The following is a 69,193-nucleotide window of genomic DNA, read 5'->3' on the forward strand; positions in this document are numbered from 1 at the left end:
GGCTCCTGAAGTCCACTCCTGCCTCACTTCACCCTCGGGGGTGGGGGAAGTGAGAGCTAAGTAGCTGGGAGACAGGAAGGCCACATTCACCTTCCAAGAGGATGGATGTAGCCCTGTGGAGCGGGTGGCCTGTTCCTGCCATGTGCCTCTTGAGTCTGGAAGGGGACTGGCGTGTCATGCAGCACGGGGGTGGGTAAGGCAAGAAATTCTGTGGCGTGTCACTGGCAGGAGTAGGGTGCTTGAAGGGCTGTGCTTAGAAGAGAGGGGCTGAGTGACCCAAGAAGGGGTTTGTGGGAGTTCTGAGCAGCAGTCCTTCATGTGTGTGTGTCTGCACACACATAAATGTCTGCGGTCTGTCCGTAGCAAGAGATTTTTCTGCCCCATGCCTCTGAGCTCACGGCATGTGGTCCGTTGGACTGCAGACCCTCAAGGGAGAGTTTGGGCGGTTTGGAATCTGTTTCTATTTTGGCATCACGCGGTTTTGGTTGAGGACTAACCCGCTCTTCGAGTATCCTCCAGTTTGGCAGACCCCTTGCTTCTTCGGTTCTGGAGTCTCCATCCTTTGGGGGAGTTTTCTCTGATCTGTCCAAGGACCCTCTCTTTTTCCTGAGGGTGGCTGAGTATCTCAGATGCAAGGTGGTGATGGCCGTGCTCTGTTCCTCACCCCCCTTTCCCCCCGCCCCCCATGCTCCCCCTCCATGAGTCCACATCCTGTTTGGGCTCTTTATCTCCATGTCCCAGCATCTGCAGGCTGGGACTCCTGTCTGTACACGTTCCTAAGGTGGCGAGGAGGGCTGCCGGGGGCCACTGCTGTGTGTGCCTGGGCTTGTACCCCAGCCAGCAGTGCCCTATCTCTTGCCATGTCAAAGGCGCTGGTGTCAGAGTCTTCATTTCTTGGCTCTGGCAACCCAGGATGTCAGGGTCGGGTGGGACCCCAGGGGCTGTCAGGGCAAGGTGTCCAGAGAAGGGAGGGGTTCACTCCAAGTCATACAGCGAGTTAGGGGGGACACATGAAGTGACCCCCATTCCACGGCTTTTCCTGCTGTGTCCCAATGTCTCCCTCCTTTGGACAAGCCCCTTGCCACCTCCCTCTCTGCCCCTTTCCATACTCTCTCCCGCTCTGACATTTACCATCCAGACCTTGTCCGTTTCTCAAGGCCTGGTTCGCCTTCCTCAACTCTGGAACCTTTCTCCCCAGGACCATTAGCAACTCGGTTTGTTAATTCCCTAATTGTAACACAAACGAAAGCTCTAATGACCCGAGTTCTAACCAGGCTCATTTGCTCCCTAGCTGTGTGACCCTGGGCTACTTATTAACATTCTTAATCCTCTGGTTTCTTATCTGTAAAATGGGGCATGCGGTTCATCCAGAGCACAGGAGAAACTTGGGGGACTCTGGGGCAAGACCTAAGATGTGGCGGGTGTGGGTGGAGATAGTGGTGGCTGATGCAGTGTGCATGTGCAGGGAGCCCTTGAGACGCTTTTCTGAAAGGGAAGTGACAAGCCCCTACCTAGAGCCTAGGGTGGTCAAGAAATGGGCAGAAAGGGCAAGTGCGTGGGCGCTGGTGGATCTCCACCGCGGGTGACAAGTGATGTGAGGATCTCCGAGGCTTTCCCTTTCAGTCCGAGAGACTGCCTCCTCCACAGTCACCATAAAGCTTAAGCAGCTTAGCCTGGAGCCTTAGGCTGAGAGCGCACCACCGTTCCCATCACCTGGCTGCCTCTCTACTGTGCACATTCTCCTGAGAGGTGGCCTGGCCTTGCACCTGGGTCTTCCTGGTCCTGGGTGTTGCTCCTCTTTCCCAACTGTGAAGCTTCCCAAGGGCAGAGCTCACAGTATCATCCTTCTGCCCCAGCTGCTGTTGAGAGGAGATGATGTCATTCCTTGGGGCTTCCTCTGAGCAGCTCTGTGGAGGCCCCGGGGATTTTGGCAGGTTGTTGGGGGGAGTCGTAGGCCCTCCAGTGCACCCACAGGCCTTGTACTATGCCAGCAATTTCAGAGCCCAGGGCCTGGTGCGGATGCAGAGTGTAACCTTCCTTCCTAGGGACTGTGCAGCCACTAGTCCCTGGTATAGTCCTTTATTTTTTATTTTTAAATTTTTATTTATTTATTTATTTATTTATTTATTTATTTATTTATTTATTTATTGAGGCAGGATTTCTCTGTGTAGCCTTGGCTGTTTTGGACTAACTTTGTAGACTAGGCTGGCCTCGAACTCACAGCGATCTGCCTGCCTCTGCCTCCCAAGTGCTGGGATTAAAGGCGTGCGCCACCACCGTCCGCCCCCCCCCCCGGCCCCCGGTACATACAGTCTTTAGTGTGTGATGGTTCTGTTGGGGCCCATGAACCCCACAGCAAAGGCAGGTCCGCTGGAGAAAGAGCCTTCAGTAGGGGCTTGATACTGGCTTCCAGCCACCCTCCGGGCAAGAGGAACCAGAAACACAGCACCGAGGAAATTACTGGTGTCTAATAATCATTGGTAACATCCATCAACGCCTCTGAGGTGTTGAATGCTGTATGAGGTGCTGAAGACGCTAATTTGGCACAAATACCTCGAGTCCTCCCAGCAGAGGGATTGCAGACTAGGAGAAATTCAGACGAATATTTAGGGGGCAGTCTGCTCCAGGAAGGGCTGCTGGGGGTGGGGGTGGGGGCTGTGGGCTCTGAGGTGCATAGCTGACCCACCCAAAATGGGGGGTTGCAGTTGTACAAAGGAGACACCAGCACAATCAGAGACCTGAGAATAGCTATGCAACTCAGGAGTGGGCGGGGCATCTGCTGTCCGGATAAAGCCACTTGAAGGTGCAGGAGCAGGCAGAGGAGGGCGCTTTCTGTCTGGGGGAAGGGGGCAGCTATGGAAGGAGTCTTTGAGCAGGGAGTGCTATGGTCAGGTATGGACTATGGTGCTCTGGGAGGCTTGCCCGCCGGTTTCACCAGGGAGGAGCGGTGAGAGGTAGGGAATGGGTGTGTGGTGTGGGTGTCAAGTGGGGACAATGAGGCCCACCTACTGGCATGGGGTGGAGGCTTTGGTACCAGGGGCTGTGTTAAAGGGGGAGACTGAGGGCCAAATGGGCACAGTGGCTCCTTCAGCGACTCTTTTTCAGGCCTCAAAAGCTGGTCTGCCTCAGTGGTGCTGCCACTTCTGACCTCTGGGAGTGCTTGGCGTTGGGACGACAGGGGAGTCTGGGAACAGCCTGCTCCGAGCTTCTCCCTTCTCTCTGCAGGGAGGTTTCTCAGACCTTCCCAGAGCCTCAGGGCAGAAAGGACAAAGGTCAGTGCTTAGGCCTAAAGGGTGGCCCTCCCTGCCAGTCACCAGTCGCCAGTCCAGTCGTAGGCTCTTTTTGATCCGCTTTGGTTTCACGCACAGCAGGACAGGAGGGCACTGGGCCATGGAGACTTCTGGTCCTGTCTATCTTTATACAAAGAGGCACCTCTGGGCAAGGGTGCGGCGATGCAGTGTGAGGGTGTAGGGGTCACTTACCCTTTGGCACTGCTCAGCCATCTCTGCCTGTGCTCCAGGATACCTTTGCCTGCCACCCGGGACTTACCGGAAGTAGGCCCTGTCTGAATGTTAGGCGGGTAGCTAGCCTGGGCCAAAATGCTGAGGTGGTTTACATCTTTGGGCTGGAGCCTTCTAGCCAGCAGAGGTCAGTGGAGAGAGCTAGCCACCCTGCCTGTGCAGTGGGGTCCCAGTTCTTGCAGGCTCAATTACAGGCTCCCCGCTCCCTGCTCTTCCACCCAGACATCTTCAAGATGCGGGTCTGAAGAAAGGAGGGACCAGGGACCAGGGACCAGAGTTAGTCCAGCCTCTGTCTGTTCTGACCTGGGACTGGGCCGGCAGGACGAGGGAGCTTGGCTGATGGCGATGTGCGCCCATGTGATGGCCGGCTGGTTTTTCTGCCCTGCTCTGTCTCTGTCGGGTTCCTCTTCTCTTCCCCACTTTCCCTTGCCATCCTCACCTCCATTCCTCTCCTGCTCTTATCCTCCCCCCATCCTCTTCCCATCCCCTTCCCCTCTGCTCCCTCCCTTGCCCAGTCCGTCTATGCTCTCTGCCGCTCCAGTGGCCCTCCCTCCCTCCATTGCCTCCCCCTCCAGGGCTCTTCAGTCCACACAGTGCCACCTAGGGTTCAATATCCCTGACTTCAAACTGCCTGCCAGGGTAGGAGGTCATCCCATATCCTCCACGAATCCAGGCCACCAGCTCGGCCCTCTCCTGCCACCTCAAGGACAGCTGGGTTCCAGTCTGCAGCCAAGTGGTACCCCCTGCTGCCCACCTGGTTCTCTGGCCCCGGTAGGGCTGAGGGGAAGTTTGTTACTTGGGTTGTCCTCGTCCTTCCTGCCTTAAGAGTCCATGCCTGAGGCAGAGAACTTGCCAGTGACCCCTAGAGATAAGGCTGGGGATTGCAGCTTCTGGCCAGCTGTATTCCCCTTTCTGCTCGTAGTCTCACCCCAGGCTTCTGAAGGTGCCAACTGCATAGTGAGTGAACACTTGGGCATGCCCCTGTCTGCAGTGTGTGTGTGTGTGTGTGTGTGTGTGTGTGTGTGTGTGTGTGTTTGTGTGTTTGTGTGTGTGGTGTGCTTGTGTGTGATTTGAGTGTGTCTTTCTGGAGTACACCGTTAGCTTCTGTGTCTCACTGTAGCCTGGGGACTTGGGACACTTGAGCAACTTGGAGACCCATGGGTGCCTAAGAGCTGAGAATAGTGAGGGCTTGCACATGCCTGCCAGGGCCTGGGTGTTTGCCAAAGTTAGGCGGATGTGCACGCTTGCGTTTTCACAATGCTCACGAGGGAAATGAGCCCCCAACAAGGCTGTGAGGCCGGTTGGGGAAAGCAGCGTGTGCCCTTGTGGTCCCGGGGCATGGCTGCTGAAACGGTGAGCACTTAGATTTTTGTAAGCTTTTAAAGAAATGCCAGGTTGACCTAGGACACCACGCGTCCTGGTCACTTAAATCTGACTCAGTGGCCGCCTGAAACCACAGGAATGAGAGGAGGCCAGGTTGTCTCCACGCCTCACCCACCCGCCCACCCACCGCAGCAGCAGGGGCCAAGGAGACAAGAGCACCTTCCTGGGAACCTCCTTCCAGGTGCAGCCTGTGCTGTCAGACTGACTGCGGACTGTGCTGGCCCCGCCCAGTGGCTGAGCCTGGGCTGTAAGGAGCCGCCCCCACCAGCAGCCAGGCCTGGCTCCTTCAGGAGAGCTGCAGCCAGTCCTTTCTAAGATGGGGAAGACGCCTCTCACCTCCCCAGAGTCACTATGCCTGCAAATTGTGGCCACGTGCCTGGTGCCTAGGAAGTGCTCACGAGGCGATCAGTGGGTCTTTTTTTGAGAGCTGACAGCTGCCACAAACCCTTTCCACAGCATCTCCTGGATGAGATGTGAGTCAGTCATGGCTGGGTAGCCAGAACACTGAGGTTTCCATTCTGGAAACGTGAGTCAGCCCATGTTGGGGAGGAGGGAGGTCACACTGGGGTCAGATGCTGAACCCAGGCAAGAACAGACACACACTGCCATCTTATCACGATCGCCAGTTGGTGTGGGGTCAGGATGCGGTGACGTGACCTCTGTGACACGCACGTGCTTTTTAGACAGAACAGCTGGAAAAAGGCCTTGCAAAGCCCGACGGGATCCCTGTCAGCTGCTGCTCCATCCCTGGTTCAGCCTGAAAACTCTCTCACTGGCCTCGGAGTTCTAGAGCTTGGCCTGGGGCGTGGCCTTGCCTGATCCCCTAGTGTTCATCCTTTAGCTCGGTCCAGTGAGTCCAATCAGGACCCAGATGTGCAGCCCAGTGCATCCAATCAGGGCCCAGATGTGCATTCCCTAGGGTTTGGTGAACATTTTGTAGGGAGGTCATTCCTGTTAACCCTCTCTTCTAACTGCCTCCCTCTGACGGGGGCCCACCTATGGCAAACCATTGCTGTTCTGTACAATAGTCAGTGCTGGAAGGTGGGCTGGTGACCTACGCGCTTTGCCTGGCAATGGTCGCCATTTTAGCCTCTTATCTGTGTCTCTTTAGTTCCTGGCTTCACAGTCCAGAAGCCATTGTTTGTAATGGGGCTGAGAGCTCGTCAGTTTTTCCATTGTTATCTGACCTGGTCTTGTTTTGTTTTGTTTTGTTTTCCAGACAAGGTCTCTCTGTGTAGCCTTGGCTGTCCTGGACTCGCTTTGTAGACCATGCTGGCCTCAAACTCACAGTGATCGGCCTGCCTCTGCCTCCTGAGTGCTGGGATTAAAGGCATGTGCCACCACGCCTGGCTCTGGTGTGGTCTCTTTGGACATCCACATACTTAAGGGTCCTGCTTATGATCGAGTGCCTTGGAGATGCCTGTGCAGGCTGCACCAGGGAGGGTGAAGTACGGTGACAGGCCTCTCTTTGCCTCCCAGGTATGCACACAAAGGCACTGAGCACACACCTACCCGGGAGCGTACACGAAGGGTGTGGTGGCTCACACTTATAATCAGAGACTCGGAGCTGAGGCGGGGGGGGGGGTGGGGGGGGGGGAGGGGGCTGAGGCTGGCCTGGTTTCAGTCTAAAAGCAAAACATGAACAAATGGAAACTGCAGAAACATCCTCCCCTAACAAAGCAAAAGACACACAAGCCCTCGGAGCAACATGGCATCCACTGGACATCTTCCACACATCAGCCCCTGACAGGCACTGGGACGAGTGGACAGAGGGGCAGTCATGAAGCTGAAGTTGCACGGGCCTGTGGGACAGCAGCTCGCAGACACACAGAGGAGACGCACATGGACAGGCATTTAGTTTTTTTCCATCCTTTTTGGTTTGTTTGAGGCCGGGGGTGGGGGTGGGTGGGTGGGGAGGCACTAGGTAGCTCAGGCTGGCCTCAAACTCTTGATTGCCTTAGCCTTCTGGGTGCCGAGATTATGGTCTATACCACTAGGCAAGGCCATGTTGTGTCCTTTCCTGACTTTTGTAAAACTATCCCAGAGAAAACCAAACCTGTTACATTTTGCAAAATATGGACCAGCAGCTTGACTGGCTGGGGAAGGGGATCCCCACTTCACCGAGCCTTGGCGCTCAGCCATGAAGTGTCTCCATCCTGAAAGAGCACTTTCAGCTTCACTGACTACAGCATTTGATTGCCGCCTGGTCTTGTCTGGACAGCAGCATGGCAGAGGGACACGGCAGAGAGGGCCAGGGACAACGAGGGTTGGAGATTTAAATAAAATAAACAAATACCTAATTATTATTATTCTGTGGCCGATGTGGCCGTCAGCGGGGAAAGCTGCTTCCTGCGTTTCTTCCTTTTCTGAGCCGCTGGGCCTGAGGGAAGGTCTTGGCCACCGTGGGGTGTGGAAAGAATCGTTGCTTCTCCTCTGGGCCCCAGAGGCCACGGGCTTCTTGAGTGCTTAAATGCTGAAATTCCTCTCTTAAGCTTTGACCCTCCCCGGTCCAGCCCTCCCCGGCCAAGCCGTGGGCCTGAACCTCTGGACAGAAAGGTGTGTGCCCAGCCCACGCCTGGCACCCTGTCCCCGACAGTCAGGGTGAACAGGTTTGGCTGCCTGACTTGGCTGCAGCCTTAGCTCTTAGATAAATGAAGAGAGGGCTTTTGGTGACAGCTGATGAAAACTTCTTGAACCTTGTGTTTGGAGTCCTTTGTAACCGTGGAGAAGCCGGGACCTGAAAGGTCTTATCTCCGAGTACTGCATGTGCAGTTCCTGTAAACAGACATTAGCTTGCTTAGTTACAGCACAGCCATTAAGTTCAGGAATTTAATGCTAATGTGTTACCACCAGACCTCATTCAAGTTTTACCTGTTGGCCCAATAGTGCCCTGTGCACAGCGAGAGGAACTGCCTCACAGTCCTGTGTTGCTGCGTTTGGCTGCCCCCCTCCCCCTCCCCTCCCCTCCCCGTCCTCCTCCCTGCCATACCTCTCTCTGCTGGGGACCAAACCCAGGGTCTTGTCTATATCCCTGTCAGTAAAACTGACACAGTATTTGTATATAAGCCCTTTCTTCTCCCTTCATCCCTCCTTCCATCCTTCCTTTCCTTCTTGTGCTGGGGATTGAACCAAGGGCCTCGTGTACACCAGGCAAGTGCTCTTCCACCGAGCCACACTTCTAGCTCACAGTTACTGGGTCACGTTAGAATTCTTTTTAAACCTGGGCTAGTTTCTCCACCTCGATAGTCATGACTTGACACTTCCCTGAGGACTGTAGAGGGCTCCTCACCTTGCACTTGCCTGGCATTTCCTCATGATTAGATTCTGCGCCTGTGTTTTGGGTGGAAAAACCATAGAATTGGTGCCGCGCTCTCCCTAGGGCAGCCTGGCAGGCAGCTTGTTCTATGACTGGAGATGTTAACCTTTGCCCCGTGGCTAAGATGGTAACTGCAGGTGTCTCCAAGGCAAGTGATTTTTTTCCTCTGTGTGACTAGAGAGCACGTTGTGGGGACAGACCCTGTGTCCACGTAAACACCCTGATCTTCATCAGACTCCCTCTTGCTGGTTTCCAGTGTCAGAGAGGTTTCTTGCTTTAGCGACTACCAGGATGGCTGCCGAGCCCATCGTCACTATGGTGTTTACCAGTTGGCATCTTGAGCATGGAAGATGGACTCTCCTTTTTGTTAAGGGAAAGAGGCCGATCCCAGAAGTAGTCTAGGGGTAAAGGGTGGTTGCCAGGGCCCAGGGAAAGGAGCAAACAGGGTTCTTGTTTAATTGGCACAGAACCCTCTCTTGCGAAGGTGAGATGGTCTGGAAGTGGCTGACGTCAATGGTTGCACTGCATAAGATGTGAGTGTGTTTAATGCCCATGAAGCAAACATTTAAATGGATGAACCAAGCACAAGAATTCATTCCTATTATGCTAGCATTTGCAAGGCTGAGGCAGGAGGATCATGAGTTTGGGGCTACATAGGAATTGTCACAAACAAACAAATGACCCAAAAGTTTTTTTAAAAATGTACTTAAAAATAATGAATGCAGGCCTCGAGAAATGGCTCAGTGGTTAATGAGCACTGGCTGCTCTTTCAGAGGAAGATTCAATTCCCAGCATCCACAGACCCCTGACAACCATCTGTAATGCCAATTCTAGGGCATCTAATGACTTCCGGCCTCCTCAGGCACCAGGAATGTATGTGGTGCACAGACATACACATAAAATGAGTAAATAGGTAAGTTAAAAATAGCATATGTGCTGTCATTATTAAAATATCCAACTCCATGATTAATATTTGTAAAGGAAAATTGTTTACATACCACAATACTTTTGATACCAAGGTTGTGGCTTTTTTTTTTTAAACACCAAGAAATTCTTTAATTTTCTGCAGATACTGACTGGATAACTGCAGGTTAACCCAACTCAAGGAGCTACTGGGAGTTCCTGGGGACACTGCTTGGTCACACAGAGTGCCTCCACTTCAGTCCCCAGACACAGTCTCGGAACCCACTTCCGTCTGAGTGGGCCTCCTACAGCTCCCTTTTCAGGGCTGGCCCTTAGCTAGGATGCTGCATGGAACTCAGAGAACCACTTTACTTCTGCTTAGCAGCTATTAAAAAACATTATAAAAGGCAGTTTGGGGATGTAACTCAGAACTGGGTGCAAGGCTCCATATTCAGCCTCTAGTCTCTGTATTTGAGAAGTCGGGGTGTTTGGGGGTGTGCGATCCTTCTGGCACTGACATCTTCACCAACCCGGAAGTTGTCTGTCCCCTGCCTTAGGGGCTCTGAGGAGTGTCTCATCTCCAGCCCTACTTGATTCTCAAGGCCAACAGGGCTGAAAGCTCCAGGCTTCTAACCCTGGTGTGGCCATTCTCGTGGCTGACATCCTGAAGCCATCCCGCGGTGTGGTCTCATTAGTCTAGAAGGTGCTCCCATCATGGTCCGGGAAACTCCAAGGGACTTAGCAACTCTCTCTGAAGCCAAGGTGAAGCCCAAATGTCGGGCGGGGGGGGGGGGGCAGAGGAGGGAAGTTGTTGTTGTTGTTTTTTTTAAAGCATCCCTTCACTTCAGGAAACTGCAGGGCTTTGGCGTTTTGTCAGGAATTAGGGGCAGAGGCCAAACAAGCTGCATGCACTCTACAGTGCAAAGGAAGAGCCGCCCACGGTTTCACCTGTCAAATCCGGTGTTCAGCAAGCAGGCGGCTTCCTTCCAGTGCCCCCCAGTGGGTCTGTTCCTTAAGCGCAGTTACGCTACACGTGTCAATACTGCACCACCTTTTCACGGTGTGCATTTAGTTAAGAAAACGAAAACATCCCCTGCCCGTGAGATGCCGTGCCAGCTCTGTACCAACTGTTCTCTCATTCTCACTTAATCCTCAACATAATCTTGCAGAGTAGGAGCTGTCTTGGCATTGCAGATAAAGAGTCTGAGCCTCCCACTGCGTTTGTCAAGAGCTCAAAGCCGGGGTCAAGACCTGGTTTGATCCCAGGTTTGTTTTCTGTCGATTTTGGTGACCAGACTCTCCAAAGTGGAAATATTTTTCATAGTATGATGCTATCCTTATAACTCTGATTCTAAATGCAGGCATATTGCAGTCAGTGAGGCGCTGCCTCCTACCCAGTCACCTCCCTATTCTACTGTTGTATAATAACTCTCTCTCTCTCTCTCTCTCTCTCTCTCTCTCTCTCTCTCTCTCTCTCTCTCTTGTTATGATGATGGACATCTTCCTGAAAGTCGTTGAGCTAATTTTTTTCCCTGAAGGGTTATCTTAATTTGACTTCCAGATTCAAAACCTAGTGTCTTATTATTATTGTCTTGCCTTAGCGTGTATTTGAAGATATATGATGCTCTGAAGCACCCACTTAAAGGGCCTGTTTTGCACAGAGATGACTGCAGCAACACAAGATGTCCTGTCTCACGGGAACTCTGAGGTCTTAGGATCTCTGTGCTGAGCTTTATTGCTCAGCCACAAAGCCAGAACCAGGGTGCCTCAATGACATAAGCCTGGGGAAAGCTGAGGAGAGAGTGGGGGCGGGCAGTGCTCAAAATGAGGGTTGGTTCAGTGGGCTGGGGTGGGGGGAAATGGGGTGTGAGGTGGATGGTATCACCTGCTGGCTGATGGCTTTGACAGTTCCTAAGGTCCCACTTCCCAGCTCCAAACACACACTCAATACTTTAAAAAAAGAAGGGCACATCAAATCACGTTTTCTCTTTGTTTGACGCAGGGTTTTACTTTGTAGCACGGGCTGCAGGCATGGATCTTTCAATTCTCTTGCCTCAGGCTCACGAATGCTGGTGGGGGTGTGGGGTGTGGGTGTAGGGTAGGGTGTGTTTGTACGTGAGTGACCAGCGCCTGCGCATTATGTGTCGGCAGGAGCTGGAGAGAATGCTAATCCTCATCTCTGCGTTCTCGGGTCTCTGCTGAGGCCGGCCGATAGAGGGCGCCCTACGGGAGGCTCAAGGGCGGGCTTTCCGTGGACGTCCTGGTCATTAGCTCGCTGGGTGCCTTGCCTGGCCTGGCACCCACTTGGCAGTCTTCCAAAGAGAGTCACCCCGAGAGCGTCCTCCTGCTCAGACATTCCAGGCCCGCTGGGCTTCACCTTCTCCCACGGGTCTCAGTTTCGACAACCTCTAACCTCTTTGTCTAAACCCAGGGGAGGCTGCTCCCCCACAGCCCCAAAGTGCTCTGCCACAGTCTCCCTTCGTCTTATCATGGCCGCAGCCTGAGGTTCTTTACCTAGTTAATTCTTTACACTGATGTCGTCTCTGTTCTAATAAGTGGAGCAGCCATTGCCCCTCCTTGGAGCCTGAAGAAAAAGGTCAGGAGGCTGTGAGATGTTGTCCCCTTTGGGACCACAAGATTGCTTTATAGTGATTGAGACAAGACCTCACAGTATAGCTTAGGGTTACATGGGTGTCTCTGGCTCTCCTCCGTCTCTGTCTCTGTCTCTCTGTCTCTCTCTCTTCTCTGTGTAGCCTTGGCTGTCCTGGACTTGCTTTGTAGACCAGGCTGGTCTCAAACTCACAGCGATCGGCCTGCCTCTGCCTCCCCGAGTGCTGGGATTAAAGGCGTGCGCCACCACACCGGGCTTTACTCGGAACTCCTGATCCACATCCTTGTGTCTCCAGAGTAATCGGATCACAAGCAAACGCCTTTTATGCCAGCAACATGCCAGTGGACCTGTGCCAGTTGCCTTGTTGGCCGTGGCTTGTCACAGAGCATTCCAGATTGTTCTAGTTAGGTTGTAAATAATATCCAGCTGTTGTGAGAAATTCCAACCGGGATGTTTTGGCAGCTACACATTCCATAAAGCCAAAGGGTATGTGCTAAAGAGGAGAGTGCATTTCAAATAGCCTCTCGATAAACGCACACCAGCATCTTGTTGACTCAATGTATTAAACAGCCACGGAATGAGTGTTGCTTCACTCTTGCTCATCAGCAGTGAGTGAACATTTAGTAAGTGTCAGGTGCTGGATGGTGGGGACTGGGGGAGGAGCTGTCAGTCCATGCGTACCTGGAGGCCCTGCCGTCTAACTGGTGGAGACAGGAACGGCTCCCAGCTACATTGGTGCACCGGACACGCGGCCTCACTTATCTTCCCTTCTGAACTCTTCAAATACACCAGCGAGGTTTATTTATTTACCCACCCACAAATTCCACATCAACTGGTTGTTTTGAAAGTGGGGGCCTGGTTTTACAGGGCCGGCTTACAGAAGAGCATACACGGGTGTAATGTGAGTTTCATATTCGCTCATGCACAGTTCTGTCTGTGAGAAACCAGGGTGACTCTGAAGACTGCCTCTAATATTACTGATCCAGGCAGGAATCATAAAACGCACACTTTGAACATCTGCCAGCGACTTCTTCCACTCACTGCCCACGTCTGTCAGTGTGGGTATTAAACCTTGTGTTACTGGGTTTCGGGTCACTCTCCTGACACTGCCTGGGAGCACTCCTGACACTGCCTGGGAGCACTCCTGACACTGCCTGGGAGCACTCCTGACACTGCCTGGGAGCACTCATGACACTGCCTGGGAGCACTCATGACACTGCCTGGGAGCACTCATGACACTGCCTGGGAGCACCTCAAATGCCCTCACACTCTTTACAGCACCCACTGCTACAAAATCTTGAACTTTGTTTTTCTTCTCTTCTTTCTTTCTTTCTTTCTTTCTCTTTTTTTTTCAAGACAGGGTTTCTCTGTGTAGCCTTGGCTGTCCTGGACTCACTTTGTAGACCAGGCTGGCCTCAAACTCATAGTGATCCGCCTGCCTCTGCCTCCCGAGTGCTGGGATTAAAGGCGTGCAGGCTATGCCTGGCTGAACTTTGTTTTTTCAAGGAAAAAAAAAAACAAAACAAAACAAACCAAAACTGCACTACCATTTTGATGGGCTCCTGTCTGTTTTGGGTGTCACTGAGAAGTTCGTGATGGCTTGCGCTCCGACCTCACTTTTCTTTCCTAAGCCATCGCTCAGGCACTGCCTGCATTTGTGCAGCTTTTTAGGAACCAACATCTGTGGTTTTACAGCAGCACAACTGTAATCTTATGGCCGCACTGGCTGAGCATGGCGAGAGAGTTCCCAGCTGTCAGCATGTACAACGGACAAAGAAAACAAAGAAGGGAGCGATTGCAGAAGGCTTGGAAAGGGGAAAGGAGAACAAGCTGTGACGTACGCCTGAGCACGCTGACTCTGGAGGCATCTTGGGAGAGGACTGAGCGCATCCCAGCAGCGGGCCTTGGGCACCCCAGTCTGCTGCTGAGTGATGAGAGGCAGGCACGCAAGGCCGACCTGCACCAGGGCAGGCAAGGAGGAACGGTTGCCGAGAAGCCTGCCGATCTCTAGAGCTCAGACTGGGTGAAAAGATGCTCCAAGTTTCCCTCAGCTATGAGGAGAGTCCTTATTGGAAAGCCAGGGCCATCAGCAGAGACCCCTGAAGGGTTGTGCTTCAACAAGAGGCTCAGAGCAGCCTAGAAGAGAGACTCATCCAAATGCACCCAGACAGAGCTTGCTCAGGGCTGGAGGCCTCTAGCAAGGCAGTGCACGGCTGAGAGGGGGAGGTGGTCTGGCACCGGCAGAAAGCCAAGCACAGATCACTGGGACAGATGAGGCTCTGGACGAAGTCATGCTCAACTGGTATTTGGTAAAGTCACAAAGCAATCCTACGGAGAAGGAACAGCCTTTCAAAACACAAACTAGATACTTAGATTTAAAAAAATATATAATTTAAAACCCGGTAGTGGTGGCTCACATTTTTAATCCCAGCACTTGGGAGGCAGAGGCAGGGGGATCTCTGTGAGTTCTAGGCCAACCTGGTCTACAAAGTGAGTCCAGGACAGCCAGGGCTGTTACACACAGAGAAACCCTGTCTTGGAAAACAAAACAAAACACAAAACAAAAAAGTAATTTAATACATTCTATATAAATTACCAAATTGTAGATCATAGATTTCAATAAAAAAACTAAAACTATTAAATTTTAGAATGGAATTAGAGAATCACTGTAATTTCTGGTGTATAAGATGATCCCCAACTTTAACTTTAATTTTTCCAGTTAAAATATAGTTTGGAATATACTTGCCACATAAGACTATACCTCCTCCAACACACACTCTGTGCAGCAGACTTGGGCTGCAAACTCTATATTTTAACTGGAAAAGTTAAAGTTGGGGGTTGTCTCATATGCCAGAAACCCACGGCACTTTATAATCGGGGGTAGAGAGACATTTCTTAGATAAAAGACAAAAACATGGGACACACACACACACACACACACACACACACACAGAGGAAGAACTGGACTTAAACCCCTTTGGTTTTTGGACAGTGTCATCAGAAACTGAGAAGATGGAGACACACCATCAAATGCCCTTAGTGGTAGGCATGTCTAAGGCTCTGAGTTTGACTAAGGAAAAATATTCATAATTTATGCATCTGATTGTGGACTTAACTGTGAAATATATAGAAGATACACACCAATAAGACAAGTGTAGCTCAATTTGAAAATGGGTGAAATATTTATCATATGCATCATAGGGTAAGACATAGAAGCAGCCAGTAAGTACCTGAGATGTGCTTGCTACTAATCACTTGGAAACCAATTATCAGCTGTCATCAGTGTGACTGTGCTTCCATGAGGAGTGCTGATACTATCAAGAGTCTGTAATTGTGTTGAGTAACTAGACTCCTCAAATCTTGCTGTGGAAGGTGAAACGACACAGCTACTTTGTATCCAGGCCTGACCTCGAACTTGCTGTGCTGCTCGGCTGCCCTCAGTTTTGGGTTCCTCCCGTCTCAGCTTCCACATGCTGAGATTACAGAGGCGACCCTCCCACCTTGCCAGATGTACTCTGTAAATCCGCAAATTCTGCCTTTAGGTACTGACCCAGGAGAAATGAACATTGATACATAAAAAATACACTCCTACAGCAGTGTATCTGACAACTTTAATTGTAGCAGACAAAAATTGAAAATACCACCAATGTTTATTATTGGCCACGACTATTTGTAAACAAAGTGTGCTATACATACAATGAATGTATACATTACATCGATACAAGCAACAATAGAGACAAGTCTCCAAATATTTAACTCTAATAAACAGTCCAGATAGTAGATGGCACTTACTGTATAGAGGTCTATTGTATGGCATTCTAGGAAAGACAAATTCATATATAATAGTGGGTGAGGCTATGCTTAGGGTGTGGGTTGTAGGTATCAACTGTAAAGACGGACAAAGAGAATCTTGAGGTGACCAATATGCTATTTATCTTTATTTTGGTGACAGCAACATATTTATTAGAACTCATCCAACTGTGTACTTGAATTGTATGTAATTTGTACCTCAATAGGTTGGTGTCTACAACATGTTGGGACTGCTTAAAGTCATGCTGGAAAGAGTTAAATAGAGCCTTTACTACAAGGGGCAGTAAACCCTCCTGAGTACATAGTGCCTGCTGAAAAGATGGGGGGACGTGACAGTTGGTAACGGAAGGCAGAGTCTTCTATGCACCAGCTAGCCTTTAGTGACAATCCCTGAAACATGAGGCAGCCACTGGTCACTGGTCATCAGTCACCTGAGAAGGATCACTCAGACAGAAACTAGAACTTAAAGTAAAGATCGGAAGATGAGCAATGAACCCCACAAAACACAAACAAAACAAAAAGCAAGAAACAAAGACCCCAAATTAAACTGGTAAGAGGCAGCTAGTAAGCAGAGTCGGAAATACTGAACAAGCTCCTCTCTTTTGTTAATATTGTTGGAGAGATACAAGTGTTACTTCATGCACGAGGCAGGAAGCAGAAGCATTTGTATAGAAATATGGATGTGTATTGTAAATGAAAGAGCTAAAAGCCAGATGTGGTTGCCTTTAGGTAATAGAAATTCTCACGGAAATTTATGGTGTGTGCATGCGTGCATGTGTGCATGCGTGTTTGCGTGCATGCGTGGATACATGTGTGTGTGTGTGCATGTGTGCATGCATGAGTGGGCATGGGACACTAAACTGATAGAATGAGAGTGGGTGGTGAAGCTGGGTTGCTTGCTGCAGCCCAGAGCAGATGCGGGAGAGAGAGGCGAGGCATATAATCCTTAGAATGCTCGGAGGATCACTTAGGCTGGCAAATTCCCTCCTCAGAGCCAGAGAGGCTGCTCCGCAGAAGGTCCTATCAGAAGCCTGCACCGTGTTGTGGATGGTATCCCTGGAAGAGGACGCTGGAGACAGGACAGGAGGGTCTTGCTCACCTGCCCATCTGCTCCAGTCAGAGGGAGAACCTGAGCTGGACCCATCAGCACAGGTGCCACCAACAGAAGAAAATGTCATAGAACTTAGAAAGGCAGAATTTACAATGTATCTGCAGCAACCAAAAATTAAAATAAAATAAAATAAAATAAAAATCATAGAAAACTTCAATGTAAGTGATAAAGAATGATTTGGAACTATGATCAATCTGACAAATTGCAAAACCCCCAAACTTAAAACCCAATTAAATAAGGAAAAAGTCAACCCCACCAAATGAGTAAGGGCTCTCGCTTTGAAGCAAAGTATTAGGAAACGCAGGTTACAACTGACTAGGTAAAGAGCAGGGAGCTAACAAAGCTGGGAAACCTTGTGTCTGAGAACTATTCTAAAAGGAACAACAGGAAGAAACAAGGAAAGAGGCTTAGGTGACCGAAAGGTGCAAGGCTGGTGAGTCCAGCACTTGGTGGGGGGCAGGAGTTCAGGAGTTTGGGGCCAGCCTTAGCTACACAGTGAACTGGAGGCCCACCTGGGCTGTGGCTTGTATCAAATAAACAAACAAATCTCTGCGAGAAAGACTTGACTACTAAGATCTAAGCAATAATAAAAATAAAACACATTTGCAACCCTTAAGACTCCAGACACCAAGACAGAAAGTGAAGCAAACTGGGTCTGATGAGCTAGCTCCTCTGCATTCAGACACCCGAGGCCCATGTGAGAACCTCCCGCGGGAGACTCAGATCCAAAAAATGTGGCCAACAGTTCTTCAGCTGTGAGGGGTCTAGATGCGAAGACATTTGCAGATAAATAACGATGTCAGGCGAACTATTTCTGAAGTCTTATTAACTGAGCTAGCCAGTCCTCCCATGAACCATTCCTAAGGAAAGGATTCCATAAGGTAACCTAGCAAATAAAGCTTAAAGTGAAAATAAATAAACCCTAGACTTACAACAGGAAGGCAAAAAGCAAAAGAAAGAGTGGATGGTAACAAAGCTACTAAACCTTATAGTAAGCAAACAGGTGATGACAAAGCGAGTTTATTTATTTATTTTTATAGTTTTCTTTCTTCCTTTCTTGTAAAGATTTATTTATTATGTATACAGTGCACTGCCTGCATGTACACTCGCAGGCCAGAAGAGGGCATCAGGTCACATTACAGATGGTTGTGAGCCACCATGTGGTTGCTGGGAATTGAACTCAGGACCTCTGGAAGAGCAGTCAGTGCTCTTAAGCTCTGAGCCATCTCTCCAGCCCCAATAAAGTGAATTTAAGTGATCATGAGTTGGTAAGGATTTTGAAATGAATGAAAAACGAGGAAACTCCCCAGTAATGGAGTAGAATAAAATGACAATTATTTCAAAGAAGCCCAGGGTTTGGAATGAGACAGTTTGTGGGGTTGAAAGAAGAGTTGAGGAAAGACTGAGGAAGGCAAAAATAAAGAGATCTGGCCCAAGCTGAGGGATCAGATCATGATATTCTTTCTAATACAGCTTGAGAAAGGAAAGTTACTATTAATAAACCCAGAGAGAAAAACTCCCGAACTCCAGGCAAGGGAAACATGAGATACTTCTGTGAGAGCGTGGGATTGAGGGAGCCAAAGGGAGGGACTAAGTCACCCTCCCCAATGGTGTGTGTGTGTGTGTGTGTGTGTGTGCACGACACACAATGTGTCCCACAGTGTAGCCCTGTCCAGCCTGAACTCGCTGTGCAGACTAATCTAGAACTCAGAGATCTGCCTGTTCTGCCTCCTGAGTTCTGGGAGTTCATCACCGTGCAGGATGCTTTGATTTTTAACTATGCGCCCTCTCCCTCTTCCTAACAACAACACCTTGGATCAAATGCCTTTACAATTAAAAGTAAAGCTGTAAGAAACACTGGAAGGTCAGTGTACTCAAAGACTCGAGATGATGCCATGAGCAGCCTGTCTGGAGACTGTTTCCCACCATCTTCCCCCCCCACCCCCCAGCATGCTCTCTTTCCCTCCCTCCAGCATGCTCACCCTCCCCTCCCCCCAGCATGCTCTCTCCCCTCCTCCTCCAGCATGCTGCCCCCCCCCCCAGCATGCTCTCTCCCCGCCAGCATGCTCGCCCCCTCCCCCCCTCAGAAACAATGAGTCATGCTTGTCACTAGGGAAAAGGGCTAAAGAATGATATGTAGATAACCCTGGGAGGCCCCAAAGTACAACCGAGGAACCTGTGACAAGCAGAGATGGCTATCTGTGCACACACAAGTTCTTATTTGTTGAGGAAGGGTGATGTTCTGGCTTGCTCTGTAGGGGATTTGCTGCTCTCGTTTTCTGAGGAGAAGTTGGACTCTGTAATGGGATTTAGAGGGTGTCACGTTGGGAGCCACAAGAGCAGCGGGTTCTCACCCTTCCTGAGGCTGCGGCCTTTGAACACAGCTCCTCACGGCATGGTGAACCCCTCCCCCGACCCTGTGACCCCCCTACCCCTGGCTATAAAATCACTTCCTTGCTATTTCATAATTGTAACTTTCCTACTGTTATGAATTATAACGTTATAATTATAATCTGTATTTTCTGAGGGTTTTTAGGTAACCCCTGTGAAACGATCATTTAGACCCTCAAAGGGGTTGAAACCCAGAGATTGAGAACCATTTCGCTAAGGCTCAAGCGGCTGAGGTCATTGTTGGGTGTCTTCCTTGGTCACTGTCCACCTTAGTTTTTTGAGACAGGGTCTCTACTGAACCCAGAGATGGATGGCCAGCCAGACCCACCCTGCTTTGCCCTCACAGCACTGGGATTACAGGTGTGCTCCTCTGCACCCAGCTTTTTACATGGGCCCCGGGGAGCTAAAGTAAGGCCCCCATGCTTATATGAGCACTTTGGCAGCTAAGTCATCTCTGCAATCCCATCGCTCTGCCATTTTTGCGAGCTACGCATCACTGTGTGAGTGATCCAGTTTGAGGCTAGAAGCACAGGGCTGCTGCACAGCTCAGAGCTCTCCACGCATCTGTTGACTAAATAATGAACTAACGATCGGGTGGTGTGACTGAGGTTGCCCTCAGTGTGAACTCTGCCTGAACTTGCAGCTGCCTTGAGCTGGCCTGGTGCTCTGACCAGCTTAGTAGTCAGCACGCCCTGAGGAGCTCGGCCCGGCACCGAGCACAGCACCAGGGTGCAGACCACCACGTCCACCGAGCCATCGGCCACCTGGTGCATGTTCTCCCCGGCCACCACCGCAAAGCGCTTGAACTGCAGCTGCCGGTTCTCCGCGACGCTCTTGAACAAACAAGAACTTCTCGAAGTTGGGGTTGGGGTCGATGCAAGTCACTCTGCACCCCGCAGGGTAGAACTTGAAGTTGGCCCCAGTGGTGCCTCAGCCCACCTCCAGCAGCTTCCCGGAGGGGCCGGCGAACTCCTGCTGGCCATCTGCTCGCTGTACATCACGGCAAAGCATGTCAGGAAGCAGGGAAGGTAAAGTCGCAGATGCCTACCTCTGCGCCCTCACCGGAAGAGAGAGGCTTGGCAGAAATGTCACTGGTCAGCTGCCGTGCTGGCTTCTCCATTGCTGGATCCTTCTGAGGGGTACAGAGCCTGGAGCACATGGCATATGTTAACACTCATCAGTACTTAGGCCCCACTGCTGAGCCCTACTCCATTATAAAGAAATGGAGTCTCCGAGAAGTCAGCCAGAAGGTCACATAGCTGGGATGAGACTGAGTCAAATCATACTGCTGTCCTTCCCTGTCAGATCCCTCTGGGGTTACAGGCAGTGACTGGCCCGGCTCTGTGCTTCTGTATTTCCTGCACCTCAGTTTGAGTGGTGCGACCGTATTTCCTTCTTACAATTGTGTTTACTTTATTTATATGTGTTGTGTATTTAGTGTGTGTGTGTACATGCCTGCGCCTTCAGGTGCTCGCAGAGGCTGTAGTATTGGAAGCCCTGGAGCTAGAGTCACAGAGAGATGAGCCGCCTGATGCTGGGAACCTTAACTGGGTGCTCATAACCACTGAGCTGTTTCTCCCATCTCCCTACTGTCATCACATCACTCTTTGCAAGTGATCTAGTGATTCCAACTCCCGATTCAAATCTTAGCTTTTCTACATACTAGCTGGAGCTTCAGCGAGTGACTTAAATTCTTTGTGCCTTGATGTATTCTCTCTTCAGATGGAGACAGCAACTGAGTTTGGTGACATGTGCCTGCAATCCCAGGACTTGGAGGGCTGGGACAGGGCCATCAGTGATCTGAGGCCAGCCTGGGCCACATGGTGAGAGCCTGTTACAGAGGGTGGAGGGGAGAAATACATCTCGGGGTCACAGGTTGTGTCATGTAGACAAAGTGGTTCCACCTGGTTGGAGCAGGCACGCGAGTAGCAGCTTCTATGTGAATGGCGGACTGCACTCTGCATCTCTCTCATGCCTCTGGATGGAGCACAGTCGGGAGCACGGCCTGCTGTCTGCCACAGGTTCCTTTGTAAGTCTTCTGCTCTGTGCTGACTAGGACCCCACACACTTGCTGGTCAAGCATTCTGTCACTGAGCCATCTCCTCCAGTGGCCTTTGCACAACGCTAAATGGCTTTTAGTATTATAAGAAGCATTTGCATTCAAAGACAATGAAAAAATGTTTTTTTTCCCCCTTTAAGAAACAGAAGATGTAGGGCCGGGCGTGGTGGTGCACGCCTTTAATCCCAGCACTTGGGAGGCAGAGGCAGGTGGATCACTGTGAATTCCAGGCCAGCCTGGTCTACAAATTGAGTCCAGGATAGCCAAGGCTACACAGAGAAACCCTGTGTCAAAAAAGAAAAAAAAAAAAGAAACAGAAATTTTGCATTGCAGGGCTATGAATAATAGTTGTGAGTATTCCCCCTGCTCTGTGGGAGGAGCCACAGTGTCCTCTGGGCCAGCATGGCAGGGCCAGGCATCCAGGTCAGAATTCATGGGCACAGGTTGGGCTAAGAACCTGGGTCCACTGCTGTTGGTGGCTGGGTTCTGGAGGGTTCTTAGCACAATAGCCGGAAGAGTCAGAGGGCAAGCAAAGTTTACACTTGGTGTGGCTTAGTGTGAGCAAGTGTGTGTGCGGTGGGACAGGGTGGGTTCAGATGAACCACTGGACTGTGAACTCTCTTGGGGCAGGAATTTGATGGGAGGTGTCCAGGGGTTGGCAGCCCTCTGCAAAACCCTTCAGAGGATGAGTGTGTGTGTGTGTGTGTGTGTGTGTGTGTGTGTGGTTGGCCTGGGAATGTGGAGGCAGGAGGAATCTAGTCAGTACTGGAGTTTTAAGGAATGTTCCAGGGAGGGGCAAGAGGCCCAGGGCAGATGTGGGGTAGGTTCTGGAATGAGGAAAGAGCTGTGCGCTGTGGGGGGGGGGGGGGGGCTGAGGCTGGAAGTGCCCAGGCACCTTTTCCCTTAGCAGTGTGCTTCTCAGTGTTCTGTTGGCATTCCCGCTTAAGGAGCTGTGGCCGAGGGGAGCCTGTGGCTTGTTGAGGTCAGCACACTAGCTCTGCCCTCCCAGGACTCTCCTCAGCCCTGCTGGAGAAAAGAAGGAGCTCTTGGTGTGGGCAGGACCCAACCCTCAAAGTTGGGGGTGGAGAGGGGAGGGGTGACAGGGGCTGCAGAAGGATGCAGAGTGCGGTGCATACCTAGGGGGGGGTGGATGAAGAACTGAGGCAGCACCCTGTGGAGCAGGGGGTCTCCTTGCCTGCTTAGGGGTTCCTACCTGAGATGACAGAGCAGGAGGAAGGTTCCATTTTCACCCTCTTCTACCCAGGGCTCCCCTAAAGGCTCAGTTGGCTCAGTGGGTTAGGCCAGAGGTGGGTTAAAGGCTCACCATATGAGACTGGGAGCACTCGGAGGGGTGCTGAGCACTGGAGTCCAGGAGCACTCTGAGGAGCACTCGGAGGGGTGCTGAGCACTGACTCTGGTTGCCGCAGAGTGAGCCATCCTTAGAGAGTTGGTTCCCTTCTCAGGTATAGCCTGGTAGACCTTTAAGTAGGAAAATGGGGCAGAGTGGGGAGGGGTGTTCGGATGCGAGTGGGAGCCAGGACACACAGACACACATACAAATGTGTTCAGTTGTGTATCCAGACATGTGTGCATGGACTCCACTCATACGTGCTCACATTCTTGCGTCTAGGGGTGTGAGCACACAGAGGTGCACATGCGAGCATCCCAGGAATCCACAAAGTAGTTTAAGGAGTGGGTGAGGAAGACCCTCTGGACTCGGATAGAGTTGGGCAGGTGCGGTTAGAGAGAGAGAGAGGCAAGGTTTAGGGGACTAAAGGACGGAGCTGATCTCTCCAGAAGCAGCTGGAGCTGGAGGGAGTGTCTACAATGCCCTGGGGTTCCCTAGCCAGAGGGTGAGGGGTTTCAACTTTCTCTGCAGGAGCTGAAGTTTGTCCTCCGCTTCCTCTTGTAGCACTTGGCTTCCCTGCTGGCCTCAGGAATCTAGGCAACCACCCCCCAGGTCTGCTCCAGGAAGCCTTCCCCTGCCAACCATAAGGCAAGCTCTTTGAGGTCCAGAGATTTCTGGGCTCTGGGCCTCTGGGGCAACCTGCCTGAGGTGTGGGTGTCTCAGGATGGCACCTCCAGTGTCCTCTAGACACTTCCTGAATGGACAGAGAGCCTGGGCGGTGGCTAGGGGCGGTGCAAGGGCAGAAGGCAGGCGGACAGGAGAAAGGTGGCCAGTGGCCAGCCCCGCCCTGTCCCCACCTGTGTGTGCTCAGCCTGCCTCCCCTCACAGAGGGATAAAAGGCCTCAGACTGCCTGAGGCCAGGGAGTTCGCTGCAACTGCTCCTCGCTCACCCCCGTCCAGCTAGCTGTGCGTCCAGCCGCTATGTCTGTCCACTTCAGCTCTCGCTCCACCGCCCTCCCCGGCCGCAAGGCTCAGGTGCTCCTGAGCTCAGGACGCCCTGGCGGCTTCAGCAGCAGCAGTCTCTACGGCCTGGGCACCTCAAGGCCTCGTGTGGCCGCGCGCTCCGCTTATGCGGGGGGCTCGGTGGGTTCAGGCATCCGTGAGATCACCATCAATCCGAGTTTGCTGGCGCCGCTGAGGGTAGACATCGACCCCACCATCCAGCAAGTTCGCCAGGAGGAGCGGGAGCAGATCAAGACCCTCAACAACAAATTTGCTTCCTTCATCGACAAGGTGAGGCCGAGATGTGACCCAGCCCTAGTCGTGCCCTAGCGGTTTTTACCGGCCACACCCTGCCCTGGGAGGCCAGCATAGGGCTCTTTCCTCCGGTGTCTTGGGTGGGCTCTTTGTAGTATCGGTCCTTACACCTCCCTTCACTCTCCAAGCGCCTCTCCTCCAGCAAGTGGCCCTGCCCTTTCCTCAAGGACTCATGGATTGTCCCCTAAGTTCTGTTCAGCTTCCTTGGTTGACTGTCTGAGATCTCTGGGGCTTTGGAGCCACTTTGTTACAGGGGTGAGGCTAGGAGCTCGGGAGGCGGAGGCCGGAAGTTAGTTCTTTGCTGTCGGGGCCCCTGTCCCCGAGAGGAGGTTATGGGGAGTCATGAGTGGGAGGGGACAACAGGTGCTGAGAGTAAAGGCCTGGGTGGGTGGGTAAGGGCTTCTGTTCACCCACCTGTCTCTTCCTCTACCTTCCTTTGTCCATAAAGTTACCTCTGCCTTTGCAGAGGGCCCAGAGGGCCCCAGGGACATGGTTGAGGGGCCCTGGGTAGGAGCCCTTTAGAATGTATGCTCCCTGGCCGCCCATTCCTGCCCTCCACGGCCTGCTAGGGACCATATAGGCAGACATTGACCCCCCCCCCCCAGACAGGGTCCCAGGGGAGCCGAGGCCTGTAGTCCTGCCTGATATTCTGGCTAGGGTTCATTCCCCTGCCTCAGTTTCTCCCTTCTGATCCTCCTGCCTGTACTGTTCATCCCTGAAAATCCCCACCAGAAGCCTCCCAGGCTGTCCTGGAGCCCTAGACCTGGTTCCTGCCTGGGGCTGAGCTGTTCCCCAGGCTGCTGCCTTTGAGGCAGCTTCTCCTGCCTCCCACCTTCAGGCCGAGGACAGAGCAAGGGGAGAAGATACTTAGAAAGAGAAGTTCCAGCTTGGAAGGAGGGAGCAGTCCAGTCAACGCTCCCCCCGCCCCCAATATCCTCCCACCTCCAGCGTCAGAGAAGAAAGGGGCTACTTAAAGGACAGAGCTGGAGGATACCACTGAAGCAAAATTAGCTAGAGACCCTGACCCGCCACCAAACTAAGCCCACCCACGCCAGGGCACACACTTGAGATAGGGTCCTAGAGGAGAGGGGTGTGCCCTGGAGACCAACTGGTGGGCATGTGGGCTCTGCTGGGTGGCCCCAGATGGGCCCCTCAGGTGCCCCCTCTTCCACACTTTCCAGGTGCGCTTCCTGGAGCAGCAGAACAAGATGCTGGAGACCAAGTGGGCCCTGCTGCAGGAGCAGAAGTCAGCCAAGGGCAGCCAGCTTCCCCGCATCTTTGAGGCCCAGATTGCTGGGCTGCGGCAGCAGCTTGAGGCACTGCAGCTGGATGGGGGCCGCCTGGAGGTGGAGCTGCGAAACACGCAGGAGGTGGTGGAAGATTTCAAGAACAAGTAATGTCCCCGGTGCCCCTTGGAAGACCCCAACCCTGGGACAGTGCACCCCTCACTCACAGATGCTCTGCAGGTGTCCCTGGTTCAGGGGTCAGAGTGCACAGCTGCTGAGCGCTAGAACTGCCTGGGCAGTGCCCTTTGCTGATACAGTCCTTGTCTCTCCTCTCCTCTTTGCTCCAGGGGTGGTTGCTGGGTCACTTTGGTCATTTCTTGCCCCTGGCTTAGTCAGGACACCCCAACATCCATGGTTCCTTTCGGGTGCCTGACTAAGCCTCCAGACGCCGTGGGTAGAAGTTGTCCCATGATTAAGAATGCTTCAGAGGGCCAGGTGTGGTCGCGCATGCCTTTAATCCCAGCACTCAGGAGGCAGAGGCAGGTGGATTGCTGTGAGTTCGAGGTCAGCCTGGTCTGCAAAGTGAGTCCAGACCAACCAAGGCTACACAGAGAAACCCTGTCTCAAAAAATCAAAACCAAACCAAACCAAACCAAAGCATGCTTCATAACTTGTAGCCCTCACAGATTGTTCTAGAACAACCCTTCCCTGGGCAGATGAAGGACTGACTGGAAGCAGTCTATGGGACTTGGCTGAAGTCACTTAGTAGGCCACAGGAAACTTGGTCTTGAATCTGGGTCCCTAATTTCTAGGAGGGGCCAAAGAGCTGATGTGAGAAGGAAAGAAACAGATAAGGGCTCAGGGCAGAGCCAGGAAAGAGCCACCCGAGGCAGGCAGTCTGGGCTTTGTGAACAGCCTTTGGATGTCCCCACAGCTCTTTTCTTCTCACTGAACACTGGCTTGAGCCAGGCCCCCCACCCTGTCCCCCCTGCCACCAGGAACTGGGGGCAGCTAATATGCTCTCTCTGTGGTTGTGTGACTAAGCACGACCAGACACAACAGCTCTGACTGGAGGAGAGCAAACAGGACCTCTGGGGAGTGTCTCCCACCAGCTGCTTCCCTTGGTCAAAAGTCAACAGATAATCTCCCAGCAGGTGGAACCAGACAGGTGCAGGACAAGAGGGTTCTGGGTAGGCAGCATTCAGCCCGTACCCATGCCCCTCACTGGAGTCCCTCGGAGAAGCAACTGACTCCTGCCTAGCCAGGCTGAGCTCTAGGCGGAGGGTGCTTGCTGGCAGCAGGCACAGGGAAGGGGCCAGGTGCTCTGAGAGCTCAGACCTGCGCATCTGGAGCCCAGCAGCCCAGCACTCAGCGGAAGAGGCCTCAGAGAGCTTTGGCAGTGTGTTTGAAGCCACCTCCTGCCACTCTCGGCAGTTCCCATGTGCTGCTGAGGTCTCCTTTCTTCACCCCCGCCTTCCTACCTTTTGTTTGTTTTGTTTTGAGTCCCCACATACAAACCAGATCAGGCTAACGTACTGTTTCTCTGCCCTGCTTACAGAGGTCCCCCCAAAACCAGGTACTAGCTCCTTGAGAGGAAGAGGGGCCTGGGGGGTGGGGGGAAAGCTGGGGCCTGGCTCTTCAGGATTTCATATGCTCTGTCCTGATTCCACAAGCTTTCCCCCTTTGAGTTTCCTCTTGGCACCTTAGGTGTGGGGCCACCTTAGAGGTCCAGGCAGCAGTGTCAGCCGCTGGGAGTTAAGCCAGGGATTTGTCCCTTTGCAGCACAGTGACCTGGACAGGTAACCGGCTTCTGTGTTTTCCGTATTGTGGGGCTGTTGGCAGGGGGCCCGTGGAGCATCCCATGGGACATGCACGCCAATTCAGGTGCCCTAAAACAGTCCCTAAGCATGGCTGTGCTTGTGTTCCCACCAGTAGACACAGCCAGCCCTTGGGCTCTTAGCTCACATGCATTTCCTAAACCACTTCATGCTGAGACTGAAAACCTTAGGACCATCTGTATGGGAGTGAGGGAAACTGTGCTCTGTAGCCTCGGCCCCCGCTTTCTCAGGTGTGTCACGGAGCAAGAGCTGGGTAAGAATGTTGGGAGGCTAAGCTGTGCCGTCAGTCACCACACCCCTCTCCCGCGGCAGGTACGAGGAGGAGATTAACCGGCGAACGGCTGCAGAGAACGAGTTTGTGTTACTGAAGAAGGTGAGGGCCCGAGGTGGCGCTGAGGCTGTCCACACACAGGATGGGACCCGGGGCCTTACCCCAGGGCTAGGGCTGTGGTCAAGGCCTTGGGCCAAACAGAAGGGGATGGTGAGCTTGGGGAAGTCTCAAGGCCACACACCAGAGTGGCAGCAGCCTGTGTTCACATGCCCTGTGTTCCATGTGTGCGTGTGTGAGCCTCTGTGTATGTGTGTGTATGTAGTATGTGTGTTGTGTTGTATGTGTGTGTGTGTAGTGTATGTGCCTGTGCATGTTGTATGTGTTTGTGTCTAGTCTGTGTGTTATGTATGTGCGCCTGTGTGTGTATAGTGTATGTTGTGTGTGTGTGTGTAGTGTGTGTGTTGTGTGTGTGTGTGTAGTGTGTGTGTTGTGTGTGTGTGTGCCTGTGCATATATATGTCTCTGGTGAGTGAGTAGAGTTGTCTAGACCTTTAGGATTGAATTGTTGAGAGGGGAGAGGCTTTAGCTCACATCAGGAAGTGTCGTCTAGTGATCAGAACACTTTGCTCCAGACCCCATGGCTCCTGGGTAGCCTCAGATATTTGCAGAGGGTTCTGAGGCAGGATGAGCTCTCTCTGTGTCCCTGGAGATGGCAAGTGACCTTTGGAAAGTAGCAGGAGCATCTTGGAGAGATTTGTGTTACCTGCTCTCTCACCAAGCAGCTCAGTATTCCGTGCCTTGCCGCAGGTCTGCAGCCTGGCCACAGAGTGGGTCCTTCAAGACTCATGAGGTCAGCCCAGAGGTGTGGGTAGGAGAGTGCGAAGGCTGCAGAGGTGTGGGTAGGAGAGAGCGAAGGCTGCAGAGGTGTGGGTAGGAGAGTGCGAAGGCTGCAGAGGTGTGGGTAGGAGAGTGCGAAGGCTGCAGAGGTGTGGGTAGGAGAGTGCGAAGGCTGCAGAGGTGTGGGTAGGAGAGAGCGAAGGCTGCAGAGGTGTGGGTAGGAGAGAGCGAAGGCTGCAGAGGTGTGGGTAGGAAAGTGCGAAGGCTGCAGAGGTGTGGGTAGGAGAGAGCGAAGGCTGCAGAGGTGTGGGTAGGAGAGTGCGAAGGCTGCTCCCTATTGCTAGTCTGGCTGTGGTGGCACACTCCTTTACTTCTAGCACTTGGCAGGCAGAGGCATAGGATTGTTGTGAGCTTGAGGCCAGCCTGGACTACATAGTGCATTCCAGGCCAGCCTGGGCTACATAGTAAAACCTTGCTTTCTAATTATTATTACTATTAATCACTTGTAAGATTGGTGAGGTGCAGCCCTGGATGTCTCCAGAGAGGGCTGAGGGAGGACCATCTGCCTTGAATGTGGACAGCAGCATTCGATGGAGGGGCCAGGACCCTGGGCAAAGAGAGGGAGAGGGGGAGAGGAGTGGGAGAGAGAGAGGGAGGAGGGAGGAAGAGAGAGAGAGAGAGAGAGAGAGAGAGACAGAGAGAGACAGAGAGAGAGAGAGAGAGAGAGAGAGAGAGAGAGAGAGAGAGAGAGAGAGAGAGAGAGAGAGAGAGAACAGAATTCACTCCCTTGTGTCTAGTCAGCCATTGACCTGAGCTTGTGAGCTGCCATGTTCTTTCTCTGCTCAAGCAGAGTGAAATGTCTGAAACCTGGACCCTAACTCCCCCCCGCTCCCCACCCCTGCTCGCCTGCGCTGTTTCTGTCGGGCATTTTGGCCATAGTGGTGTACAAGCACTAACAGAGATGCCTACTTCCCGCCTGGACTGCTCACCTGTGCTCACCTGCTTGGAGTCAGTCACCCAGTGACCAGTAAAGCAGGCCAGCTGCAGTTGCTCATCTTTGGGGGTCGGTGAGGGGGGAGCTGAGCAACGGACGCTGTGCTCACAGGGGCTGAGAAGTGGAGGATTCCAGTGTGGAGGTGACTTGCTCTGGGTCACACGGCCAGCTGCGGCCGAGTCAGGACTTTGTCACGAAGCCTTTGGGAGCTGGTCACGTGTTTGCTTCGGGCTCAGGTTCTCTGGGCTTCAGGTGTTGATCCTGGGGATGCATGGCTAGGCCTCTCACCTAGCGTGGAACCTGAGGGCCGGGGTGGAGGTTTCTGGGGAGGCGGGGGCCTTTTGTTGGGAAGCGCTGACCAACTTGCTTTCATCTCTACTGACGGTGCCAGTCTTGAGGACGCAGTGTCAGTCTGTCCTTCTCTCACCTCAGGACGTGGATGCTGCCTACACGAACAAGGTGGAGTTGGAGGCCAAGGCGGACAGCCTGAATGATGAGATCAGCTTTCTCAAGAGCCTGTATGAGACAGTGAGTCCTGGGGTGGGGGCCATGTCGCCTTCTAGCCCTACGAAGGAGGTACAGTGGCATCGCTGGCGGGGGGGTTGGATGGGGGCGAGGTACCCACTGTAGTCTTTGCAGGGTCCTGCAGCCTCCATTAGGTCCTCAGAGCTGGTGTCTGTATGTCTGCTACTGTGGGGGTGAGGGTGTGTTGAGCCTGTTTAGGCAATCAAGCTCAGGGCAGATCTTCCTATGTTTGTTGTGTGTTGTCTGCATGTAACTACATGCATATAAATATAAAACTACATTTCTATAGAACGCATAGTCTCTTCTCACTGTGAAAATACTCATTGCCACTAATACAGAAAAGCAAGTCATAAAACTGAAAAAGAATTGCTTATATCCACCGTTATCATGTCTGTATTTACCTTCTTAGACTGCTATGTGCCTGTATGTATGCATGTGTGCCCATGTGCACACATGGGCTGGCCTGTGTGTGTGCATGCACACACACAGGCACACACATGCAGGTACACACATGCAGGCACACACACGCAGGCAGGCACATGTACACACACACACACACACACACACACACACACAGTTTGGCATAGAACCTGATTATTTCACCCAGACTGGTCTTGAACTCATTAAATAGCCCAGGCTGGCCTCAAATTTAGGGTCCTCTGGGCTCAGCCTCCTCAGTGCTGGCTCTGGAGGTGTGAGGCCCCATGATGGATGAAATACATACTCTGACAAAGCCAGCCCTGTGTCCCTTCAGGTCACAGCATACTGCAGACACGCTCCCCTGGCTGTAAACACAGCTGCACTCGGGTTTCAAGGCTGCGGAACATGCCACCACATATTCTGCCACATGGCAGAATAAGATTTGTTTCATCACCCACCTACCCCCACCCCTGCCACCGCCACCGGCGGCTCCTGTCACACTAGACTTGTACCCTGAGGGTACACTGTCTCTCCATCACTTTTAATCCTACCAGACTCTGGTGTCTGAGATGCTAGCAGCCAGTGTGAGCAGAACCATTCTACATGTGCTGGGCCCGTGCCCCTCACTGTGAGGCCGTGCTGCCCTCTCCTACCTCTTCTTCTTCTTTTCCTTGGGTGGGTTCCGGTGTGGTCTGGGGACAGTGATTGATCATGTCCTCCTGTCTGTTCCCTGCAGGAGTTGGCAGAGCTGCAGGCCCAGATCTCAGACACCTCTGTGGTGCTCTCCATAGACAACAGCCGCTCCCTGGACATGGACGGCATCATCGCCGATGTCAAGGCCCAGTATGAGGAGATGGCCCGCCGCAGCCACGCTGAGGCTGAGGCCTGGTACCAGACCAAGGTGCGTGGCTGTCTGGGGCCTCTTTTCTGCCTCGTGTGAGGCTCTGGGCGGCTGCTCCCTTTCTCCTCATTTTGTCTCCAGCCTCCCTGACACGGCAGACACCAGCGGTTAAGGCCATGATGTGCTCTGGAGCGCAGGATGAAGGGGGTGGCGAGGCTGCCTTAGGCCGATGGGGCACAGGAGGAGGAGGAGGAGGAGGAAGAGGAGGAATGAGACACACGCTGATGGATGAGCTGACGAGGCAGGGCGCACTTGCACAGGGGGAGGCAGCGTGTTCAATGTTCTGTTAATTCTACACGTTTAATCCATAGAACAGCTGTTTTAGGTGTGGGCCACTATGGACCACCATTCTAGACACGAGCAAACAGGCACAGAGAGGCTAAGTGAGTTTTCCAGCTCGACGGGGCGAGTAGGTGGAAGAGCAGGGACTAGATCCTCAAGTTCAACAGTCCAGGCCCAGGAGACTGAGTTGTTACCGGAGAGTCAGAACAGCTGAGAGAGATCGGCTGAAGAAACGGGAGGTTTGTGGGCTGAACCAGTGTCACTGAAGGCAGCCAGAAGCCAGGTGTGCATAGGACATGGTGCCCTGTAGCCTGCATGGTGAAAACACAGGCTTGGACTCACCCCCTCAGGTCCTGGCTAGGAGAGGACAGAGACTGCCCTGTAGTTTGACGTGTTGGGAGTGCGGATGTGGGGGCTGGGTGGTGGTGGTGTCTGGGAGGCGACAGCCTTTCACAGGAGTGGCTGAGGATGGGAGAAGGCTCAGCGGCTGGCAGTGGTGGTCCACCCTGCCCTGACTGTGCTCACGGCCTTTCAGTTTGAGACGCTCCAGGCCCAGGCTGGGAAACATGGGGAAGACCTCCGTAACACCCGGAGTGAGATTGTGGAGATGAACCGCACCATCCAGAAGCTTCAGGCTGACATTGAGACCGTGAAGAACCAGGTGGGGACCGGCCCTCCTGCTGCCCCACCCCTGCTTTGTTGGGAGTGGGAGGCAGCTAGTTGGGTCAAGGTCAGGGTGAGTCTAGGAGGCCCAGGCGGGTGCAGCTCACCTAGGGAAACCTACAGGTGGAATGCTTTTAGCTAGAGTCTGGCTTGGGGCTGAAAGTAAGAGTCATGGCTCCGCATGGAGTCTGTGGAAGGGAACTCAGGCCACCTGCCAAAGAGGAGCCGCCATGACACCGGGCACTCCGCCTGTTGCTCTTAGCTCTGGGGCTCAGAGCAAATCTATCAAAAATCCATACATCTCCCGTTTTCACTCTGGACAGCAACACCACCCCACCCCCGACCTGTCCCCTTTTGCTCTCTGAGTCTTGCACGTGCTAAGCTCATGCTCTATGCTTTCGGTGCAGCTGGAGTGCCACACTCTAGCTCTGTCTCTCCCCCTGGGATTTAGAGCCAAACCCCGTAAATGTGGGGTTGGCTTCTTCAAACATCCTGAAACACAGAGAGCGGCAGTCTGAAGTTCTCTGAAGCGCCTTCCGCTCCCCGAAGGCTCAAGGTTATTATTAAGTTATTAACTGCTGTCACCTGGTGGGAATTGCATGCCCCTTGAGAGCGGAAGCCGTCTGCCTGGCTCACTGTCCTCTCGAACCTGTCACATCAGAAGGGTGTTGATGAAGGAAGGGGCCCCTAAGCCCTGGACGAGGCGCTGACGTGTTTCACGGGTTTGTTCCCATCACGGAGCTCACTCACCCTGAGTGGGTGGCCATGGTGTGGGCGGAGGCTAATGCGAGCGACGTTCCTCATCTCAGCAGAAATGCGAAGGGAAGATGGACCAGGGCGCCCCATTTTCCCTCCACGGACACATCCCCAGTCACTTCATTTCTTGATATACACGGTCAGCCGAGAACTAAACCCTCAACACTTGGGGCCGTCTTAGCACATTAACTTGGGAGGAAGCACTCAAAGCAAGGGACACCTGTGCTCATGGCAGCAACCAGCCCATGGGAACTGTACCACCGCGCCCAAGCCACACAAGATAGGCTCTGACCCAAGCCTTTTAGGTGGACCATTCACACATGCCTCCTGTTTTATCTTATTTAAAAAAAAAAATCTTTTAATCAAAATGTAATTACGTCAGTACCATTCCTCCCTCCAACATCCACACCCCCTGCTCACTCCCTCTCAAATGGCTGGTTCCTGTTTTATTTTTTAAATATTTATTTATTTATTATGTATATAGCATTCTGCCTGCATGCCAGAAGAGAGCAACCTATGTCCTTATAGATGGTTGTGAACCATCATGTGGTTGCTGGGAATTGAACTCATGACCTTTGGAAAAGCAGTCAGTGCTCTTAACCTCTGAGCCATCTCTCTCCAGCTTTGGTTCCTGTTTTAAAGGTGGCATCTGGATGCCATGGCCTTGAGGCTTGAGGAAGGCTGGGTGCTAGGGTTTGTAAGTCACAGAAACACTGATTGGGAGAACCTGCTGTGTGCTAGGCACTGTGTTAAGACTTCGTGTGCCTTAAAAAAAAAAAAGACTTAAGTTTTTAATTAAAAATTGGCTTAGTTTTATTTGCTTTATTTTCCTCATATGAGTGCTTTGCTCACATGTATGTCTGTGTATCATATGCACCCTGGGTCTGGCCTTTTGGACAGCGGTGAACTTTCATGTGAGTGACGGGACTTGAACCTGGGTCTTCTGCAAGAACAAGTGCTCTTAACCACCGAGCCGTCTCTCTAGCCTGACTTTCTGTGTCTTATCTCACCTTATCCTCACGGTGTCCCTGTGAGATAGAGGATGTCACTATTACTTTTCTAGAAAGAGTACACTTTGGCTTGAAGGGGTTAACGGACCCCAAGGCTACAGAAGGGGTCAGAGCCAGCATCAGACCCTAAGCTTTGCAATGCTGCATCCTTGGCATCCTCGCGTGTAGCCTTCAGGATTGCCTGGTGTTTGGGGAAGCAGGCAGGGAGGGCTAGTGAAGCCATCGTAAGTGAGATGTCAGCTGTCCCTTCAGCTCACAGCTTCACTGCTGTCCACAGCGTGCCAAGTTGGAGGCCAGCATTGCTGAGGCTGAGCAGCGTGGGGAGCTGGCCCTCAAGGACGCCAGTGCCAAGCTGGCCGAGCTGGAGGGCGCCCTGCAGCAGGCCAAGCAGGACATGGCACGGCAGCTGCGCGAGTACCAGGAGCTCATGAACGTCAAGCTGGCGTTGGACATCGAGATCGCCACCTACAGGAAGCTGCTGGAGGGCGAGGAGAACCGGTGAGAGATGCAGGCTAGGCGGGGGTGGGATGGGATGGGGGCTGGGGGTCCTGGGGGGGGTCCCTCCTTTGCAGGGCATGGGGTGGGAAGGACAGGTGCACAAAGCTCATGCTTGCTTCTTAGCCTTGTAGAAAACGGCTATTCTAGAACAGTGCTTCTCAGCCTCTCTAAGTCTGTGACCTTTTAATACAGTTCCTCATGCTGTGGTGACCGACCCCCAACCTAAAATTACTTTTGTTGCTACCTTATAAATGTAATTTTGCTACTGTTACGAATTGTTATACAAATATCTGATATGCAGGATATCTGATATGTGACCCCTGGGGAAGGGTCATTTGAGCCCCAAAAGGTATTGATCCATGGGTTAAGAACCACTGTTCTGGAAGGAAAGGCCAACTGTTAAGTCCCTTCCTCAGTGGGGTCATTAGCAGGGCTTTTAAAAGATTGTTTATTTCTTGGTATTCGTATGTGTGAATCTGTGTCTGGTGCATGTGTCTGGTGTATGCACTCGTGTGTGTGTGTGCACAGGTTCCCACATGCAAGCTGATGCTCGGAGGCCAGAGGACGATGTCAGCGACCTGCTCCGTGCCTGCCTTGCTCTGAGAGAGGGTCTCTTATCGAACCTGCAGCTAGGCTGGTGGTCAGCCAGCCCCAGTGGTCATCCTGTCTCCCACGCGCTTCCTCATAGCACTGGGGTTACAGACATGTGCGAGGCCACACCCGGGTTTTTATGTGGCTTTTGGGGGTCCAAATTAAGGTCTTCATGCTTGTTCAAAAAGTGCTTTTACTAACCGAGCCATCTCCCCAGCCTCTAGCAGAGCCTTGATTCTCAGCATGTGCTCAGGGAGGCAAGTGAGGAGCATCACCTGCCTCAGGGAACCAAGGGACAGGGTAGCGTGCAGTCGAGGACTGCCGATTGCTGACCGTGTTCGTCCACTGGGCTCCATTGCTTCTCATGGCTGACTGGCTAGCCACATGGCACTGGGGTGCTGGGAGGATTTCCTCTGTCCCCAGAGCTGTTTGCACAGTCACCTGCAGAGGTAGCGGAGGTTGGCAGGAGCTGGGCTGGCTTCCGGTGGGACAGGACACCTCCATGTGGGGCTGGTCTTGTTCTTAGTGCTGTAGTGGCCCTCATTCCTTCTGCTGACATACAAGGCTGCCCACCCCTGCCCTCCCCCACTCTCCCACCCCTGCCCTGGAAGGTAGAGTTTGGAGAGGAGAGAAGCAGCCACATGGGTAAAGGCACAGGAGTAGACTTGTTAGTTTTCCCTTTGTTAGAACCCAGCATAGAGTCAGACAGTCTCAGCTATGTTTCTGTCCTTAGGGAGGAAGTGCACTCACCACGGAGATAGAGTATCTGCAAAAAGACCAGGAACGTGCATCTGTGTGTGTGTGTGTGTGTGTGTGTGTGTGTGTGTGTGTGTGTGTGTGTCTATGTGTAGGTCAGAGGACAACTTTCAGGAACAGGCTCTCTCCCTCCACCATGTGACTGAACTCACAGGTTGTCAGGCTTGGTGCCTAGCTCCCTTGCCTGTGCAGCCATCTCTCTGGCCCCGAGCTTGCACTTTTTAAATGGTAAGTTTATTGGAGTCTGTTTTCTTTCTGGAGCTGTGTGTGTGTGTAGGTGACAGTGAGTGGCGTGGACAGGACGGTAGGGGTGTGTGGAGGCAGAACGCATTGGTTGTGGGAGGAAGGGAGAAACATGGTTGAGGATGTAGGTCACAGGTAGGAGAGGGTGTGTGTACCCCACATAGTATCATTTATTTCCTTATTTGTAAGTGCTTTTATTTATCTTGCTGGCTTCTTTGTGGGAAGAGGAACTAAAGATCAGAGTCTGACTGTCACCCAAGGAAGCTGCAGCTGAGACACCTTCCTGGACCTTCCAACCCATCTGGGGCTCCAATTCTTCCTGTTTTAAATCCCTTGACCCCCTCAGCTCTTCCTGGGCCCACCAGGGACGGTGGCTCCGAAACTTTCATAATTGTGTTGAGTTTGTATTCTTTGAGATACAATATTGCAAAGACAGTGACACAATCAACACCTACTTAGAAAGAAAAATCAAACCAGCCACTGTCACTTGGACATTAGGACTGTTCTCTGTGAGTCCTTTAGACAGTGCACTGGAAATTCTGACATGGAATTACTGCTTCATGGCGTCCTGCCCTCGACAGCAGCCCTGACTTCCAGCAGTTCCCACTGGTTGATCCAGCATCCTGGAACTGTCCAGGAAAAGCCTCTCTCTTCTCCCTTCCTCAGTTTGAGGCTCCGAGGCCAGCAGATCCTCACTGCCTGCTCCCCACCCCCATCAAAACAAGGTGTCTCTTCCCCATCCAAGCAAACCTAACCCCAAGGCCAAGAGCTTGGTGACAATGGGACTCTGAGTCACCAAACAAACACACCCAGCTGTCTCAGACAGATTTTTAATTTCCACTGCAAGACCTGTTTCAGGCCCACGGGCAACTGAAAGCCACCCCGGCCTGCCCGCCTCCTCCCAGTCCTGGCTGAAAAGTCAATCAGTCAACAGCTGATTAATTATTTCAGCACCTATTAAGTAATTGCTAGTGCCAGGCCTTGTGCTAGGGGCTGGAGACCCAGAAGTCGGCAGGCAGCGGCCAGTGTTGAGAGCTTCTGGTGAGGACAGGCAGGCCTGCTCACAAATAACAAACATGGCAACCTTTCCCAAGCCTTAGGTGTTCAAGGCTTGTAGGGAAATTGCGTGCAGCAATCTTCACAAACAGACCTGTCAGCGTGGTTCTGGGGGTAGGCCTCATGTAGAGAGGCAGGCCATGGAAGGCTCTGGAACTTCGGGCACAGGTCATGTAGCTGGCTGGGAGAGGGTCCAAGTGGGCCTTCCCACCCCTGCTCCACAGTCGTATTTGAAACAAGGCTAAAGAGAAGCTGGGAACAGGAAGGGAGGATGGAGGCTCTGCTGCGCGGCCTAGCGGCTGGGGCCTGGCAGGAGGATCTCAGCAGCCAGGTAAGAGCCTTTCTTACAAGCCTGTCCTCTGTTCCTAGGTTGTCTGGAGATGGAATGGGGCCTGTGAATGTCTGTAAGTTTGGGGCCCCCCCCACCCCCCCGTACCTCCTCGAGATGTAGATTTAGCTGGGTCTCTAGCATGATAGATTGGCTTAAGGGCCTGGCTTGTGGGGCCGGGAGCCCCCTGACCCCCTCCTCCCCTTCCATACATAGTTCTGGCAGGTTCCTTGGAGCTCACACCCCCAGAGCTCAGTAGCCCAGAGCAGGAAGGCAGAGGTGGGAGTTGGGGGGGGGCGGGTAAAACATGTGAGGGAAGACTTTGAGTCCCTGTGGAGGGGTCCCCAGCACTGTCAGAAATTTCTTTTGGGCTGTTGGGGGAGGCGCTGTGAGAGAGGGAGAGTCTGTTAAGGAGGGGAGGCAAGGTGAGGAGAGGGGCAGCTGTGGCAGGAAGACGGGTAGGGGAAAGGAGAGTTCTCTGGGTAGGGCGGTGTGCACTAATGGGTCCTCTCCTTTTCCAGCTGTCCTGAATTCCACCGTGGGCAATGGCAGCAGGCTCATCGTTGGGGGGACCATGGGCAGTAATGCTCTGAGCTTCAGTGGGGGACCAGGAGCTCTCAAGGCCTATTCCATGAGGACCACATCTACCGCTCGCAGGGCCCCCCACAACTGAGGCTTGGAGAGACCCCAGGCCCCTTTGCCTGCATACAGGAAGACCCCGCCTGTCTCTTGTCCTTGTCTCCTGTCCCTGTCCCTGTCTGGAAGATGGTCTGAAACTGCTGTTGGCATTAATAAAAGGCTTCTCTGAGTGAGCTTCACCGGTAGGGGTGGTGTGTACAGGGAGCAGAGGGTGTGGTGTGCTGAGGACTGGCCTTCAGACTGACATGGGGTGGGTCTAAGGTCCGGACCCTTATCCAGGGTTTCACCTTGGCCTCTGTCCAGTGCCTCTCCTGAGGTCACTTAATATGGCCACCAGGATCAGGGGGTCGTGGCATCAGGTGATTACTGAAGCCCCTTTTCATTTCTTGAGAGGGCTTGCTTGCACCCCAAAACCCTCTGTTGCCAGCCCGTGGTCTTCCTGAAGTGAAGTCACATGCATTTAGCTCTCCCTGGTCCTGGACTTCGGTGGCCCAGTGAACCCCAAGACGCCCAGCCTCAGCTCTTCCTGGGGCCTTGGGCTGTGTTCTGATAGTTTTAAGTGGGATGTCTGCATCTGAGATTCTCTGGGGTGATGGTGTTGGAGGGCAGTCTTCTCTAAGAGGGGTCCTAGAGCCCAGGTTGCGGGTGGAGGGTCAGTGTCTGGACTCTTAAGATGAAGGAACGGCTGTCTGGAAGCCTAGGAAGGGAGGAGGGGGGCCTCTGCGGTGGGGCCTCCAAATGTCCTGTCTCTGATGTAGTAGTTCACGGATCTGTGTTGAGGATTTTATGCCAGGACAGAGTGCATGTGAGGGGTTCTGAGGAGCTGGCTGGAGGTCTGCGAGTGTGGGGCCCACAGGGTAGGGTTGGAAGCCGCATAAGCTGGTTTTAATAAAAATCCTCTTGGCTTGGCTGGCAGAGTGTGGGCACAGGGGACAGAGGATGGGGAGCCTTGTCAGGGATGTGTTGACTTCTGAGGACTATGTATTTGACCCCAGGGGAAGGGAGTGTTGGCCAGTGGTGTGGCGGAGGTCCTCATCAAGGAAGTCAGGAGTCCCAGGTCCTTCCCCTGCGGGGTACAGGCCATCCTTCAGTGCCTTTGTGATTCTGTGGGTTTGGGTTTGGGGGCCACCAACTCATCCAGCTGTGCCTTGAGTACCAACCATGCTGTGCTGCTTAGGTAGGTTCCCAGAGCCAACCCTCCCCCTCCATGCCTCACAGCCCTGAAATAGGAAACCTGGGCAGCAAGTCTAAGTGGGGGGCGGGGCGGAGGGTGAAGGGGTGGAGGGGGCGGGTGGAGGGGGTGGAGGGGGCGGGGGAGCATCAGAGCACACCGCCTGTGGAGCCCTGCGAGCAGGAAGCACCGCCAGCAGAGGGAGCTTCGGCTGGCTGGCGGGATCTGGCCCCTGGCAAGCTGGGATGTCTTCGGTAAGCAGAGGTAAGGTCGATGAGGGGGGGGGGGGGTGGGAGCATCAGAGCGCACCTCCTGTGGAGCCCTGCGAGAGCACTGTCAGCAGAGGGAGCCCTAGGTGGCTGGCGGGATCTGGCTCCTGCAATGTTTTCGGTTACCACTGCTAAAGTCGATGCGGGGGTGGGGAGGCTGCGGGGGTGGGGGTGCGGGGAGGGGTAGGATGCACAAAGGCCCTGGGGCCAGTTTGTTCCACAGAAGCCAAAAGTGCCCAAGTCCCAGGGCATGGTGACTCAGAACTGGTGAGGGAACTGGTCATGCAGCCAGGACTCCATCTCCTGACCCCTCTCAACACTCTTATCTTCCAAGCTCCTACAGGGCAGCACACTGTGCTCTCAATGCTCACTGACCTTTCTAGCCTAAAGTTCCAAAGACCTTCCACAATGCCACCCCGTGCCCCCCACCTCCACCCCCACCCCCACAAACACGGTCGGTCAGGTTGCCACAGCAACCCCTCACTATCCTGGTATGGATTTCTGTCCTATTTAGGGTTGAATCTCCTTCTGGGAGCCTAGCGTGGCAATGTAAGGGTTACCCAGGTGGTACTGGTTTTGAAGGCATTAAGGCATCACGGAGAACACCTGAGACTTGCCACTGTGTGGCAGGGCTTGGGGTCCCTGTAGAGAGTCCAGGAGAGGCTACTCCAGCTGCAGCAACAGACCCCAGCATTTGGCATATGCCAGTCCCCTGAGATGACCACCAGGAACAGCAGCAGAGATGGTGTGGAGCCAACTGGAGCCCAGAACTCAAGCTGTGTGTGCTGAGGAGAGTCAGAGAAGTGACCCAGACCCTTTCTGGGAGCCTGGAGCTCATGAGAGGATCTGGGACCCTGGGCACTGAGCTGTTTACACAGTTGAAGTTTGGCTTCACATCGAATTGATTGTGATGGTGCTGGTTCTTCTTCTTCTTCTTCTTCTTCTTCTTCTTCTTCTTCTTCTTCTTCTTCTTCTTCTCCTTCTTCTTCTCCTTCTCCTTCTCCTTCTCCTTCTCCTTCTCCTTCTCCTTCTCCTTCTTCTTCTTCTTCTTCTTCTTCTTCTTCTTCTTCTTGAGACAGGGTCTCTCTGTGTAGCCTTGGCTATCCTGGGCTTGCTTTGTAGACCGGGCGGGCCTTGAACTCACAGTGATCCATCTGCCTCTGCCTTCCAAGTGCTGAGATTAAAGGCGTGCACCACCACTGCCCAGCTGGTTCTTCCTTCTTGAGATAAGAAAATATTTAACTCAATTCACTCTTAGAGGAGCCCACAGTTGATAGACTTTCAGTTTTGTATTGTTGTTTTTTTGAGACAGGGTTTCTCTGTGTAGCCTTGGCTGTCCTGGACTTGCTTTGTAGACCAGGCTGGCCTCGAACTCACAGTGATCTGCCTGTCTCTGCCTCCTGAGTGCCGGGATTAAGGGCATACGCCACCACGCCCAGCTAGACTTTGGACTTTTAAAAGAGAATTTTAGAACTATTTGATTTTGTAGGACCATGGGGTTTTAAAGTTTATATTGTAATGTTTATATTAATGTGTGATTTGGAGGATGAACAAGAAAGGAAAGGTTGTGGCTTTAACAGTGATTTGTTTTGAGTGTCAAGTGGACAGGGGTCAGTTGTGCTGGGTAGTTTCATATCAAATTGACACAAGCTAGAGTGGTCAAAGAGGAGGGAACCTCAAGCGGGGAAATGTCTCCGTAAGGCTGGGCTGTGGGCAAGCCTGCAGTGCATTTTCTTAATTAGTGATTGGTGAGGAAGGGCACAGCCCCTGGTGTGTGGAGCCACCCCTGGGCTGGTGGTCCTGGGTTCTATAAGAAAGCAGGCTGAGCAAGCCATTAGGAGCAAGACAGTAAGCAGCACCCTCCATGGCCTCTGCATCAGCTCCTGCCTCCAGGCCCTGCCCTGTTAGAGTTCCAGTCCTGAGTTCCCTCAGCGATGAAGGAAGCACAAGGAAAATTACTCCCTTCCTCCCCAAGTGGTCATGGTGTTTCCTCACAGCAGTAGTAACCCTAACTAGGACAACAAGATGGCTTGTTTTCAGAGGAGGATGCTACACGGGAGGTGGAGCTGTGTCCAGGCTGGCAGGGACAGAGGAGGACAAGTGGATCAGGCCGTGGGAATAGACAGGAAAAGGAGGAGTCACAGGGGTGAGGGGAGAAGGTTACCCTGTGACATATGGTACTTGCTTTTCCAAAATGCTGCTTACCAGTGTGGGGCTGGCTAACATTGGTTGGACGCTGGCACAAAACATCACACTCCTTTGCATCACAATAGCATTTATTGAAACACAGATGGGGTCAACCCAGAAGGCAAGGCACCCACAGACAGAAAGTGACCATAGTCCCCATCCCACTAGCTCTCCAGTAGACAGTGTCCTTCTGCATAGGCAGGGGGAGGCCTGGAGCAAGTATGGAGTCTGAAATGTGCAAAGGCGTCCTGAACAGCAAGACCTGTTCAAAGGCCCCTAGCCAGGGGCTGTAGGTAGTAGGACTCCCCAGAGAGCAGACTATGATCTGGGAAGTAACTCAAGCAGTTTGGTTAGAGCAGGTAGCCCCAAGGAAGGCAAGCAGTCAGGAAGGTTAGCAAACCCAGCCAATGAGAGCAGGTGCTTGCTGCGTCTAGGCCCTGTCCCTGGGGCCAGAAATGGGAGCTGCTTGGAGAGGATTCCCTCTGGTTCTTGGTTTGGGGGAGGAGCATGGCTGTGTGGTTAGGGTCATGCCTTGACCCAAGAAGGCCAAGCTTTATTGTCCAGCCACCCTGAGTGACTGGTAGTATCCCAGAAAGCTTGGCGAATGAAACAAATGTTATTTGAAGTATTTGAAGACGGGTTGGGGTGAAGGGAAGGGTTGGGAATGACCTTCTAAGGTGAAGCCAGAGGAGAAGTGAGAAACAGCTCCCTAAAAGGAGAAAGTGGAGGAGAGCAGCCCGGAGCTCTTTCCTCCTACAGGAACATCTGGAAGATTCTGCAAGCAAGCACACATTTTCCATTCACATCACTCTGGGGCAGACAGGTGGCTCAGTTGGAGGTCCTGGCACTAAGCAAAGCGCACCGAGCGGCTGCTCCCACAGCTGAAGCTGGAGGCGCGTGGCTGGCAAGGAGAGCAGGAGTCAGGGGCCATCACTGAGATGCTGCCCCCGGTGACAGAGGGGCCAGAGGCAATCTGGCGTCCTGGGGTTGTGCCGTATGTGAGGCCCCCACATGTGACTCCTCCACGGGAGCTGCTGACACCTGTGGGAAGAGGAACAGGGAGGAATGAGGGGCAATCTGGGGTATCACCCACCCACCTCAGGTCCCTGAGGGCTTCACATGCAGGGCCTGCCTCCTCCTCAAGGATCAGTGGTTCTGTTCTTTCAACCTCAAAGCACATCTGGGGAGATGTGAGAATTCCTGGACCCCTTTCCTTGGACTGCAGTTCCTGGTGGCCAGATTACACCCTCTCCACCCCCTATAGTCCTTGGAGAAGAGCCTTAGAGGAAAGACTGAGAAAGCTGAGGAGGTTTGATGTGGGTAGGCCCATGGTGAGCTTTGCTCACCCCCAAAGCCATTTTTCTATGGGGCATTTCCTGCAGATACTTACAGACATTCACAGAGCCTACACCTTCACACAGCCTAGGAAGAAAAGAAAGTGCTATTAGTTCCAAGCAGAGAGCTGGATTCCTCGAGACAGTTGCCTGGGGACAGACAAGGTCAGCGTGTGTTAGGTAAGACTTATCTCCTGAGAGGCAGGAAGGGCTCCCCCAAATCCTCACAGAATGTTCACTTTCTTTCTTTGATGAGTCCCCATCCCATGCAGACCAGCCCTCCTGGCTTAGCACAGCAGCGAGTGGAATTGTGACTTGACACACTGCCTGCAGTCAGAGTGCCCGAGTCTGCAGAATGGCAGCAGTGCTCACAGCAAGGATGAGGCAGAGCTGCCTGTACAGAGGGTACATCATCCTTATTGCACATGAGCCTAGCCTCAAGGGAAGCTACAAAGGGGCTTTAGAAGCCCAGGACCGAGTATTGGGTCCCAGCGTAGTGACTTTGTGGCCATGGGAAAGGCTCTGAACATTGAGGCAATTGACCTCTGTCTTTTGATAGGAACACTGGTACTTACCTGTTAGGATGGCGGGTTATAAAGGGGTACTTGACATAGAACATTTATGTGATAGGTAACCATTGTTACTGAAACCTGGCCTGGTGTAGAGTGTGTCAGAGCTGTGCGTCACACTCGTGCCCAAGACAGTTCACTGTGAGGACCAGGGTCTCCCTGTTCCATCCAAGGACTGACAGGCCCTGGCCAGCTTGTGTGTTCAAGACAGTGTGGTCCCCCTTAGTTCTCAGCTCACCTCTGTTCCTCGCCCTCCAGCAGGCGCTTATAGGTGGCGATCTCGATGTCCAGTCCCAGCTTGGAGTTCATTACCTCCTGGTACTCCTTGAGCAGGCAGGCCATGTCCTGCTTGGCCTTCTGCAGGGCAGCCTCCAGCTCAGCCAGCTTGCAGCGGGCATCAGCCAGGGCGGCCTCGCCCTGCTGCTCAGACTGGGTCACAGCAGCTTCCAGCTTGGTGTTCTGGGGACACAGAAGAGAACGGGGTAGCCGGTGGTCCCTGGCTCTAACTCTATGTAGTACCTAGATACATCTAGTCTGCTACCAGCTGGGAAACACGCCCACCCTCAAACAACAAATAGACAGTGTGGTTAGTGGTAAGATCCGAGCAGGCCACGTGCTGGCCGTGTGGCCCTGAGGAGGCATCCAGCCTCTCTGGTCCCAGCACAGCTGACCCGTACACACCTGGCACTTGGCGTTTTCGTTCTCGGCCGTCAGCCTCTGGATCGTGCGGTTCAGCTCGTTCATCTCCTCCCTGGTGCGGCGCAGGGTCTCCCCGTGCCGGATCACCGTGGCCTTCATCTCCTCACACTTAGAGGAGTGGGAGATAGCATGAATGTCAGGATGGGACTTCTATCCGCTGGGCACAGCACCAATGAGCGTGTGTTTGGTGCTCTGCCTGTGCAACTAGGCTGCGACCTCACCTTACTGTTGGCTCCTTTCTTGTCTCGAAGAATCATATTACTTAGACAAAAGGAGCGAGCTTCCTTCCTTCCTTTTTTTCTTCCTTCCTTTTCTCTTTTTCTCTTATTTTTTCTTTCTTTTTTTTTTTTGTTTCTGAGACAGGGTTTCTCTGTATAGCCCTGGCTGTCCTGGATTCACTCTGTAGACCAGGCTCGCCTCAAACTCACAGAGATCCACCTCCCAGAGTGCTGGGATTATAGCTTGTGCCACTGTACCCGCCAAAGGGAACCCTTTCTAACAGACACCTCACATCCTTTATTGCCCTGTCTAAGGGGCAAATGTCTGGAGCACCCACCTTGGTGCGGTACCAGGACTCGGCCTCTGCCCGGCTGCGGCTGGCAATGTCATCATACTGAGCCTTGATCTCAGCTATGACACAGTCCATGTTCAGGTCCCGGCTGTTGTCCATCTTGACGATGACGGAGGTGTCTGAGATGTGGGAGTGGAGCATGCGGGTCTCCTATTCCGGCAGAGGAAGGAAAGCTCTTTTTAGTTCCCACCCCTTCCCTTGGCAGCTTACCTTCCCCTCAGTCCTGTCTGTCTCCCCGCCCCCCTTCTTCCCCAGTGGTCTCAGTCCGGTAGCCCCACAATGTCACAAGTGTTCCCTCTTCTCTCTCAGTGCTCTTCACGCCATGTGCCTTGGCTCGGTACTTTGGGTCTAAGATCATGGCTTCCTACCTGCGGTCACTGTAAGAACCTCGCTTGTGCGGGGTGTGAGGCGGGACCGCAAGCTGTGATTCCTCTCTTTGGGATAAGAAACCTGCCTCGGATCTCACCAGGGTTCGGTACCCCGCATCCGCTGGGGAATCCCAGAGACCAAATGGGTGTTAGGGGCTCCTTCTGGCTGCCCCACTGCCCCGTGTCCCCTCACCTCTTCATACAGTTGTCTCAGGAAGTCGATCTCCTGCGTCAGTGCTTCTGCGTTGGCTTCCAAGTCTGACTTGAGGGTGTAGGAGCAGTCTACATCCTAAAGGGGAAGACAAACCAAGGGTATCACGGGGAGGGCCGCCAGGGCTGAGGAGTTCCTGGGGAGGCCTTCCATTAGATGCTCCTCCCAGGGCCTGCTGCCATGCGGTGACCACCGGCGAGGGGTGGGAGGGGGCACCTGAGGATCCAGGCATAGCCTTGTTGCTACTGCAAGGGTTCCTCTAAATCCGTAGCTAGCGTCATTGCCAAAACCGGGGGTCTAGTGTGAAGGTGTGGAATGGCTCATTTGGGTTCAGGCCCTGTAGCTATGTTCTGGATCTTATAGGAAAAACAGGCTTCTCCAGAGCTGAGAGCCCAGCCCAGCCTGACCCTTTGCATCTGGCCTCAGGTGCTCACAGTCATGGCCCCAGAAGTCCCCCTCATCCAAGTGGGAGGGGAGGTGTCCTTCCAGAGTCATGTTTGCCCACTGTGGCTGTCACGGCTGTCCTGGCAGCTGGCCTTCTCTCCTCCACCCCTGGGTGTCAAGCAAACACTCTATGGCAGGCCCAGGGCCAGGGGACTTGGGAAGCCTAGAAGAATTGGGGTGAAATAACTGCTCCAAGCGAGGCCGGCAGTGGGCTCTGCAGGAGCGAGTCTGGGGAGCAGGGGCCTCCAGCATCTGGGGAAGGACAGCTGAGTGAAGAAGAGCTATTATGCGTCACTCACCTTCTTCAGGGCCACAAATTCATTCTCAGAAGTGGCTCGTAGTGCCACTTCCTCTTCATACCTGGGGACAGAGGACACAAGGCTCAGATTTGAGGAGGGGAAAAAAGAGAAAAGGGAAGGGCCCAGACGAAAGGCTCCCTGGACTTGGATCTTCAGAGCAGATCGTGGCAGCTCCGTGGACGCCTGGACACCTGGATCCTGGGTCAGGGAGTGGCCCTGCACCTTTCAAAGGCTTACTCTCCATGTCTGGGCTGTGCTCCTCTGGGATCAAGCCTCCTGGCTCTGTGGCCACCCTTTGCCAAGTCTCCATCCGGGGCCTAACCCAGTGTCTAGAATGCTAGCAGATACTCAATGACTCTTTTGTGAATTAAGACAATAAATAAGTAAAAATGAGCATCTTAGAATCTTGGCAATCTTTATTTAAAATGCTTATTTAGATTTTATTTAGCTTTCTTTTATGTGTATGGGTGTTTTGCCTGCCTATATGTCTGTGCACCATTTGTGTTGGGTGCCCAGGAGGGCCAGAAGACGGTGCCGGATGCCCTGAGATTAGAGTTATAGATGGTTGTAAGAATCCTGTTGTGGTGGTCGGATTCAAACCCTGGTCCTCTGGAAGAGCAGCCAGTGTTCTTTAACAACTAAGCCACCTAAGCCCCCTCCACAGTCTTTAAACTCCCAGTTCAGAAAAAGAACTCCCGCCAGAGCAGTGGTTCTCAACCTGTGGGTCACGGCCCATGTGGTACCATGTTGGATATTTACATATGGTTCACAACAGTAGCAAAATTACAGTTATGAAGTAGCAGTGAAGTAATTTTATGGTTGGTGGGGGGCAGGGTCACCGCAACATGAAGGACCGTATTAAAGGGCCGCAGCGTTAGGAAGCATGTGTGCCCGTCTTCTCTCTTTAGGGAGGACCCCTTTAGAGACCAACCCATTTGTCTTTGACTTAATTTCATTTACCTCTGCACGCCTTTCTCCCCACCAGAGCCCTCACCTCTTCTTGTAGCCCTCCATGGTCTCCTGCGCGTGGTTGAGCTCGGCAGCCAGCCTCCCGCTGTCGGCCTCCACACACTCAGCCTCTCTCTTCAGGGTCTCGATGTAGCCCTGGAACAGGGGCTCCAGGTTGCTCTCGCAGCACTTGCGGTTCTGGTAGAACTGCCACTTGGTCTCCAGCAGCTTGTTCTGCTGCTCCAGGAAGCGCACCTGCGGTGGGAGAGGGAGAAAGCCTGTGGAGGAGCCGGCATGCCTTGCTCTCTTTATGGCATAGAAGAGCCAGAGCCGGAGAGAACTCTTTGGGGGAGGTGTGCAAAACAGGTGTGTAAGTGAGTGTCTGTCCAGGTGGGCCTCGATGGGATGAGGGAAAAACTGTGAGACAAGCAGCTGTGCTGGGTGACCGAGTGATCTCGGGTGAGGCAGTCAGGGGCAGCTTCCTGAAGGAAAGAACAGAGGGCAGTGAAGGGAGGAGCCTTTTGCTCCGAGCTTCCTCAGGGTAACTTAGCTGATGTCTTTGGTGAAGAGCTGAGACTGGACAAGGTGGATGGGGTGTCCTGGGGGTATACGGCAGAGGGGCAAGGGTGGGTGATCTGGGCTCCTGCAATGTAAGAGCCCTGGAGTCCCGGGTGACCCTGCACTCACACGTCTCCGCAGTGCATGTGGATGACGGAGATGGGAGATTTTAAAGAACAGGCATATGGCGCTGGGCACGGTGGTGACAGGCCTTTGATCCCAGCACCGGGGTGGCAGAGGCAGGTGGATCTCTGTGAGTTTGGGGCCAGCCTGGTCTACAAAGCGAGTTCCAGGACAGCCAGGGCTACACAGAAAGACCTTGTCTTGAAAAAAAAAACAAAAACAAAAACCTAAGCAACCAACTAACCAAAACCAAACAAAACACAGGCACACGGATGTCACTGTTTACTGTCAGTTGCACAGACTGGAATGCAGATATGACCAAGGCCCTCTGTGCCGGCTGAAGAGTGGCAGCAAGCCAGACTAGCCCTAGGCCTGCAGGTTTCCACTCCTGAGACGGATTTGGAGCAGAGCTGCCTCTCCCTGCAGGCCTGGTCTGTGTTGCTTCCAAGAGTACAGCTGAGGCGAGAGAGAAGGCCACTGCACCCCAGAGGGGGAGAGGGTGTAGGGCACAGGCTGCAGACTCTTGGACTCTGGTCCCTTTCTGCTGTGGCCATGTTCCCAGGGTGTAACCTGGCGTGCAGGAACTCTGACTCCTGGCTTTGGGTCTGTGCCTAGGTCTAATCTGACTCTGTGGTTGGACAACTCTGTCACTGCCACTTTTCTCTTCTGGGCACAAAGGACTGACTATGCTGGAGGCACCAGTCTTCGTTTACCCTCTGTTCTTAGGCCGGCAGCAGCGAATTCAGTGTTGGAAAAGCAGCCTCGCCAGACCTGGGTCACGTGATTCCACAGAGCACGCCGTTCTGAGACTGTCCCACAGGGCTATGGCTTTTCTCATTAGCTAAAGTTGCCTAGAAGCTCTCGTTCTGACGGACCCACTTGGGGACTCCGGCTTCCAGGACGTCCATAGGCTCCAGGGAAGGGTCTGAGCCGGGACACCCACCTTGTCGATGAAGGCCGCGAACCTGCTGTTGAGGCACTTGATCTGCTCCTTCTCCTCATGCTTCACGCACTGCGCGTTGGGGTCGATCTCCAGGTTGAGGGGCGTGAGCAGGCTCTCGTTGACAGAGACGGTGGTGATGCAGGGGGGGCTGGGCCCGCAGATGCCCCCAGAGCGGTACCCGAAGCTGCGTCCGCAGGAGCCAGAGCGGAAGGCCCCGCAGACGCTGCGGCTGCCGAAGCCCCCCGAGAGTCCGCGATAGCAGGAGATGCCCCTGTAGGGAGCTGCGGAGATGCAGCAGCGTCCTGGCCTGGGTCCGCAGGCTGAGGCGCAGCTGAAGGCGCGGACTCCGCAGGAGGCACCGAGGCGGGAGGAAAAGCAGGACATGGTGTGCAGGCGATACAAGGCCAGTCTGGACCCAGAGGCCCGCGCTGAGCCTTATATCCTGCAGGAGGGAGCGTGCCCGCCGCCCTGGCGTTTATGAGCTTGCCGGTCAGAATCAAAGCAGCCCCGGCCCGGCTGCCCCCATAAAACGGCGTTCTTCTCCCGCCCGTCCGGGCTTTGTGGTGCCAAAAAGCGCCTGGTCAGCTCGGAGGTGGGGGTGGGGGTGCGTGGGCGGGCACCATGAGCATCGGGCGGGACCCTCCCGCCCCACTGCTGGGATTCACTGGGTCTCCATCCCAGGCTGGCTCACACCCCACCTGGTTCCCCACCCTAAAGGCTAGGAAGACCTGGTTGGGGTCTGTGGTGGCCTTTGAGTTTATGGTATTGCGGGGCAGGGGTTAGGGGAGGGGGCTCGCACATATGTGTGATAAGGGACAAGGCCTTTGAAGTTATGGGCAAATTCATGTCACGACTTCAGAGAGGTGACTAACCTTCCTGAGAGTTAAATGTCCTGTGGGGAGTAGGACTAAAGGAATGATGAATAATTAATAATAATAATAATAATAATAATAATAATAATAATAATAATAATAATAACAACAACAATAATAATAATAATCATGACAATATCATCTCCCTGAGAGCTGCTGGGGAGACCTAGTGGGATAATGGGCCCAAAAGCCTTCAGGGCAGGACCTAGCACTTACTAAGAGCTCCAAAATTTTTGCTTGTTTATCTATTTGTTCCTCTATTATTAATTTGTTGTGTTTCCTGTGTCCCTTTAGGCAGAAACTTTCCCTTCCCCCCCTCGCAGCTCAGCTCCTGTCTCCTCTCACCCTTCCACTCTTCCCTGTGCAGCTTGGCTGAGGGAAGCCACTAGTGCTGATGGGAGCCGACAACCCGCCTAGTTCACTGTAGAGAGGTTTTCCGTGATTTGGGGTAGTCCATGCTGACCCCAGATCACTATGTGGCCTTGAGCTCAAGATGCTCCTGCCTCCACTGCCCAAACGCTGCGCTGGCACGGCAGGTGTGAGCCACCGCACCCGCTGTGGAGGGCTCTTTAGTTCACGGTTTCTCAGACCAGCTCCTGAGGCTCACTTCAGTCAGGGGTTGTCATCACTGTGCCCATTCACCCGCTTAGGAAGATGGGCTTCAGCGGCACAGGGACGTATGTGGAAGGTTCCGAGGAAGAGTGGAGTCGGAACCTGAGGGTCCAGGGCTGCCCCATGCTGTCTCTGCAGGGCCTGTGCCTGTGTGGCTGGGGGCTGAGTGAGGCTGAGTTCTAGGAGGCAGGAGTGCGGGCTGCCTCTGATGGTCATGGGCACGGACTCCAGGTGGCGAGAGCCATCACAAAGGAGGTTAATTATGTGCCAGAGTGCGTGCTCAGCAGCCGGCATTAAGGAGAAGCATACATGTCACCCTGTGCTTCCCTCTGTTTTAAAGCTGTGCTATTATTGTGCATGTGGCAATTAAACCAGGGAACTGTAAGGTCATCGCAGCCAGCCCTGACATCTCATTCCCAGGGAGTGTCCTAGTGCTGCCGTTGCTGTCTTTTACATGTGCCTCCCTTGGGTTAGCTTGTTTTGGTCCAGCTTCGGCTTGCTTCATGTTAGTTTAGCCTAACCATGCCTCTGTGCATGAGATGGAGCCCCAACTCTAGTGTCTTGGCTGTAAGATTCTCTCTTTTTTTTGTCAAGGTCTTACTCTGCAGCTCAGGCTGGCTTTGAACTCTTCTGTCCTTCTCCTGAAAGCTACCATAGCTGACTTGAGACTGTGTGTCTTTATGTCTTTGATCGCCCCCCCCCCCCCCCGCCCGCTTGTGTTAGGGATAAAAATCAGGACTGTGTGCACGCTGATAACTCGATCCTCCCAGGAGCCCCCATTCCAATTTTCTTTGGGAAATAGTAGTATTGGGCCCTCCTCCCTCGGGGCCCAATACTGAGGAGTCAGGGGAACTCTGACGTATGGGGATTTAAACTGGATGTGTGGTAATGCTTGTACAGTTCTGACTTGGAGCCCTTCTGTCTGTGCTAGCGCAATCAGCCAGAGTGTCAGCAGCCAGTCTCTCTGCACGGAGGATTATGTGCGCGTGAAATCCGGAGACTGGGAGAGCTGCAGTCTGAGTTGAGACTGCTAAGTACACAACCTGAAAGGGGTAGCTTGACACGTTGGCCACAGGGGTCTCCCCAAATGTTCATACCAGTACCTGATCCAGCCTTAGGGAAGTATGTCCCTTTACTGTCCTCGGAACCCTGGAGAGAAGTCGGCTGAATCTTGAGATATATGGGGTGCAGCCCAGGGGGCATAGTGCTGGTGGGAGGGGGAGGGGAGGGGGATAGGAAGGGGGAGGGGGAGGGGGAGGGGGAAGGGGCAGAGAGGAGGGGGAGGGGAAGGGGGCTTCTCCAATCACAGCCCTGGGGAGCTCTCTTGCTCGAAATGGCCTTGACCTTTGTCTCTGCGTTGTCTGTTTGGGTGGAGTTGCTGTCTGGTCTTGGTCATCAGGAACCAGGCTCAGGGAGTGAACAAGGAGGTTCATCTGGGGCAGGGCAGGCATACACAGGTTGTGTATAGGAAGCAGTAGGGGTCTGACCGTGGAACCCCAAGCCATATGGACTTTTGACTGGGTGGGCCTCAAATTGGGGTTTTGGACTAGGTTAGTGAAGGTTCTTGGAGGAGATTGGATGGCTCCTGGCTTGGATCTGGAAACTGAGGAGTCGGAAAGAAACAAGATTAAGGGAGGAGAGCGGGGAGAGCACTGTGTATGTGCTCGCGTGAGCGTGTGCGCACACACACGTCATCGCACGCTGCTGCTGATGACTTCACTTGGGGCATTGAACATCGTCAATGCATCCACCTCAGAAATACACGTTTTCCTTCTCTGTGGCACTGAGGGAGACAGCTGACTATGGCTCCACCCTCTCTGCTCTGAGTCACCGTCATAGGTGCACGGTTTTGTCTGGTCTGAAAGCCAACCGGGCTGGGGCAGCATTGGAGGGCCCAGCCCTCGCACACCATCACCGGCATGTCTGTTGGCAACCTTTGTGAACGGTTGGGGTGTCCTGGGGCACTGTGGGGTGTAGCTTTTAGGTTGACCATTTACAAGGATCTATGTCCAATCTCCAATAATGAAACAGTCGGGGGGCAGGGCGATTGTCCTGGGATGAGTCTTCTCCAAACCTGCATTTCCACCGAAGGGGGATTCAGTGCATCCTGCCCCCACCCCCAGTCAGACAGAGGAGGCGGACAGACATCCAGGAGACCTAAGACTGTGGCTAGAGTGTTCCGGTTATTATATCTGTAAGGCCTGGGTGGCCAATAGCTGATACAGTGAGACTGAAGTGTAATTTAAAGTTGCAGGCACTGCTCTGGGCAGAATCTAAACTGCTAATAATCTAATAGTAAACTAAAATAAACTACACTAATCCTCATAGCCTACTGCGTCCCAGTCACTTGGCAATCTGATCCTCCTAGGGCAGCTTCTCTCCTCCAACTGTCCTGTCAACTGTCAATGCCTCCCGCCTCCTCTCTTGGAAGCCCCTGCCTTCCACTTCCTGTCCTTCTGCCCAGCTGATTGGCTAAACAGTGCTTTATTGACAACTGCTACAACAACTCAAGGCGTTCCTTCACACTAGAGCAGGTTTTTTTTTTTTTTTTTTTTTTTTTTTTTTTTAAAGAATGTATGACTTTTGTTGTTTCTTGAGACAGAGTCTCCCTGTGTAGCCCTGGCTCTCCTGGAACTCGCTCTGTAGACCAGGCTGGCCTTGAACTCACTCTGCCTCTGCCTCCTGAGTGTTGGAATAAAGTCATGTGCCACCATGCCCAGTAGAGTAGTGGTTTTAAATATACAACTTGTAAAATGATGCAGCAAGCAAGCAAGTCTTTTCTCTTGACTGTGACTAGCTACTCAAGTTTTCTCCTGCCTCGGCTTTCTTAGAAATGATGAACTATAGTTTGATACTGTAAGCCAAATAAATAATTTTCACCCCTCTGTTGCTTTTTGTTGGGACACTTGTCCCAGCAACAGGAATGAACCAGGACACTGTCCCTCTATCCATCCACCTGTCCATCTATCCATCCACCTGTCTATCTATCCATCCACCCATCCACCCGTCCATCTATCCATCATCTGTCCACCTATCCATCTATCTATCCACCTGTCCATCCATCCATCCACCTGTCTATCCATCCATCCATCCACCCTTCCATCTGACCATCCACCTTTCCATCTATCCATCCACCTGTCCATCTACCTGTTCATTTGTCCATCCATCTGTCCATCTGTCCACCCATCCATCTATTCATCCACCTGTTCATCTATCCATCCACCCATCCATCTGTCTATCTATCCAGCATCTGTCCACCCATCCATCTATTCATCCACCTGTTCATCTATCCATCCACCTGTCCATCTGTCCATCTGTCCATCATCTGTCCACTTATCCATCTATCCATCTACCTGTCCATCTATCCATGCATCCGTCCGTCCATCCATCTATCCATCCATTCACCTGTCCATCCATCCATCCATCCATCCGTCCATCTATCCATCCACATGTCCATCCATCCATCCATCCATCCATCCATCCACCCGTCCATCTATCCATCCACCTGTCCATCTATCCATCCATCCATCCACCCTTCCATCTGACCATCCACCTGTCCATCTATCCATCCACCTCTCCATCCATCCATCAATCCATCCATCCATCCATCTATCCATCTATCCACCTGTCCATCTATCCATCCACAAATTCTGTACACCTCTTCTGAGTACTGACCGCAGCCTGATTGCACTCACTCAGTACTGGGGACACAGAGACAAAAGGCACCATTCCAACTCCATGGTTCAGGCTATGCCCTCTTTCCTAGATCTAAGCTCAGGGAAGTTTTGTTTTTTCTGATAGGGACTAAATCCAGGACTTTGAACTCTACCAATGAGCTATCCCCAGCCAGAGAAACTTAATTTATTCTGTTAAAATAACAAGATTGAAATCTCTAAGACAGATAATTGCTGTTATTAGAGTGAATTAAAGTGCTGTTGGGGATGAATAACTTCCCCTTCCTTCTGCAGTAGGTCCTCGCGGACTGCAGGGTGGAATCAAGGTGTGGGTCCTCAGGGACCTCAGGGTGGGATCAGGGTATGGGTCCTCGCGGACTGCAGGGTGGAATCAAGGTGTGGGTCCTCAGGGACCTCAGGGTGGGATCAGGGTGTGGGTCCTCGGGGACGGCAGGATAGGAGTAGGTGTGGGTCCTCAGGGACCTCAGGGTGGGATCATAATGTGGGTCCTTGGGGACCACAGGGTGGGGTCAGGTAGGGGCTGTACTTCTCAGGCCCCAATAGGCCAACAGGTTCTTGGCATCTTCCTTTACTGAGGCCCAGAAAAGTGGACCTCAGAGGTTGGACAAGATGAAGACTTTAGGGAAACTGAGGCAAATGTGTTCCAAAAACTTGTTTAATCTCAATGAACAAAAAGGAATGAGACTAGGACAGAGTGAAGTGGAAAAATCTTAGAATTGGAAACTACAGACCTGAAATAAAATTCAAGAAATGGACCCAACAGTAGGATGCAGGTGTCAAAGATGGGCTCAGTAAAATCCCTCAGGGGCTGGAGAGACAGCTTAGCAGTTGACAGTGCTTGATGCTCTTTCAGAGGACCAGAGTTCCAGTCCAAGCACCCACAATGAGCATTACACAACTTCTTCCAACTACAGCTTCAGGGGACCTGAAACACACTGCTGGCCTCTGCGGGTACCCTTCACCTTGTGTATACAACACACACACACCTTCACACACAGACACACACACTCACACAGATACACAGACAGAGACACACAGACAGACACACCTTCACACACAGACATACAGCCAAACATATACACACTCACACAGACACACAGACAGACATACACACAGATAGACAGACACATAAATACACACTCACAGATACACATATTCACACACAGACAGACACATATGCACTCACACACAGATAGACAGACAGACACATACACAATCACAAACAGACACCCACACAGTCACAGATAGACAGACACACATATTCACACACAGGTAGACAGACACATGTATACACAAAGACAGACTGACACATACACACTCACACAGACAGAAAGACACACACTTACACAGATAGACAGACAGGTAGACACACAATAAAAGAAACATTAAAAATTAAAGCCCAGAAAAATTAGGCTTCCCTTATCCGAGCAAACAGTAACTCAGCCAAGCGTGTCTCCTGCAGTGCACTTTTTACAGGATTCTCCTTTAACTGGCAGATGTCCTTGTGGGACCTTTTCTGATTTGTGTCCAGTTTGTGTGTGCCTCGACGTTACTCTGCCCTGTTGTTTAAAAAAGAAAAAAGTGAAAATCCCAAACTTTCAATTTTACCAATGAAGACTCAGGAGCCAGATGCTGGGGTGAAAGCCTGCTGGCTCAGAGAGGCAGAGAAAGCGCCCAGCTGGCCTTCCTCCTCAGCTCCTGTCCCAGAGGAAAAGGCCAAAACCCAAAAGTTAAAAATGCTTGCTAGCCCACCCAGCAGCCCAGGAGGAAAAAGCCAAAGAGCTAAGAATCTCCTTTTCCACACTGCCTTAAATGTCCTTCTCTCAAAGCCCCCCTACTCTCTAATCCCTGTCAGCTGGTCTCTTCTTGCTCGGCCTCTTGGCCTAGGGTGAACTTTATCAAATCCTGTGTACAGAAGCTCTCGGATTAAAGGTGTGTGCTAGGGCTCAACCACGACAAACAAGAAACAGGTTTTTACAGCTCACAATCTTGGGGTTCACAAGGAAACCAAATATCCCGCAACACTGGCCTCCAAGTCTAGCCTGGTGCCTCTCTTCCCTGGTTTCTGGGGGATATCCTGGCTGGGGGCAACACTTGGTTCTTCCAGTGGAATGTACAAATTAAGTGTGCCACCACAAAAGGACATATGATCAAAGATTAACTACTTACAGACCTGGGTGGGTAGGGTGCCATCAGAGAGTCCCACTTGTGGGTCCTGTCAGGTGTGAGTGGGGGGGGGGGGTCAGAGAGATTAGTATACATCGAGGAATAGGGCTGTGCATGGAGTTTTCATTGTTAAATGGCTTTGAGTGATGGGAGAAGTGGCGCATCCAGTCTTCCAGGAGGCAGATGCCGCTAAGTACCTATCTTGCTCCAGAGGCTTGGCCCACTGACGTGTGGTGGTCTTTTTGTTTGTTTGTTTCATCTTAAAGGTGAGCTCAGAGGTGATTTGGGCCCCGGAAAGGATTGAAGATGTTATTAGGGACACTGCACAGCACTTTTCATCTTCAAAGCTCTTTACACACGTTAAGTAATTAATTTTCACACGGTCTCTCTGAGATGGCCTCAACCCACACCTGGAGACAGATTTGAACTCCATAACGATCTGGGGGCGGCCAGGTTTGGGACACCAGTGGGGGCTGGAGAATTCAGAGGACTAGAGTCCCAGGTCGGCTGAGACCCAGGATGTCCCCGCTCTGTCAGTCGACCCCACTCAGACAGAGCCTCATGTCAGCCACCGGGGTAGCCTCACATTCCCTGTCAGCTTGCCTGAAGGCGATTCAGGCCCAGGGATGGGGGTGGGGCCGCTTTAACCGTGGTTCTTAAGGAAAGAGGCTGGAGACAACAGTCCCTTGGAACCTTCTGGAAAGAGCTGTGGTCTAGAACCTGTCTTTCTCACCCAGCAAAAGTGCAAACCACTGAGGTTTCAGTGGCCACATAATGACCGCTTGTGGGTAATAGAGAAACTCGCCTTCACTCTTCAGCCACTTTCTTGCATGTGGCCAAAACAGGAAGATGTACTCAACCTCAAGGTAACCTGTGCTCACATATCAGCGTGCTCTGGAGCCCTTCTGCCTGCTCCTTAGAAAGAAATATGTCTTGTGAGCGTCTGTCTCTTCCGAGACCTCTGGCTAGCACAGGGAACCTACTCACAGACCGTCCCAGCATCGTCACCTCTCACGGTCTCTTTTGAGCCTGCTTTGAATGTACAGAGATGACAGCAGAGAGAACGCTCACTCCTGTCAGAAGACCCTGGATTTCTGTCTCCTGGGGGCCTCTGGGAGCCACGGCCTCCTAACACCCCGGCTCCCTGTGTGTCCCTGGGCCACCTATTAGGATAATGATGCCATTCCCCTAATGTTCATGGAGCACAAACACCAGGGATGTGGTCTCTGCCCCCAGGGATGCTCTGCGGACACCCAAGGGATTAGATCCTTGGGGAAGACGAGCTGGTGAGCTTGCCTAGACACTGATTTTTTTTTTCAGAACCAAATAATCCCTCTTAAACATAGTTTGCCCTCTGCCGTGGGTCGGCCGGCCCTCACCTCCACGGCCTGGCAGCCTCAGGTCTTCACCGGTGTTGGGTGGATGGGCACCTGTCTTTCACCCCCACTCTGAGTCATCAGGGGAGATAGAGAGATTTTGTGAATCTGCATGGGGGAGCCCAAGTGCTTACCAGTTGACCTTAAAGGACATTCCAGCAGTGGCCCCGCAGGAGAAATCAACAGGGGCTTAGTGGCTGGGGTAGTGCAGTCAAAGGTGTAGGGTATGTAAGAGGTAGATCGGCTTGGAACACCATTGGAAGCTCTCCAGCTCTCTAAAGCGCCCCTCCTCCCATCCCGTCTGATTCTGCTCTAGCCCCCTTGTCGGTGGAGGCAAGAAGCAAACACATGAGGACGGTTTGGCTTATCATCAAGGTCTGTGCAAACAAAGATCAGCACATCCCCGCCCCGCCCCCGCTGTGTGGGCCTGCCCTGGCCCCACCCTCCGCTTTCGCCTCTCTTGCACACTCACAGCTTCTTTACCCTTTCAAGGCTGTGTTTAATGTTTCCTCGGCCTGATTTCACTCTTATAAAAACTTGGGTGGAGCCTGGGGGTGGAGGGAGAGGCTCTTTTGGGGAGCACGGGGGATGACTCCCAGCTTGGGTCCAGGCTTGGACAGTAGACTCAGTGGCTATCTTTCGTGTAAACCTGAGGCTTGCACTGAAGGCAAAGGCAGCTGAGAAGAGAGGGGGCGTGAAAGTGCATGTGACAGCCCAACTTTGACTCTGGGAAACCTCCGCCCTCTTCTATGATGCTACTTGCATCAAGATTCACCTCTCCACAGCCTCGGGGATGCAGGCAGGCTTTGCACCAAGGGACACACACTCAGTCCTCAGCTTTCTCTTCATCAACACAGCCGAATTTATTCCCCACCATTACTCAGAACCGGCCTGGGCGCTAAGTCTAGGGAAGGCCTGGTTCTATGTACTGTTTTCAGGCCGGACAGGGAAGTGAGAAAGATACAGGCTGTGGAGGTGTGCAAGATCCAGTGCCTTGAGGTACAGAGGAAGTCTGCCCCTGCCACTGTAGCACTGGCTGGCCGCTCAGGGAAACTGTTCTCACAAAGCTCTGGTTGGGTTGGCTGGGTAGAAGACCAAGGGGACAGAGAGGCCGAGTCCTCAGTGCGGACCCAGGTAGCACAGGAGCAAAGAAAAATGACGGGCCAGGTCAGTCTAGGAACAGCTGTGTTGGAAGAAGCCAGATGTCTGCCGTGTGGGAGAAAGAGGGAAACCCCACAGCCATCACCCACTCTACCCACTGCCCAACCTCCCTGCTGGGAACACCCAGGTCCCTGACCAGGAGCTGTCCTGGGTCAGCTTCGAGGACAGGTGGGGAACAGGTCTCCCCGCTGTCCTCCCGTCAGTCAAGGTACCACCTGCTTCTCTGGAAGTCTACGCCTCCTATGCAGTTATACCTTTGCCTGGAATGTTCCGGACCAGCTGCCTCCTCTACCAGGATGCTGCTGTGGACTACTCAGGGAGGAAAGCTGTGGTTTCTCTTCCTCTCTGTCTCATAAAATGCCTCTGTGGGGGTGTCCTGGGTCACTCAGATCATGTCCTCCTATAGCCTGTTGTACCTGGTACCATCATCCATCCATCATCGCCTTTTGGTCCTGTTCTCTCCTTGTCTCACGAATTTTGAGGCCCCACCCAGCGTTAGAACTTCCACCCAAGAGTCCATGACTATCTCTTAATAATTTGAAAACGCTTCCAAGCGGCCTTTTCTAGGAAGTCTTCAAAGCTGACTGAATGAAAAGGCCTGTGCACGCCGGAGCCCCCAGCTTCTGAGGCCCTCTCTGAGTCACCTGTAGTCCACGGTGTTCACACCTGTGCTATTTGGAGGCCCAGACACTCATATCTCCTTACCACTGCTTGGCCCTGTCGTCGTCCTCAGGCACTGAGGCTGCATGCTCAGTCTTATCTTCCCACACTGGGCCTCACTCCCCCCCCCCCTTTTCCTTTGCCCTCGTCCTCTGCTTGCCTCCAGCCTTCTTGGGTTATCAGAAGGCAGGAGAGCACCGACACTTCACTGGTCCTGCCCTGCCTGGCCCGGAGGTACCTGCTGACCCCTACTGGCCTCTATGTGTGTATCTGTGTGGCAGCCTTCTCTCCTGGGTCAGCTCTGGAAGGTTCTCCACAGATAAGGCCCATCCAACTATGGCTGTAGGGGGCCCTGGGGACATCTGGCTCACCTCAGGAATGGCCTAACAAACCCTTTCCTGGCCATGCTTTCATGACCCAAATCCGTGCAAATTTCCATGGCGGATGCGGCAGCTCTTTGAGCTTGGCCTCTCTGATTTTTTCCTTCAGTGTTGACAAGACCTTGGCACATCTCAGGGACCCAGTGGTGTAGAAATGAGGAGCAGCCGGAGGAACGACTCTCCCCACCCCCAACCCCCTCCCCTCCGCCCGGGGCACCATCTTGCTGGCTAAGCTGCCCCTGCCCTGTCCCCACACCTTCCTCATGGCTTTCCCTTCAGGAACTCCGAGAGGCTCTGTTCTCTCCCAAGCTGCCCTTACGTGCTCCCCCACAATGCCCTCATCCTCAGCTCCTCCCAACAGCGGCCTTCTTGGTCCTGCAGGCACATAGCAGAACCTCTAGTCTCAGAACTGGGCCACGTTTGTGGTTCTGAAAGTTTTTAGCAGTGGCATCATCTTCTAAGCCTCAGGAGGGCGTTGGCTGTACAAAGCCGTGGGATGAATCCCTGGGTATCCACAGGAGACTGGTTTGGGAACCCCTGAGGATAACAAAATTCAAAGACACCCAAACCCTGCCCACATGGTGGTGCAGGATTTGGGTGGAGACAGTGCGGCCCACCTTGAGCGTGAGCCTGCAGTGTTCAGCGCAGGCGCGGTTTTCTTTGCTGTGTTTGGCTGAACAGCAGCATCGGAAAAGAACTGTGCATTTGACTTTGTACTTAGCTAGAGAGCAGACAGGCTGCGTCACCAGTCTCCCTGCTGCTGGGTTGTGCGGCTTGTCTGCTCTGAGCCCCCAGAGGCTCCTTATTTCACCTGGAGTCTGAAGAGCAGGCGACAGAGCCTTGCTCTGCATGTCTCTTTGCCTCCTCACGTGTCTCTTTCCTCTGGTCTCTGCACCCACACTGGCCCTTGAGCGCGACAGGTACACGCCTACCTCAGTTTCGGTACTCCATTCTTTCTATTCAGTTCTCCCTTACCCACAGGGCTTGCACCGTTGCTTCTTATGGGTCTTTTGTGCAAATGTCATCTTTCTGATTCTTCTTTCAAAAATGGCAAACTGCCCTCCCCTAGGGCTGCCTCGATCTGGCTTACCTTGCTCTGATTACTGTTCTGTATGTATGTGTGTGTGTGCATGCATGTGTGTGTGAGTGTGTGTCCGTGCATGCATGTGTGTGTGCACCTGTGCACGCTCATGTGTGTATTTACATCCACATGTGTGCATATGTGTGAATGCATGTGTGTGTGCATGCATATGTAGTTACTGTGTGTCTGTGCATGCTCATGTGGTGTGTGTGTGTGTGTGTGTGTGTCTGTGTAGTGGCAATATCATATACCCGTGTGTGAGCTTGTGGCAGTCAGAGGCCAACTTCAGTTTTCTTCCTCAGCTGTTCTCCGTCTTGTTTTCTGAGACAGGATCTCTTCACAGAACCCGGAGCTGTCTGTTTTGGCCAATGAGCGCTGCAGGTTTACCTGTCTCTGCCCCCACTGCATTGGGCTTGGAGATGTTTGTGACCACACCCTGGTTTTTTACATGCGTGCTGAAGATCCACACTTAGGTCCTTGTGTCCACATGGCGAGCACTTGACTCCCTCAGCCGTCTGCCAGACCCTGGTCTACTTAAAAAAAAAAAAAATCCTTTAGCACTTAAAACTGTTCTAATGAGTTGTACAGTGCATGAACTCTACATGTCTGCCACTGTCTGTTTCTCCCTTCATCCCAAAGGAAGCCAATGCGAACAGGAATTTTGACTGTCATTTGTGGGTCCCTAACACTTGCCACTGCTTTGAGACTTTAGGAGGTGTTTATCTGTTGGCCCACGGTGCGCAAATGAGTAGCTGAATAGCTTTCTCAAATATTTGAAGATGGGCAGAAAATGCTGCCTGTGTGAGTCTGCAGACTGACCCCCGCCAGGGACGGTCACTCCAAGTTTGAAAACTGCAGGACTTGGAAACCTCACTCATGTGGCTTTCCTGCCCCAGGGTGGTGTGAGCACCTTCTGGGAGCAAAGACCAGCAAGGACACAGGAGTTTGTAAATACAGGCATGTTGCGTTGGTGAGATACGATTCTTATGTTAAGTTTTTAAAAAATTGATTAATGTAGCATCTGGGGCCTAAATACAAACTTGGTGTTGGGGGAAATGGCTTTAGAAAGATGCTCGAGTTTCCAGCCGGCTGCTTTTGATTCTAGCTCAGGAGCTGGTGGCCAGCAGATGGCAGCAAATGCCCTCAGTTGGTCTGCCTAAAGCTCAGGGAAGAAGTGCAGGGAAGGCCAAGGAGTTGCCCATGATGCCAACCCTTTGGGAGCTGGAGGCCGCCCTCAGATACCTACACCCACCTGGCATCCACCTTGGACAAGATTGCAGTAGTGGGGCTGCTGTCCCTCGCTAACAACAACAACAACAACAACAATAATAATGATAATAATAAAATACAGATGTATCCATCATGGGCTTCTTGTGCCGCTCCTACCCTACTATATGCAGGCTGGCTAAGCACTTCAGGCACACCGTGGCATGAGTGTGATCTCCGCAAACTCTTTGATGTTGGAAATACATCTCCATTTTACCCACGAGACAAGCAGCTCCGTAGTGTTCAGGGACAGGCGAGCGCATGTCCCTTCGTGGGGAGTTTAACCTGTCGGACCTTGGGTTTGCCTCTCTGCCAACCAGAAGCAGAAGAAGGGAGGAAGTTCATGACCCCGGCACCATGCTTGGACCATGTGCATCACAGCCAATTATTAATGTGGGTCTGTTTAAGTCTATGGCTTTATTATCTGGTCCTTTGTAGGTGGTGAGACGGCTCAGTGGCTTGATGTTCAGGTCTGGTGACCCAAGTCTGATTCCCAGAACCTGAGTCCATGTAAAGATTCACGTAAAGAGAGAGCAGACCTCACAGGCTGTCCTCTGACCGCCACAGGTGCACCCCACTGTATGACACCATTGTAATGAGTAAAAATTCAAAAATGTATTTAAACTTATCTAGAGCTACAATTTATGTAACAATGTATTTGGCATTCTACCTAGAAGTAGAACATGTATGTATGTATGTATGTATGTATGTATGTATACATGCACAAGAACGCGCATACACACACACACACACACACACACACACACACACACGGTGTCTTGTACATAGGCTAGACTGTCCTGGACGTATTTATATAGCTCGGGCTAGCCTCAGACTTACTTCCTCAACCTCCTGGCTACAGCTGAGGTTTTATCATTCCCATTCTGGTCTCCTTTATCTTAAAATTGTTACACACCACACTTCCGGGTCCACCTCATCTTAGGAGGCGGCCATTTTGGTTTTCAGCAGTTGTGCCCACTTTGAAGACTATAAAGAAAGTAAGACAGTCTCTTATGCCTGGTTGGATACTTCTGTCACCCTTCCCTTGCTCCCTCATTGCGTGGTTCCCTCCTGTATCACTTCCCTTCACTTTGAAGAGCTCAGGCCTCTGTGCCAGAGCCGAGCGAGAGTCTGTAGGGACCCTCTCTCACGCAGCATGCCTGTCTTTCTTTCTTCCCGCCTCTGCTTCAGTAGGACTTGCTCGCTGGCTGAGGAGTCCTGTATTTGCAGGGCCGGGATGCAGCTCAGTGGTAGAGGGTTTGCCCTGCTCACTCGAGGCTCCGGGCGGGCTCCAGCTCTGGCACCACACACACAAAACCACAACCAAACAAATAGGCACTTGAAATTCTTTTCCTACTTGGTCCTTGGCACTTGCAAACTGGTGCTCCACTGTCTTCTGTGCTCCTCAGGAGAAATCTATGGTGATTGAACCATTGTCCTTGTACGCTACATGGCACTGATCCCCGCCCCCCATCTTCTTCTTTCCCTGAGACAAGGTTTCTTTCTCTGTGTAGCCCTGGGTGTCCTGGGCTCACTTTGTAGACCAGGCTGGCCTTGAACTCACAGAGATCCGCCTGCCTCTGCCTCCCGAGTGCTGGGATTACAGGTGCATGCCACCGCGCCCGGCTTATGTGGTACTTTTTTCAGCTTAATGCTTTTTGTTCCTTTTCTCTATGCTCTCTCTAGTGGATAATGACTATTGTTGTATCTCCGAGACATTGGCTCTTTCCTTTGTCCACTCTTTTTGCTTTTAAGGTCACCACTGTTTTCACTTTCCAAATATTCTACTTTTCAGTTCTAAAATGTCTACTTGGTTTTGTCTCTTATTCTCTCTCTCTCTCTCTCTCTCTCTCTCTCTCTCTCTCTCTCTCTCTCTCTTCCCCCCTCCCTTTCTTTCTTTATTGAGGATCAAACCTAGGCAAATACTTGAACATACTGGGCAAATACTCTAACCTTGGTCCCAGCGCTCTTAACGCTTTCTATTTTGAGGCAGGGCCTCGCTAAGTTGCTCAGGCTGTTCCAGAACTCATTCTGTAACTCAGGGAGGCCTTGTATTGGATTTGTAATTTTCCTGCCTCGGCTTTCTGAGTGCTGAGGATACAGGCCTGAACTACAAGGCCCAACCTACCCTTTTACTCCTCTCAGGTGTGTGTGTCTCTACCTCACAGAGCACGGCTGTAACTTCATAGTTTCTGTGGCTGCATCACGGGTGCTGAGTGTCTGCTGACTCTCTTTCCCCATGAGAATTGCTCATGTTTTCTTGACTCCTTGAGCACCAAATGACACACACACACACACACACACACACACACACACACACACACACACACACACACACACGGCACTGTGCTGATTCAGCATCCTTTGGGAATGTTTAACTTTGGTGTGGTTTGGTTTGGCTTGGGTGGGGAATTGGCCCAGTCAGTTTCAGGCTGCGTGTGCTCACTCTCCTGGAGGGGTGGTGGTGCCAAAGCCGCTCAGTCTCCCGAGCCTGTGCTGGATGCTTTGTGGCTGTTCTGTAGCGTCCCTCGGAGCTTTGTTAGAAATGTTGGTGGGCAGAGCGGTAAGTCTAACTTCAACCTCAAAGCCCTTGGAACGTTGCTTTGGCCTTCCAGGCCGGTGAAGTTTTGGGTGAGCCCAGGTTGTGGGTGGACTCACACACCGAGGCACTCCCTTCTTCAGTTTTCCAGTTTGACCCCACCCACCCCTCTCAGGAACCTCTTTCCCTGGTTCCTCATGCCAGAGCCACCAAACCTCTCAGGTTTTTTTTTTTTTTTAAAACCACAACCCTGCTACAGAGTCTTGCCAAGCCCTGTAGGGTCCAGCCCCAGGGAGAACAGAGCATGGCTTCGCTTCTGTATTTTCCAACCCACGAGAGTTCCTTTTCCTTTTGTGTTTGAGAGGACCCGGGAGCTCAGGTGTCCAAGCTGGTGCTCGCCCACTCCACAGCTGGGGCCCACCTTCAGCTCAAGGCTGGAGGAGCAAAGAACAAACACTTGCTCACCCCTCAAGACCTCCGACCCCCCTGCCCCCTGGCACCTACCCCACCCCACTCCTGCCCCCCCACCCCCATCCCCTATGATCTGCCTGGCTTTGTTTACCTTTCGGGCTATTCAAATAGCTGCCTTTGAATCTATCTAGACTGTTACATTTTATTTCATTGGATAAAAAAAATCTTCTTTACACTTGGGGATTGGATGCAGGGCTTCCCTTGTGCAAGGAACAGACTCTGCCACTGAGTTACCTCCTCAGCCCCCGTTTGTGGAAATTCCGTGGGATTCTTCTGGCTGCTCTCTGAGCACAGGCTCAAGGAAGGTAGAGGAAGTAGGGACCAGTTAGGGGTTGGCTGCAGGCGTCCAGGCGAGAGTTCGCAGTTTGGGTATCAGCGCCGGCCATGGAGGTGGTGGGAAACAGCCGGAGTGTGGGTTTCACCTGACGCCTAAGATGACAAGACTTTTCCTGATGGAGTGGATTTGAGTGTGGGAGAGAAAGAGGGAGGTTAAAGATGACTGGAAAGATTTGGGCACAGCCAGCTGAACAGTGTTCCTGGCCACTGACTGCCACATTCTTGTGGCCCCTTAATGGTTATTGAGATGCCCGTTGGCAAAGCCTGATGTGGCAGCTAGCACACACACGTTTCTGAGGAGCAGGTGGTTAGAGATCAGTTTGGAGTTGGGGCAATGAAACTGGTCACTGATGTGGGGTGGCCATTGGGCAGCTTTCGAGGTTCCTGCCTCGGGAGCATGCATGTGACTTCGCGCGTTGAGATGAAGTGGACATTCCAGTACAGAGGGCAGGGGGTGGTAAGCCCTGCGTCTCAGTAGGCGGACGTGCAGGTGCAGGTTGCTGGCTAGGGTCTGGGAAGGTGTGATGTGTGAAGAAGCAGGGCATGCTCCTACCTCAGAAGAATGACTATGCTGGCTGTGGCTGAGATCTGGGTGCTGACAGCTGTGCCTGGCTGCTGGCTGAGTCCCACGCTGTGTGACTCCTGCCTCCACCTCTGCTGTGTCGTGACCTCTAATAATGTTCTACCCAGCTCCGGGCAGGTCCTCCTCCTACCTGCTATGCTCTCTACAACTGCTAGGCTTTCGCACTTGTGCACAAACTCTGGCCTCTCTTGGGACTCTCTGTCCCACGCAGGTGGCTCGTTCTCCATCCTTTGCATGTCTCTGCTGGGTACCACATCTTTGGGAAGTTATCGTTGCCCGAGCCTGTGTTGGTCTTCTTGACACATTCTGCTCTTAGCATTCGGCCTCCCAAGCCCCCGCTGTGCATCCACTCCCCTCCAAAGACTAGACTGGAGGCTCCTGAGGGCAAAGACTGGATCATATTGCCAGTTATTTGTCTGGCATCGTGCCTGGCACATAACAGGCACTGGACAGATGTTTATTAATTGAATGAATGAAGAATGGCGGGTTGGAGATGGGGTGCACTGAGGGAGTGGCTGGGAGTGGGGGGTATGGGGACAGATTCCGCAGAACCAGGATGTCATAGGAGCTTGGGCTACTTCCGGAAGGCGATGGGAAGCCACAGAAGGCTTTAAGCAGGGAAGCCGTGACCAGCTTTCCTCATGCCAGGTAAGTTGGACAGAGCTAAGAGTGGGGACGGGGATGGTTACGATGATCTCATGGGGTTGGTGGTGGCGTGGGAGCTGGGGAAATCGGGGCAGGCTCAGTGTGGTCGGGAGGATGGTGCTCTGACACAGAGAAGAGTGTGGGGACTGGCACTTGAGTTTAGAACCTTGACTCTGTGCCACCTCTGCCTTACAGAACCCTGTGCCCCTCCCTTGAAGAGCTTGTATGCGTTCTCCCCATGGGCCCAGGACACCACCCCTGCCCTGGCCACACACTCATTCGGGCAAACTGGTGGGTTCCAGTTGGCCACCTCCTCAGTGTGATCTAGATGGACAGGCAGAGTCCTCGTGAAGTTAGCTTGGCAAGTTTATTGAAAACCCAGGAATACAAAGATAGTACAAACAGGTACCCACCCACCCACAGACTCCCAGAGTTTGCAGACACAAGCCCGCTGCAGCAGCAGGACACTGAGCTGGGCCTCATATCACTACAGGGACAAGGCACATGGAGCTAAAAAGAGCACCCCTCCATGTGCACCCCACCTACTCACGTACAGCAGATAAACCAACAACCATGAGAGAAATGGACAGGATGAGTCACTGGGAGGGGAACCGTCATGGGAACTTAGGGGTGCCCCGGGTCCCTGAGGACTGTGTGTCCTCTGGAGCCATGGAAGGGGAGAAGCTGCAGGCTGAGGATGCCTGTAGGCCCCAGGGGTCTCCGCTCATGCTTGATCTAAACAGTCCCTTTCTCCCCAGCATAGCACCTTCTGTAGCAGTGCTGGAAATACATTTACTGTGGCTGGAGCCTGAGGGAAACTGGGGAGAAGCTGGTGCCACTGGGGCTGTAGATGGTGTGTCTACACAGTGAAAAATAATCCTTCAGGAGCACACGGGCTGGGGCTGTGTATCGGCAGGGAGTGGCCGGAGACCCCTCAGGACCGGGGTCCATCACCTCAGGGGAGAGAAGCAGGGGATGCTCAGCGGGTTCCTCTCCAGGCAGTGGCCACCCGGGGCTAGGTGCTCAGTACCTGGTCCTCCGGGAAGTTGTAGTGGATGAGAAGCGGACACTGGAGCTTCGGTTTCCCCGACCACCGCTGCAGCTGCTGAAGCCACCCTCAGTGGGCAGCGGGCAGGGGATGTTGGGGGCGCAGGCATCGCCCACCAGCACAGAGCCTCCTCTGGGCCCAGAGCTCAGCAGGTCCCCACCAGCCCTCAGGCTCGAGGAAGCCAGGACCCCTCCAGTGGCACAGACGCCACTGCTGCTGGAGAAGGCGACACCTCCATTGCGGGAAAGGCCAGATCCCGAGACCAAGGACTCGGGGCCGCACAGTACACCTCCCCGAGAGCTGCTCACAGCTGTGGAGAGGAGAGGAATGTGATGTCGACTCCAGGGCTCACTAGCTGAGTGGTTTGAAGACTGAGGCTACGTGAGAAGGGGTGTACCCTGGTGGCAGTGTGTGTGGGGGGGTGCTGCCTGTGCTGCTGGGGATTTGCCCATGCCCACAGGTTAGCTGCCATAACTGTGCGCCTATGTCTACAAACTACTATTTGTCCACGTCACATGTCAGGTGGACTATGAGAGAGGCCAAGTGAGATGTGTCACCCAGACAGCTGGAGCAGTGGCCTTCTTAGAAACATGGGGGCTGTGCCTCTGGCTTGTTCCCAAGTATACACCAGACAAGCAATGCTGCCAGCACCAGTCCCTGGCCAGCCATCTCTGTGCCACTGTGCAGGGCTTTGCTCTGTGGTCCCAGTGGGCCTCACTGGACACAGCCTATACCTCAGGCCCAGAGTCCAGCTTTGCTTCCCCTCTGTGCTTTACATTCTGTTTTTGTACCAGAGTCCTCTCTGGCCCCTGTGACCTCTGGGCTTGACCTTCCGCAGAAGGCCATTGCTGCTCCCCTCCACCTCCCCCGGCCCCTGGGGCCTTCCAGCAAATCATGACTCTTCTCTGAGAGGAGAGCTGGTGTGTTACTGCCTGCTCCCCACCCCCACACTCTCCTCCCAGGATTAGTGTGGCACTGGCTAGTACGCCTCCTCTTAAGAAGACTGGAGCTCTACAGAGTGCAGGCTCTCCTCGTTCCCCAGCAGTGGCACAGTGGCGCTACACACCTGCTTTGGGGGCGGCCTATACTCTATTTAGAAGCAGCAGGAGGGTGAGGAGGGGACGATGTCCACTTAGCATCCCGCGACCCAGATATGAGCCATCGCTTGGGCACAGCCTTCCTGTTCTTTTCTAAGTCTCTGTGATGGTGGCCTACAAGGCCGCCAAAAGCCGAAAGCCTCTTTTTGGGAACCCTTTCCCACCTTGAAGGCCACACAAACCACTGTCTACTCTTTGTTCTGAGAGCCTCTGCTGAGGACACTCTCCCCAGTGCAGGGACCCCTGACAGCCTTGATCTCCTGACTTTCTTGGCCAGAGCAGCTATTTTGGGAGCTTCTCAACTCCTACAAGTGCCAAAAGGAAATTTGACGGGGAAAGAAGAAACAAGCTGAAGGAAGGCTGGAAACTTACATATGTTGACTGGTCCAACACCTTCACAGATCCTGGAGGGGGTGGGGAGAGAGAGAGAGAGAGAGAGAGAGAGAGAGAGAGAGAGAGAGAGAGAGAGAGAGAGAGAGAGAGAGAGAGAGAGATGAATTCACACAAGCAATGACCTATTATGATTTTAACAAATTAATCAGCCAAGCAAAATGCCTAAGACCTGGGACAGCACACAGCACTGTCTAACACCCTGCGAGGGGCAGTAGCTGTTTTCAGAAAACACTCTCGTTCCCTCTGAAGAGTGCTTGTTTATTCTGTGTGTTTCTTCACCTGGCTCCCTCCCCTTATGTGGCCAATCTCTCTAGAGGTCTGACCTCACCCCTTCCTGCTCTCACCTGCTCTCCTCTCCTTCCAGCAGCCGCCTGTAGGTGGCGATCTCGATGTCCAGCCCCAGTTTGGCGTTCATGAGCTCCTGGTACTCACGCAGCTGGCGCGCCATGTCCTGCTTGGCCTGCTGCAGGGCGCCCTCCAGGTCTGCCAGCTTGCACTTGGCATCGTTGAGGGCA

General features: G+C 52.9%; 3 protein-coding genes across 3 annotated transcripts in view; 1 reads left to right on the forward strand and 2 right to left on the reverse strand.

Moving 5' to 3' along the window:
- Nucleotides 1-23,359: 23,359 nt before the first annotated feature.
- Nucleotides 23,360-37,649, forward strand: Krt7 (keratin 7). Its single transcript, XM_051160402.1, has 9 exons — nucleotides 23,360-23,746; nucleotides 24,952-25,163; nucleotides 27,147-27,207; nucleotides 29,368-29,463; nucleotides 30,617-30,781; nucleotides 31,599-31,724; nucleotides 33,770-33,990; nucleotides 37,006-37,040; nucleotides 37,486-37,649. Exons 1-9 carry the CDS (start codon nucleotides 23,435-23,437, stop codon nucleotides 37,635-37,637), a joined length of 1,380 nt encoding a protein of 459 aa, XP_051016359.1. The 5' UTR covers nucleotides 23,360-23,434; the 3' UTR covers nucleotides 37,638-37,649.
- A 4,179-nt stretch (nucleotides 37,650-41,828) lies between these two features.
- On the reverse strand, nucleotides 41,829-48,721 carry LOC127201709 (keratin, type II cuticular 87). Its single transcript, XM_051160401.1, has 9 exons — nucleotides 48,298-48,721; nucleotides 46,720-46,928; nucleotides 45,726-45,786; nucleotides 44,965-45,060; nucleotides 44,389-44,553; nucleotides 43,815-43,940; nucleotides 43,372-43,592; nucleotides 42,621-42,652; nucleotides 41,829-42,271 (listed from the first exon to the last, which is right to left on the reverse strand). The coding sequence occupies exons 1-9, from the start codon at nucleotides 48,679-48,681 to the stop codon at nucleotides 42,078-42,080; spliced, it is 1,488 nt and encodes a 495-aa protein (XP_051016358.1). The 5' UTR covers nucleotides 48,682-48,721; the 3' UTR covers nucleotides 41,829-42,077.
- Nucleotides 48,722-67,126: 18,405 nt separating this feature from the next.
- Krt84 (keratin 84) overlaps nucleotides 67,127-69,193 on the reverse strand; it is a 7,376-nt gene continuing 5,309 nt past the window's right edge. Inside the window, exons 7-9 of the mRNA XM_051160397.1 lie at nucleotides 69,023-69,193; nucleotides 68,658-68,689; nucleotides 67,127-67,498 (exon numbers count right to left, since the gene is read on the reverse strand). The exon at nucleotides 69,023-69,193 is cut by the window's right edge and continues 50 nt beyond it. Coding sequence (XP_051016354.1) covers nucleotides 67,164-67,498; nucleotides 68,658-68,689; nucleotides 69,023-69,193 — 538 coding nt within the window. The 3' untranslated portion in view covers nucleotides 67,127-67,163. The remainder of the gene's footprint in view (nucleotides 67,499-68,657; nucleotides 68,690-69,022) is intronic.

Source organism: Acomys russatus, chromosome 17 (genome assembly GCF_903995435.1).
Source record: "Acomys russatus chromosome 17, mAcoRus1.1, whole genome shotgun sequence".
NCBI classification, from domain to species: domain Eukaryota; kingdom Metazoa; phylum Chordata; class Mammalia; order Rodentia; family Muridae; genus Acomys; species Acomys russatus.

Coding starts and splice junctions, on each gene's coding strand:
- LOC127201709 (XM_051160401.1), bottom strand. CDS start 48,681: ATGTCCTGCTTTTCCTCCCGCCTCGGTGCCTCCTGCGGAGTCCGCGCC. Junction 46,929..48,297: donor TCGCGGCCTTCATCGACAAG/GTGGGTGTCCCG, acceptor CTCCCACCGCAG/GTGCGCTTCCTGGAGCAGCA. Junction 44,554..44,964: donor TGAGACAACTGTATGAAGAG/GTGAGGGGACAC, acceptor CTGCCGGAATAG/GAGACCCGCATGCTCCACTC.
- Krt7 (XM_051160402.1), top strand. CDS start 23,435: ATGTCTGTCCACTTCAGCTCTCGCTCCACCGCCCTCCCCGGCCGCAAG. Junction 25,164..27,146: donor GTGGAAGATTTCAAGAACAA/GTAATGTCCCCG, acceptor CTCCCGCGGCAG/GTACGAGGAGGAGATTAACC. Junction 33,991..37,005: donor CTGGAGGGCGAGGAGAACCG/GTGAGAGATGCA, acceptor CTCTGTTCCTAG/GTTGTCTGGAGATGGAATGG.